Raw genomic sequence first — 72,089 nt, forward strand, 5'->3', positions numbered from 1 at the left:
TTGGGTTAGAAATGTAAAATTTACTCAAGCTCAAAATTTAAGAGAAAATTTTTATAAAATGTTTTATAGATGGCATTTGGATCCTCAAAAGCTGTCCTGTATGTATCCTAATTTACAGCCCAAATGTTGGAGATGTGGAAGCTTAGATGCAACTTATTTTCATATTTGGTGGACTTGTAGAAATATAAAAGCTTTTTGGATTAAGATTTGGTGGAACATTCAAAAGATTTTTAAGAGAAAGATAAAGTTTACGCCACAATTATTTTTGTTAGGTGCTATTGTAGATTTTGATGTTAAAGAAATTAATTTGATGTTGAATTTTATAACAGCTGCAAGATTATTGGTGGGGCAATATTGGAAGAAAGATTCTTTGCCTACTGTGGAAGAATGGATACTCAAGGTGTCTAATTTAGCAGAAATAGCAAAAATTTCCGCTTATTTGAAGGACTATTCACAAGAAAGACATATCTCGGTTTGGAGAAGATGGATAGATTATATTCAGAATAAATATGAGACTAAAAAGTATTATCTAGCTTATGAGTAAATTTTAGATTATTACTAATAGTTTAATATGGTAGCATTTATATTAGTTTTAGTTTTATGGTTTAATTATATTATTATTTTCGTATTTAATTTGTTAATATTTATTTTGAAAAGGAGTTAAAGTATGTTATGGATTTGATTGTATAGTTGGGTAATGTTAGTTAGATTATGATTGTTTATTTGTAACCCTGTAATCAGCTCTGGGAAGTGGGGGAGGGGGGAGGGGGGAGGGATTTGGGGTATATATTGTATAAAATCTTTAAAACTTTTAATAACAATAAAAAAGAATGTACAAAACATTAGATGGTTGTAGACCTCTATCTTTTCTTAATCATCAAATCATTCATTAAAGTTAGAGCTAAAGTATAAGTTGCTAGGAGAAGGTGCCATGAATTGGATAGTTAACATTTATTTTCAGTTACATTGGGTTTTTTATTTTTGAATTTAAGTAATTATGGAGGCATTAAGGAGGTATTAAAAACATGCAATAACCTGGGGGGCAGAGCCAGCTGTCAGAGCGGGCGGCGGTGTGGATGGTTTCACCGGCATCATCGAACGCTTGTCCTAGGTCCGCAGGGCTCATCTGAGCAGAAAGAAGGGGGCATCGGAAGGTGTGGGCGATCTGCTGCTCTGTCGTTGGTGGCGACTGGCAAGGGGTGGCGGACAAACCCAGTACCAAGCGGATCGGAAAGAAGACGGCCTTAATGGCCGCCAAAGTTGCCAGCTGGACAAAGTAAGCGAGGGACTAGCTGAACGACGGTAAATCAGACTTGATCAAATTGCTTTCCCCAGAACTTTGCAAATTGCTTATGGTAGATGCGTTAAAGAAGAATTGCGGAGAGGGAAAGCCTGGAAAGAGAGAAGTCGAAGGAGTGGAAGAGATAACAGCGAGTCAAAGTGGCAGGAAGAATGCCCGGAAGGGCTTGACGTGGAGGAGCCAGGCTGCTTTGGATCGAAAGACTTGACGCTTTAAACCACATAAAAGTATACGAATTAACTTTTATTTTATTTAACTTTTATTTAACTTTGTTTGTCTTCGGGCTTCGATTTGTTTGCTGAGTGGATTGGTCAGTTTAAAGGGGACGATCTTCTTCTTTGGAGCTCTTGGTTTTCTTTTTTTCCTCTCTTTTCTCCGGAAAGAAATAGAAACTCCATGATAGAATGTAACTGGAATGTTATAGAGACTTTTAATTCTTGAAAACGTTGCTGATAAGATTGACGGTAAATATTTGGTTGTATATCAACGGTATTGTTAATGGTTAAACATCTGGAAAGGGAATAATGTAAAGGGGGTGAAAGTGGAAGAACGGAAAGAGGGAAGTGGAAAGTGGACATTTTGGAAGAAGAACAAGTGGTGGGAGAGTCTATTTAAAATGGCAAGTAATCCAAACTCAGTCAAGATTGGTGGAGGGAAGAAAAATGTAGTTCAAGGTTCCAGTCCAATAAGAGGGAATATATGTATTATTCCAACAGGCACAGATCATGGACTAGAATAGATATGCTATGGTGTTCTAAAGAATTAGCCTCAGAAATACAGGAAATAGACATAGAACCCAGTCTCTGGGCTGATCATAACCCGATAAGTTTAAGCTTGAAAGGTCAAAAATGTAGGCCAAATGGACCTTTCAAAGAGGGATTCTTAAGGAAAAAGAATTTAGAGAAAGTATGGAGAAAGAAATGCATCTTTTCTTTCAAGTGAATGATAATGAGGACACATCTTTGCATAATCTTTGGGATACGGCTAAAGCATATTTGAGGGGGGTTATTATTTCATATATGGCTAAGAGAAATAAAGAGAAACAGCAATATAAGATGAGGCTTGAAGCAAACTATAAACAGGCTGAAGTATTACTCCAGAGAGATCCTGGAAATAAAGGATTGAAAATAAAAATGGATTTAATTAAACACAAACTTAACTTAGAGGAATCGGAAAAATACGCACAAATATTACAGGCAGCTAACCAAAAAAAATTTGAGCATGCAAATAAATTGGGACGATGGCTAGCGTATAAATTAAGACAACAGAAAGCGAAATCATGGATTACTAATCTGGTAGATGAAAATGGAGAAATCCAGGGGGAGGAGACTGTAAAAAGGGGCATTGCTCAAAGATTTTATGAAAATTTATATAAGAGTAATGAGGGAAGAAGCGTGGAACAGATAACAGAATATTTGGTAAAGGCAGAGCTGCCAAAAATATCGGAGGAAATAAAATCTATGTTAAATGAGGAAATAAGCATGTCTGAATTAATTAGGGCTATAAATAGACAAAAAATTAATAAGGTGATAGGCCCAGATGGAATACCTGCTGAATTATATGAAAACTTGCAGAGTGTTTTTAATCAGTATCTATTAGAGGTCTTTAAGGCAGTATTTACTGAAGCTAAAATACCTAAGTCCTGGTTAGAGGCAAATATAACACTGATTCCAAAAGCAGATACGGAAAAAATATGGATACAAAATTATAGACCCATATCTTTATTGAATTCGGATTACAAAATTTTTGCTTCAATAATGGCAGAGAGATTTAAAAAATATTTAATAGATTTTATACACTCGGATCAAAACGGCTTCTTACCAAATAGACAGATTAAACAGAATATGAGAACAATCTTAGATATTCTAGAATTTTATGAATCACACAATAATCAGCAAATGGCGCTTCTGTTCTTGGATGCTCAAAAGGCTTTCGATAATGTTAATTGGCAATTTATGATACAACAATTAAAATTAATGGAAGCCGGAGGAAATTTTTTAAAAGTTATAACTGCAATATATTCCAAACAATATGCACAGATCATAATAAACGGGGTGGCAACAGATAGATTTAACATACAGAAAGGCACTAGACAGGGATGCCCTCTCTCGCCATTGCTGTTTACTTATACTCTAGAAATTCTTGTTAGAGCAGTAAGGCAAGAAGAACAGATTAGAGGATTTAAGATTAAGAAAGAAGAATATAAACTTCAGGCTTATGCAGATGATCTAGCATTTATTCCGGAAGACCCAGAACACTCTGGGCAGAAATTATTTGAAATTTTAGAAGATTATGGAGATTATGCAGGTTTAAAAATAAACAAAAATAAAACAAAGATTATCACTAAAAATATGACTGATATTCAAAAAAGATTCCTCGAGATTAAATTAGATATACAAGTAGTTTCTAAATTTAAATACTTAGGGATAATCATTTCTGCACGTTGTTCATCACTTAAAGAAGATAATTATGTTAAATTAATGCAAAAAATTAAAGTTGATTTAGAACATTGGAAAAATTTACACCTCTCGTTACTCGGGAGAATTGCTGCTGTAAAAATAAATATCCTACCCAAATTGATTTTTTTGTTTCAGAATATTCCAATTTTCTTGGATAAAAATTTCTTTAAGGAGTTAAATAAAATAACTTTAGAATTTGTATGGGCTGGTAAAAAGGCTAGAAGAAAATTAAAGGCTTTACAGGATGCCAAGGAAAGGGGTGGTTTAGGCTTTCCTGATTGGGAATTATATTACCTGGCCGCTGCCCTATCTTGGATTAGTGATTGGATAACCTTAAAGAATCAAAGATGTATTCAGTTAGAGGGATGATCTTCAGCAGGGATGGCATGCTCATATGTGGAAGGGGCAAAATAGAAATTACCAATATTTTTTAAAACACAAGGTCCGGCAAGGATTAATTAAAAGTTGGAATACTGTCAAATCTCAATACTACACAAAGATTCCGACTTGGTTATCGCCACTGGAGGCAGTTATATACCCAAATTTGTTTAGGAAAGATAAGGTCATTAGGTACAAAGACATTTTGACAGAAGAGAGTCTTTTAAAATCTAAGCAAGAGTTAAGACAATATGGAATAGAGATAGAATGGTGGTCCTATCTCCAGATCCAAGCAAGATATCTGAAAGATAAACATGAATGGGGTATTTATAGACAAGATACGGGTCTAGATAAAATTTTGCTTGGTCCGGAAAAAAAAACAAATAAGGAATATTTATAAACACCTATTGGAATACAGGTTATTTGAAGAACAGGTTAAAGAAACAATGGTGACATGGGTGATAGATTTAGGACACAACATCAATTTGGATCAATGGCAGCAGATGTAGATGCGAAATAATAAAATTACATTGGTGTCATCATACAAAGAAAATTCGTATAAGATGATTTACAGATGGCATCTCCCTCCAGCAAGATTAGCCAAAATGTACAAAGGATACTCATCGTTATGTTGGAAATGTAAAAAAGAAAACGGCACATATTTTCATGTTTGGTGGCTATGTAAGGAAGCACAGAGATATTGGCGTATGGTTTGGGAATGGGTAACAGAAATGAGTATGCAAAACATCCAGTATAAGCCTGAGACATTGTTGTTAGGAATTCTTGAAAATAATGTTAGTAAAGAAGATATATATTTATTCACTCATGTGGTTACAGCGGCAAGAATTGTATTCACTCAAAATTGGAAAGCTACGGCTATACCTAGTGAGGAAATCTTAATTTATAAAATTATGCACTGCGTAGAATTAGATAGGTTAACTAAGAGACTCAAAAATCAGGATGAAACAGATTTTTACCAAATTTGGAATAAATTTTATAGATGGTGGCGGAAAAATATGGAAGTCATTGTAATGAGATAAATTAAGATTGAGATTAGAGTGATGTTATTGTAAAGGTTTTTTTTTCTTATATTAGTAGTTAATTGTGAATATGAACTGTGATGTACGTCAAATCTGATTTACCATGTTCAATGTTTTTAATTTTTGTTATTCAATAAAAATATTTTTATATAAAAAACATGCAATAACCTTATTGCATCAAATTGCATCATGCCTTCTTAATTCAAAGACTCCCAGTTTCTGGGATCACATACAGGAAAAAGTGCAACATTTAATATTGTAAGCCACCCAGAGTTGTGTCAAAATACATTTTACAAATAAATAAATAAAAACATTTGTAAAGTGGCTCCTAATATATATATATATATATTTAATTTCAACCCATTGGTTCTTGTTCTATCCTTGGATTCAATACAGAATAGGACTTTCCCCTCAAATATGCAAAGCCTTTAGATCAGATGTGTCTAATCTGAGCCGCATGTGGTCCTTGACTGTAATGCAGCCCCACCAAATTGCAAACGTTTAACATTATTATGCGATTTATATTCATTAACTAAATTACATATTTTATATGTGGCCCAAGACAATTCCTCCTCACTCAATGCAGCCCAGGTAAGCCAAAAGATTGCACACCCGTGCTTTAAATAGTAGTAGACCTCTATTGTTTCTTAATTTTATTTTTTTATAAACTAAATGTACCAAATCTTTGCCATAGATTTATGGACCTGTAGTCAATCTGAAGGACTTTTTGAGTCTGTTTCATTTTCTCCATATGCCCTTTAAAGTATGATGCCTAAAACTGAATGTCATATTCAAAATGTGATTGAACCAGTATAGAGAACATTGCTATCTCCCTCGATCATAATGCCATGAATCAGTGGTGGGATTCAGCCGGTTCGCACCACTTCTGCAGAACCGGTAGCTAATTTTTTGCTGCCCAGGCCCAGAATGGAAGTGGCATCCACACAGAGAACCGGTTATTCACGTATTTGAATCCCACCACTGCCATGAATTATAAATATAGGTAAAGATTTCATAAGTATCACATTGTTCTATTACTAACTTAAAATAGGTTAATAATCTGAATCTGTAGAAAAATTTCAAACATGATTGCATTAATGTACAAATCATTTATTGAAGTCAAATTAGAGGTATAATTGGTTAACAAAAATTGCCATGAACTAAATTGTCAACATTTATTTTCAGCTACATTTCATTCTGCATTTCTAAATTAAAATAAGTATGGAGGTGGTAAGGATGAGATAACCTTATTGCAATAACCTTATTGCATCAAATTGCATCATGAAGTCTTAATTCAAAGACTTCCAATTACTGCAATCATTTAACTGCAAATGAATACTGGTAAGTGTGCAACATTTTCAAAGAAAGGGCAAGCACACCTATGCCCGTTCTGAAGCACCTTCCCAGTTTAGAAATTATATCCCTTAATAACATTGCTATTGGTTTTCCCAGCAATATATATAGATGGAAATAATCAAGCAGTTTCACTTAAGAAATATGTCATCAAGTCTGTGGCAATCACATAGATAGATTTTCTCCATGATGATCTGTCTCTAACCTGGTCTTTCAATGGTGCACTAAGTGCCTTTGTAACTGACTCAGTTTACCTTACTGCTGGCCATCCTCTTGTTATCTTCCCTTTCACCTACCCCAGCATGCAAATCTTTTCCAGGGAGCTGGGTCTTCACGTAATGTGTCTGAAGTAAGATAACTTGTAATTGGTCATTTGTTCCTTGAATGAGAACTCTGAGTTGATTTGTTCGATAATCTATTTGTTTATTTTCTTGATTGCCTATAGCAGTGATGGTGAACCTTTTAGAGATTGAGTGCCTAACCTGCAACCGAAAACCCACTTATGCATCGTCGAGTGCCGGGTGGGTATGGCCCATTGAGTGGACGTGGCTGTGGTGGTAATGGCAGACTGGGACTAAAAAGTTCAATTAATTCCAACTTTGCAAGATCTTTTTTCCCTGCGAAAAATTGAAATTGACTGATTGAACCTTTTTTTTTGCACACGGCGGTGGAGGCCTAAAGCAAAAAGGTTTTATAAAACCCAGCTGAATGCCTAGGACTGGGACGACAGCACGTGTGCCCACAGAGAGGGCTCTGAGTGCCACCTCTGGCACCCATGCCATAGGTTCGCCACCACTGGCCTATAGTATTTTCAGGAGTCTTCTCCAATACCACCATTCTAAAATGATGGGAGGATGAAGCATGATTCTGTTACTATGGTTGTTACAATAAACATAGTTCTGTCTTATATGATGTTGGTTTCTCAGTCTTGACTACGGGTAGACCTCAACTTCTGACCATAATGGATCCTGCCAAGTATGGTCAGAGGTTGTGACAGTTGCAAAGTAGATCATCATGTGATTAAGACCACAGTTTTTTATGTTGGTTGTTAAGTGATGACAGTGGTTATCAAGCAAATATTGTAATTGTTAAGCAGCAGTCATTAGGTTAATTCATTGTTTGCTATGGTGCTTTTGCTGAAAACCAGAACTAAATGCTGGAGGGTTTTTTGCAAAAAAATAAATAAATAAATTATGGTCACATAATGACAGGACTCTGGAAATGGCTGTAAATATGAGCTGGTTGCTGAGTGCTTGAAATGTGGTCTTGTGACTATGAGGGAAGGCAATAGCAATAACACTTAAACCTATATACCACTTCACAGTGCTTTGCAGCCCTCTCTAAGCAGTTTACAGAGTCAGCATTTTGCCCCCAACAATCTGAGTCCTCATTTTACTGACCTCAGAAGGATGGAAGGCTGAGTCAACCTTGAGCTGGTGAGAATCGAACTGCTGGCAGTTGGCAGAATTAGTCTGCAATACTGCATTCTAACCAATGAGCCACCAAGATCAGGCAACTCTCAGAACTTTGGAATCATATCATAAATACATTTTGGGGGATCCGTTGTACCTTCGGTTGCTAAGCAACCAGTCATAAGTCCAGGACTCCCTCTACCATACATTCCAGTTTCCCTGGGATCAGCCCAATTTATATTTACTGTACTGATTTATCATTTGCCCTGGGTTTATATTCTCAATTACCCCATTCCTTTCCCCCCTCAGTGCTGGCCTGTGTGGTGCTGCTCTATTCTCTTACACAATGCTGTTTTTGCATGGTATTGCTATTGTCTTTTCCATAGGACCAGCTTGTGTGCTGCCACTGCCTTTCCCCCCAAGAGGGCTGGTTTGTGTGGAGAAAGAATATGGCAGCATGGAAACCACCACTGCAGGAAAGAAAGTGGAGAAAAGATCTGGAGGCCTTCCAATGGAGGTAATAACAGAGAAATAAACAAACATTGTCAGAGCGTGCACAGTCTTATTGCACTGAGATAACCCAGGAGTAAACACAGTAAACAGTAGTTTGTATTAAATGGTGGTTTATCTTACACTACCTACAATATCATACACCAGGAACAATATAAATACACGTGCTAATACAGCAGAATCCAACAAACCACAATTACAGCAGGAAACGGAAGAGAGAGAACACATCAGCAGAGCCTTCCCTTTATACAAAAGTTCTTAATGAGACACAGAACCTGCTGAGTCATTCCCATCATTACGTTAAATCTTACATCTTACATTACATAAGCTGGTTAGCTGTTAAATCAATACTTTGACAAACATGTATTTGGAAATCAATATATCTAAATAGGAAATAGGAAATTTTAGACTGGTAATTGATCTAGATTAGAAAAAGCTGACTTTTGGAAGAGAACCAGAATTTTCCAGGTTATCCAGCACCATATGCTTGAAATTTATCTTCCTATGTTTTCAGTATTAAACAGATTTTATAAGACAACAATTCTTATTCTGAACAGCACTTATCTTTGTTATTAAGGGCTTTATTGATCCCTATAGTTACTCAGAGAATCCATGCCATATGGATCCTTCAATCCCTCACTCATATTACCATCCTGATTCATGATCCAGTCTAGGGTTCAAAGACATCCACTCTAGATTTCAAAGACAACTAAATTAAGTTCTGACTTTGTTCTTCCCTCCTAACTGTTGGAAGGAAGGGAAAAAGAAAGGAAAAAGCGGTTGCATAGTTGAACATTCACTAGGCAAGGCTAGAGTGACCTCCAAAATGTCCCAAGAAAGGAGGAAATGATGAAAGAAGGTCAGTAAGAAGAAATGCATTTTTAAGAAAAACTAACCGCATTCCTACTTCAGGGAGAGGCACTTACCCTGGAAACAGCCAAGGTCCCAAAGGAAAGTCTTGCAACTCTTTATCCTTGCCTTTAATGTCACAACTACAAGGAAATCCTGCAGGATGAATTTCCAAAGGAGGCACACACACTTCTTTTTTAGCTAGGCTTTAAGAATCCATATTGAGTCTGTCTGTTCCTCCAGGCTCAAATAATAGAGAAATATGGCCTTACTATAATTTGTCACTTATGCTACATCCCAGACAACTTTGATGATAAGCATCAAAAAACAAATGAAATATTAGAGGTAGTCTGAAATTAAACACATCTATTAAAAGCACTAGTGTTATGTTGTAATAACTCTCTATCTGTCTTGCAAAGTAAAAGATAGAATATCCAGCAATGCTTGCATAGGCCCATAATGGATTTGTTCAGTACATTGCATTCTTTATACAGATCAGTCTTAATCTTATAATCATCAGAAACTTTTTCATATTATTTCACTGATATTTTTGGGTGAGAATCTCAATTTTTGAGATTATAATTTTGGAAACCCAAGTTTTCACACCCTCTGGAATATCGTCTCACACCCCTGGTTGGGAATCCCTGCTCTAAACAAATAAATATTATAGTAATTGGAAGAGCCTGGAATGTTACTGTGGTGCAACAGCAAATCCCAAGATGTTAGTTTCAATATCCTTCAAGACACAATACCTACAAATAACTCCACCCTTTATTATCTGGAACACCTCATATACAGCAGAGCCTTGGAGTGAGTGGTAAGAATTTCTTTCAATCTTTTTTTTAAGTCATATTAATGATGTGTGTTTTAAGCTAGTTTTATTTTTTTTTCATACAGGCATGAAGGGTTTCCCTTGTAGGTCAAAGTCCCTTATATGCTGAGCACATAATAATATCATTTAATATCATTCAGATGTTCTTCAATCCTAAGCAGTAAAGAGGAATATGTGTTTGCAAGATGTTCTTCCCCTCCAGAATATTTGTTTCATTTATAAGGGCTCAGAAAATAGTACACGTTGTTTACACAAAAATTCTCCTCCCTCCAAACTCTTGAGTATTACTGTAATCAGAATTGCCTGTTCATCAAGTTTCATGATTCACGGTTCCTTTACAATAGACACCCTTCTGTTTAGCTTTTGCCTTTTTATAACCTTTTATTCAATCTTGTTGTCATCTAATTACAAATGTCCTTTTCTTTCGATATATGCTTCAAAATAACGATTGCATTGTTTTCAAGTATTATTTTTTTAAAGAAATTGCTTCTGATATATTTATGAGATTGTGAAGATAATTGCATATTTTTACTGAATACAATAATGCCTCTTGTTATCATAACATTATCTTATCAAAGTGAAAATGATTTCAAGATTATGTGGATTAAACGATTAAATGAACAAATGAACTAAATATTCTTGTGTAATGTTTGCCTAAGCAGAAAAGTTTAAATTTGTGTGAAACAACAAATGTGGCAACTGATTCAATCCCTCAAGGCTGCATAGTAATATAAGGTACTCATTCTTATTATAACAATGTTGTCAACATCAAAAACATATTGGCTTCAATTTGTAATTTAGTTGCTTAAAAATGTCTGGCAAAAACACAATAATGCTATAGGTTACATTGCTATTTTACAGATACTGAAGATGTTTTTGTTTCTCATGATGTCTCTTTTGGTTCTGGAGTTCAATGATTCCAAACAATTGTCAAGAACAAAGAAAGAAGTGAACCCTGAAACATTCATGAATATTGTAAGTTTAACCTAGTTAATATACTTTAGTACAAAATTAAATACATTAAGGGTTGGAACCCCATTGTCAATTCTAATCCGGTTTCTGAATCAAGACTTCATATATACAATGGTAAAGGTTATACTAGTAAGTTTACATTTGAATCAGTTATTTTAGAGTTTGCAATAATCAAGGGGTACTCATAGGCCAATGGACACCTACCTCAATATCTAAATAAGAAGGGAGTATACAGTTTTGTCTCATTCCTTTGCCAACCTGGAACCCATTTGTTTCACCATATTCTGTCTAGAGAAGAGACTTCCTGATCTACAGTATATATGTGGTAAGTTTCTCATGAGGTCAATGAAATGCTCAGGGAATCCCATTTTTTCTAAGGACATTCTATAACAATGTGATAGACATAATCAAGGACTTTCTATAATCAAGAAAGCAGATATTGACTTCTTGCTGGTGGTCTTTGGTTTTCTCAATTATCCAGGTGTATCAATATTTTACGTTCCTTGGATTATTTTAAAAGCCAGATTGAATATCTTGCATCTCTTTTTCTATTCTTCTTTACTTCCTCTTTTACCATGTTGGTTGGCAAGGGCTCTTTAATCTGCACTAGATGATCCTGAGCCAGTGGTTTTCAACCTTTTTAATGCCGTGACCCCCAACCGCTCATAAGTTGAGGACTACCCAACTGGTCGTAAGTTGAGGACTACCCAACCGGTTGCAAGTCGAAGACTTTCCCTGCCCGGGAGCGCCGCACATGTGTGGTGCCGCCTCCTGTGCCAGCCGAGGCATAGCTGGCAAGCAGCAGAGACGGCACAGGCCGACCACTGGCTGGGCCACCAGCTGGCCCAGCCCAAGGGAGGTAAGGCACCCGCCGGGCCCCACATGCACCAGCAACAGACAGTAAGTGCCGCCTATGCAAAGAAGCTGAAGAAACAGTGGACCACCTGGTAAGCTGTTGCAAGAAGATTGCACAGACTGACTACAAGCAGCGGCATGACACAGTAACAACAATGGTGCATTGGAAGATCTGCAAAAAATATCATTTGCCTGTAAGCAAAAACTGGTGGGATCATAAAATAGAGAAAGTCATAGAAAATGATAAAATTAAATTGCTCTGGGACTTCAGAATTCAAACAGACAAGCACCTGCAACATAACACCCCAGACTTAACAACTGTCGATAAGAAAGACAAAAAAGTCTGGATAGTGGACGTGGCAGTGCCTGGAGACAGCAGAATAGATGAGAAAGAACTGGAGAAGATAACAAAATATAAAGACCTACAAATAGAAATAGAAAGACTGTGGCAAAAGCAAGCAAGGGTAGTACCAATATTCATAGGCTCCTTGGGTGCAATCCCAAAACAACTGGAGCACCACTTGAACACAATTGGCATTGACAAATTCGCTATTAGTCAATTGCAAAAGGCGGCCTTACTAGGAACTGCTTCCATCCTGCGACGATACCTGTAATACCATCAAACATGCACATCTGCCTATCCCAGGTCCTGAGTAAGGACTCGATAGGTAGACAAAATGCCAAATCCAGTCTGAACATCTGGCTGACTGTGCGATGATCCATAATAATAATAATAATAATGTCTTAAAACTCTTTGTTAACAAACTGTTATTGTAATATACTTTTAGAAAGTCTGCCATAGCATCTTATCTATCCTAAATCATCCCAAAAGTTCAAAGTAATTTGTCCTGGATCAAATATCCATGTTTATTTCTTAATGCCACCTTTTTGTTGTCTAATTAAATATAATGAATTCAGTCTCCACAATGGGTCTATCTTCCCAACAAAGTCCAAACAGAAATGGTTTCCAGTTAGGTGTAATAAATCCATTCTCCAATCTTCCTCAGTCTTTATAGGAAAAAAAGGGAAAAAAATATAAAGGAAAAGGAAAAGAAAAACAAGGGTTGAAATAAATCAGCATTCAACCACTGGTCAAGTTTTAAGAGCAAAAAACAAGTAAAAAAATAAATTCAAAAAGTTAAAGTTAAACACCCAAGCATTTTTCTTTGATCTATTTTTAATTTCTTACTATTTGCCTAGTGGTATCATTTAGCATGCCTATTTTGGGTTGGAATATTCTTTTGAATTCAGATATTTTTGATCTCTCATCGATCTTACGGTGGTGCAACCATTGATTGCACTACTGTGGATGCTATCTTGACTTCTGTGACAATACTCAGTAGAAACCTCCTCCAGCCCCAGTAGGCGGGGGCATGCCCAATTCCTCAATACATCATCAAGTGGCACGTTAGAACATATGATTCCATTTATAGAGGACTCTTCTAAACACTGGATTCAGACTGAAACTAGTTAGAGTCTAATAAGTTTATAAATCAGTGTTTTGTTTTTTTTTTACCTGAACCATTTTTCTGGAATAAAACAGATTGAAAATGTTTTCACTAAAACATTTATTCTTAATATTCAATATTCTCTAAATTTGGAAGAATAAATACACAGTTTTGCTATACGATATTTCTCTTTTTATTCCTTTGATAATCTATTTTGATTAGGATCTTTATTCTGGTTTGGCTAAAAGGAAATATTTGACAGAATATAATCTTTATAGACTAAAAGTTTTACTGTAATGGTGCACCTCTCAATAAAGATAAGATAGAGCAATGAATAGGTGATAAGATATTGAGTTTTTTGGTGTCAACTCAAATTTCCTTGCAGCCACAGAAATATTAGAACTTCAGTAATATGGCCTTATACTAATTCTGAGAATTTAATACTTCATTATTTAGAACAACCAAAAGGAACAACCTCAAAAATGTATACATTATTATTGCAATCAGAAATAAAGATCCACCATATGGATTAAAGGAAGCTGAGGATACTGATCTTGGTGATCTTATATAGGAGATAAACTGGCAGCAGCTATGGAAACCAGGTGGAGTCACCTCAGCTTCAATGCAAGAACTGTAGTGGAAAATTATAATCATTGCCATTGGACTCCTGTCAGATTGGCACATATATATATCAAAATTATTCTTCCAAATACTGGAGAGATTATCAAAAAAGATCACTTTTTCATTTGTGGAACTGGCTTATTATAATATGTAGTGACATTGCTATTATTAATATTCCCATCAACTGAAGGTCAGGTTAAAGGTTCCTATCAACTTCTCAGGCAAATCTAGCTAGCGGTAAATCTTATGATTAAAGATATTAACCTTTGTTGGCTAAACCTTATTAGCTAAGATTGTATTTTGTAAGGTTGGATCTGATAAAAAGATAAACAAGATTAAAAGTTGAACAAGACTGATTACCACTTTTAATCCTCCCCCCCTCTCTTTCCCTCCCTACCTCCCTCTCTTGGGGTAACTATAGGATTTCTCCCTTTATTAAGAATGTAGTGTTGCCTTAATAAACATTTCTGCAAAGGCAAATATCCAACATACTACAAATGTAAGACAAGGTTTTGAATGGAATATTTTTTTTATATCTTTTTCCAGAGTGAGGTCTTACAATATCATGGTTATCCTAATGAGGAACATGAAATCCTGACAAATGATGATTACTTCCTTACTATCAACAGAATTCTTGGAAAGAAAGCCTCAGGTTTTTTTTTTTTTTTTGCTTTTAATGTTCACCAAAACAAAGTTTATTAGTACTGATTTGCTCTTATAAAATATCCCCGTGATGGCGAACCTATGGCATACGTGCCACAGGTGGCACGCAGAGCCATCCCTGTGGGCACGCGCGCCATCAGCCCGGAGGGAGGCGGGGCCAGGCTGCTCCCCTCCTCCTCTGCACATGTGCTTGCATTCTTGCTCTCTTTCTCTTTGCACTGAGAGTCAGGGAGCAGCTGCAAGAGCTGGGTGGATCCAGGCTAGATGGTGGAGGCAGCTGCCAGCACAAGTTCAGGTAAGCCTCCGGAGTGATTTTTGCGGCATCCTTGTGGCCCGATCCGGGCTCTGGAGGCCTGGAAAAGAACTCTGCCACCTGGATTGGCCATGGGGAGGCGCAAAATCCCCCACCCACCATGTGGATCGTACTGCCACCACCGCCTTCCCCCTACCTATCATGCAGATCGTGCTGCCACCATCCCCCCACCCACCATGTGGATCGCATTGCCGCTTGGAAAAGGCCCCACCCGCAGCTAGGGCTGCAGAGCAATTTTATAGCCCCTCCCCATGGCTGATTCAGGTGGCAGAGGCCTTTTCCAGGCCTCCGGAGCTTGCATCCATGGCCGCGGGGTGATTTTGCGGCATGACAGTGGTCCGATCCGGATTCCAGAGGCCTAGAAAATGCTTCTGCCATCTGGATCGGCCACGGGGGGTGGGTGGGTGCAAAATCACTCTGCAGCCCTAGATCTGGGTGCAGAAATATTTTCCAGGACTCTGGAGCTCGGATTGGGCCGCTGGTGCAGTATACAATCGTCCCACAGCCATGGATGCGAGCTCCAGAGGTTTGGAAAACACTTCTGCCGCTTGGATTGGCCATGGGGGGGCAAAATTGCTCTGCAGCCCTGGATCCAGGTGGCAGAAGCATTTTCCAGGCCTCTGGAGCCCGGATCAGACCGCTGGCATGCTGTAAAATCACACCGTGCCCATGAATGTGAGATGCAGAGGCTTGGAAAACACTTCTGCTACCTGGATCAACCATGGGGGGGACGCAAAATTGCTCTGCAGCCCTAGATCCAGGCGGCAGAAGTATTTTCCAGGCCTCCAGAGCTTGCATCTAGGGCTGCAGAGCGATTTCGCGCCCCTCCATGGCCGATACGGATGGCAGAAGCATTTTCCAGGTCTCTGGAGACTAGATCGGGCCACTGGCACTCCACAACACCACCCCACAGTCATGGATGCAAGCTCCAGAGCTTGGAAAAAGCCCTTTCCTAGCAGCGGCTGCAGCGTGATCCGTGCAGCGGGTGGGGGGGAAAGGCAGTGGTGTCAGGGTGATCCACGCAATGGGTGGGGGGGGGAAACCTGCCCCACTTGTTTCACAGCCGCTTTTGGCCAAGCTGCATTGCAGCAGCATTGGGTGCAATACGTGAGACGGCAAACAACTGCATCACGCTGAAACCGGCCATTTGCCACCTACTGCCCAATGCCACTGCCGTGAGGCCATGGAACAAGCTGGGTGGCAGTAAGAAACTGGTATACTGGTGCCTTACCTCTGCCCCGCTTGTCCTGTGGCCTCATGGCAGCTGCATTGGATATGATGTGCAAGGCGGCAAACAGCCACATTGTGCCAAAAACGAGGGGCCAGCAGGCTGTGGCTGCTGATGGACACAGTTGGTCCCCATGTGCTTGCTGTGCGTGGGGGGGGCAATGGTGTCAGGCAGCAGCTGCCCCAGCCCCTGCCTCGCCTTGCCCTGCAGCAATGGCACTCCTGCCCTGCCCCCTGCCTCGCCTCGCCTTGCAGGACGAGCCTCCTGCCCACATCGCACCCGCCAGAGACCCCCTGGATGTCCCCCAACCCTGCCTGGCCCCCACAGGTGTCCCTCCCCATGAGCAACATCGAGGTGGCCACGCCCACCCAGTCTGCCATGCCCACCCAATGGGCCACGCCCACTCAATGGGCCACGCTCACCCAATGGACCACGCCCACCCAGCACCCAATGATACATAAGTGAGTTTGGGGTTGCAGTTTGGGCACTCAGTCTCTAAAAGGTTCGCCATCACTGAAATATCCTATTTATATTCTTATCTTCTGTAGATATTTTCTGCAGTGAGAGAACTCTTTCATATAAAGGGGCGATCATTTGAAGTAATTTATTTGTTCATACATATGGAAAGCAGAAGTCACCCTGAAAACAAATGAACACAGAAAAAAAAAAACCATAATGGCCTCAAGCTTGTTTCATTTTCTGTGATATTATTATATCATGTAATAGGAATGTTTTGGGATTTTCCCAGGTCTAGATCTCAGTCAAGGAATCTCAAGATGGTCTTGATGACTAAACTACATGCTAATCATTTCATTTAAATGAACATGGGGAAACAGGAAAGAACATAACCTCATTTTTATAGTTATATAGTGTTATAATGCCACCCAGATTCACTTTCATGTGAGATGGGCAGTTATAAATGAATGAATGAATGGATGAATAAAAATATTAAGCCAAAGCAAATGTTTGTACTGTTCTTTTGCCTTCTAATGTTATTTGGTATTGCATATTTATAGCTCAGTTGTAATTGGGCCAGATACTTAATTTTGAAGTTGATTTTTTGTCATCCATAGGCAATTTGATGTAATTACTTTTTTGTTATTTTTGAAATGTCCTTCTTTTCTTCCTTTCCTTTTTTTGTTTTGTTTTGTTTACAGCTTCAAAACCTGCTGTGTTACTGATGCCAGGAATTCTTACAGATTGTGGAATATGGATAACTAATGAACCCAATAGCAGCTTAGGTTTTATACTGGCAGATGCTGGCTTTGACGTTTGGTTGGCAAATAACCGAGGAAGCAGATGGTGTAAAAGACACCAGCACTTTTCACATAAAGAAGAAGAATTCTGGAATTTCAGGTAAGTTAAAACATTTGGTGCTGGGGGGGAGTGATAAAATCTCACTTAATACGGGCATGAAGTGTGATAGAAGTTCAAAAGATGGATCATACCATGTCTGTGACTTGAGAGGAAAACCCAATATCTTGAACTATGTTATGAGTCTGATTGGACAAAAGCATCCATGTTCATCAGCTGTCAAGGGCGTCCACAGGAGAGATTTAAAAAAAATCAAGATGGTAGCTATGATTGTGCAATCAAAGTCCTATCTCCTTTTTAACATGTCACAATGCATACACAAAACGGGCAGGGCTTTGATTGTCATCAACACCAGACACGGCCACTATAGTGATTCTCTTGAAAACCATCCCTCCATACATTTTCTTCCCCCAACTAGATAGGTGATTGTTTTCTTTTACATTTCTATTAGATTACAATTTTCAAAGTCTTCCCATCCTATAGTTCTATGACAAATAAGCAATTATAAACACAATCAATGCAAAAATAATCTGGAAAGAGAGATAGTTTGAGTAGCTTACCACATATTGCTATAATGATATAAGTTTCATCATCCAGTTCTTTGTTTTGTATTATAATAGATTTAGTCAGCCATATAATTCTTTTATATTTTTTATTCCTTTTATATTTTTTATATATACCTTTTAGGTTTTTTTAAAATGAACTTTATATATTTTATGTTTCTTAGATTAAAATTATCAATTGTTTGTATGTCACCCTTCTAATATTTGGCTATGACTGTAACAAAGATTTGATTGATTGATTGACTTTATTTTATTTCAGTTTTCATGAAATGGCAATGGAAGATCTGCCATCTATTATATATTTTATCCTAGCTAAAACTGGACAGAAACAACTTTATTATGTTGGCTATTCCCAAGGATCCACTATAGGTAAGTTCTTGGATTTTTGCAGGGGTGAAAAGGGAAGCAGGAGGATGGAAGGGCAAGTGACATGATAAGCATCTTAGTGTCATCAGGCAAATGATGCAACGAGATCATGATGCAGGTGACAACATTGTGGCTTGGGACCAGGACATAGTATCTGAGCTCATTGTACTGTGGTAATCGCTGATGGGATGCAAACTGGCCAGAGTTATAGATTTCTAAGCATATCTATAATTATATTTGTTAAGTCCTTCGTTCGCATGCGAATGATGAAGACACATGGTGATGATGAACAAACACTTTATTCTCCTACAACAACCAAGCAAAAACACAAAGACACACAGGCCTTTTATATGGCCAGAAGCCCGGACAGTGTCAACCAATAGGAACAGAGCATTTTCGCGCCTTGAGCATGCGCACAAGGCTGGCGCCATTCTGTCTGGTCCTGGGCAGCTTTTGGAATGCCCGGGACCAATGCAACGTCCCGAGCCTGCTTTTGCAGGCTCAGGACACAACACTCCCCCCCCCAGATGGAACATACTTCGCATACACACAGGTACATCATGCACTGGGAAGAGTGGCATACAGTTGCATTATTCAAATGCAAAGAGTGTGGAACACTCGAGTCTGCACTCAGGCAAACCCCTTCAATATTTATTAATACAAATAAATGTATCTGAAATCAAATAATGCAAAATAATACATCCCTAATTACTCCCTCCATTCAGGGGCGTCATAAGAAGGTCCCTCATGATTTGACAGCAACCTCACAAAGTCTCTTAGATGTTTGGGTGGGCACTTGGCTCCCTGCGACCTTCTAAGGCCCGAAGAGATTGCCTGGCCCATCTGCTCACCTACCAGGCTAGGCAGGCCAGGACGTTGCTGCCCTAAATATCCAGGTGACCCTGGTGAGGGTGCCTGGCCTACCTGCTTGCCTACTAGGCTAGGCAGGCCAGGACTTTGCTGCCCCAAATACCTGGTTGACCCGGCCAGCTGCAGACTGGTGGACCCTCTGAGTCCAAGCTGGCATATCTTGGAGGGGTGGAAGTCCCCGAGTCCACAATGGACCCCTCTTGGGAACACTGTCCCTCCAGCCCAAGGTCAGCAGATGGAGAGGGCTGGGTAATGGAAGTGCCCCAGTATTCTGTGGCCCCCAAGCACGTGCCAGAGGTGCCAGAGTCAAGAGCCACCTCCATGGCAACCCCCTTTGCTGGAGACCTCCTTTGGGAGCAATTGCTGAATTACACAAGAGCCCTTGGTGGAATTCCATTTCTCTTGCTGTTTGTGATTTATGTGGATACCCCCGGTCAGTCTCCCTGTCTGGAGCACTATCTGACATATGTGAATACTGTGGATACCACAGGTGTGACTCCCTATCTGGAGTAATTATGGATGTGTGGGAAGACCCCCTATCCAGTGAATTCCTGTTTGGAGCACTTGCAGAACCTTGGGATAACTCCCCAACAGCCTCATCAGCATCTAATGAGGGCCTGTTAAGCCTGGGAAACTGTGACCCAGAATGCATATTATGGTCCTCCTCCACCCCCAGAGCAGAGCCAGGAGCGGAAGAATGGCAGTCCAGTTTCCAATGCAGTTGGTCTATGTGTCTGCAAAGAACGCAGCCATCACCCAAGGCAACTTCATATGACAATGGCCCAGAGAACTTGCAGACCACAGCTGTGACCCAGAGATGTCCAGGCCCATAGTTTCTTGCCCAAACTGGATCACCCACTTGGAGTCTCCTAGGTGCCCGGGGTTGTGACACCTGTGAAGCCACCCAGTCAGGGTGCATCCTGTCCAGTTTAGTAATGAGGCGGCGACCCCAGCGGAGTTCAGCAGGGCTCTTCCCTGTGGCTGTGCATGGTGTGGTGCAGTGTGCAAGAAGGAAATCTGCTAACCTGTGATGCCAGTTACCATAAGTCAGTTTCTTGAGAGCATCTTTGGTGGTGCGCACCATTCTCTCAGCCAATCCATTGGAGGATGGATGGAAGGGAGCCGACATTGCATGCCGGATCAGGTTGGCTTGAAGGAAAGCCTGGAACTCAGAAGAGGTAAATTGAGGGCCATTATCTGAAACCAGAACATCTGAAAGACCACGTGATGCAAAAATTCTTCTCAACACCTGGATGGTCCTGGAAGTAGTAGTGGAGAAAACAGGAGCAACCTCTACCCACTTGGAATGGCTGTCAACAACAACCAGGAAGAATTGCCCCTAAAAGGGCCTAGCATAATCTATATGCATCCTAGACCATGGGGTTTGAGTTTCCTCCTACCTATGTACTGGGGCCTGAGGCATTTCAGGCCATGACTTTTGGCACAATTTGCACCCGTGCACCTGGGCCTCAATGGCTTTATCGAGCCCAAGCCACCAAAGATGGCTGCGCGCAAGCACTTTCATCCTGACTATACCAGGATGTCCCTCATGCAGAGAAATCAATATTCTAGACCTCAATGAGGCTGGGATCACTATCCTGCTACCCTATAACAGGCAACCCTTGAAAGTGAAAAACTCATGCTTCTTGTGCCAGAAGCTTTGGAACTCAGTATCTGGGCACTTGTCAGGCCATCCTGACAACACCCATGTCAGCACGCGTGTAAGCGTGTGATCAGTGGCAGTTTCTGCAGCCACGTCCCTAGCATTGAGGGGAAACTCAGGCAACTCCTGAATGGAAAGAATATTAATGGCTGGAGTAGGATCTGGCTCTAATTGGTTCAGACGTAATCTGCTCAGGCCATCTGCATAACCCATTTCTTTTCCAGGTTTGTGAACTAAAGTGTAGTCATATGCTGACAGGAAAATGGACCATCTCAGCATACGAGGAGAAATGATATGTGGGGTCTGTTTGTTAGTGGTAAACAACCCAGCAGAGGCTTATGGTCAGTATAGACCGTGAAATGGCAGCCATATAAGAAATCATGAAATTTCTTAATGCCAGCCATTATGGCCAAGGCTTCTCTATCAATTTGAGTGTAATTTCGCTCTGCAGAGGAGAGAGTCCTTGAATAATAGGCCACAGGGACCTGTGTCCCATCAGCCTTCAGATGGCTCAGTACAGCTCCCACCCCATAAAGAGATGTATCGCATGCGATGCAAACAGGCAGTTGCTCATTGAAATGCGCTAAAACAGCATTAGAAGTGAGCAAGGCCTTAACCTCATTGAAACTCTTGTCATGGATTTTAGTCCACTGCCAAGGAGCCTGCTTGTCTAAGAGCCTGTGTGATGGCTCTGCCACTACAGCTTTATGTGAGAGAAATGCATGGTAAAAATTTAATAGCCCCAAGAAGGCTTGCAGCTCACTTTTAGACTTAGGGCTTGGGACCTGCTGGATAGCTTGCAATTTAGTTTCATCAGGGTGAATGCCTTGGGCATCAATCCTGAATCATAAGAAGTCAGTAGAAGTGACTCCTGTCTTACATTTATCCTTCTTTAGTTTAAGGCTTGCTTTTCAAAAACGAAGCAAGACAGCTCTTAATCTTTCTGCTAAATTTTGAGATGACTCCCCAGCAATGAGGACGTCATCGAAGTAGGGACAGACCCCAGGAATATCTCAAAATGTGCTCTCCATGACACTTTGGAATATGCCAGAGGCTACATTTACCCCAAATTGCAGTCTCTTGACCCTGTGAGTTACAATAGTCTGGGTCTCTGCAGCTGCCTCATCAACAGATAGCTATTGATAGGCCTGTGCCAGATCAAGCTTCGCAAAAATGTGCCCCCCCTTGAGGGAGGCCAGAATGTGACTTACCACAGGCACTGGATAAGCGTGCTGTTGCAGCGCCTTATTCAGTGTGCACTTATAGTCTGCACATATACGTATTTCCCCATTAGCCTTTAGAGGCGTTACTATGGGGGTTTCCCATGGACTAGAATCCACAGGTTCTAGAATGCCCTGCTGGAGCAATTTGTGCAGCTCAGCATCAATCTTACCTTTAAGCGCAAAAGGTACCCTCCTAGGCTTAACCCTGATGGGTGTGATGGTTGGGTCTAACCGTAGCGAAATGGGAGGCCCCTTGTAGGATCCTAGCTCTGAACTAAACACATCTGCAAACTCCTTGCAAACCTCTGCAAGGCCCAGCGTTTGCAAGCTGTGTAGTCCAGTTACCTGGATTCCCAGAGCCTCAAACCAATCGAGTCCAATAAGACTCGTACATTCACCCCCAACAACCACCACATCTAGGGAACCTTCAAAATCCTTATACTGTACCCTAAGGGTGGCCTCCCCCTTAACACACACCATAGATTTTTGAAAATTAGTGAGTATTAGATTCGATGGCCTGAGTTTAACTCAAAGGCCACTACTGCTGCAAATCCTTTTAAAGGTATTAATTGAAATAATGGAAAGAGTGGACCCTGTGTCCAACTCCATCAGTAAGGGAACCCCTTACAACCTTATGTTAATGGAAAGTTTCTTCTTAAGAGGCTTGTGTGTCCCTGTTCTTAGAATGCTCCTGCGTGATGTGCAGAAACCCACCCTGTTTTGGCTGGGGACCCTGGTACCTTTCTGAAGCAATTCTTCCCGAGGTTGGACCTTCTGGCGACCCAAACAGACGGATGCAATGTGGCCCTGCCTGCCACACGCCCTGCAAATGGCGGAGCGAAACCTGCAGTCAGCTTGTGGCGTCCTCCGCACCCAAAGCATTGTAGAGATGCTGGGGCCTTGACAGGATGTCCCTTCTGCCTCCTCTCAGCTGGCTGGTGAAGTCTGTCGACCTCCTCTTCAGGATCCTCTTCTGATCCTTCTCGAGCATCCTCTTGATGGACGGTAGCTGTGTCTGGAGGATTCCTGGCAAGGCTCAAGGCCTTCACAGCTCCGCCTGCTGCTTCCTCAGCTGCCACCTCTCACAACGCCTCTTGGCAGGAGACATCTTCTTTTGCAAAAATCTTTTCTTGTAAGTCTCTGCTCCTTAAGCCACAGACAAAGCAATCTCGCAGCCTCTCTTCTAAATCCTTGAACTCACAAAGTCTGGCTGCTTGCCTTAAGGCTGCAAAAAAGTCTGCAGCAGATTCACCCGGCAATGACGGATAACTTCGGCTGGAAGTGTTCCTTCAAAATTTTCTTCAAGTCAGCATATGTTACTGACTCCAGAGGTACAGGGGCCACCAGATTTTTTGCGATGTCAAAAGCTTCTTGTCCTCAGGCACACAAAAGAGTTGCTGTCTTCAGGCCGTCTTCTCTAATCTGATTTATTCTGATGTAGTTCTCCACCCGTGCCACAGAGGAATTCCATCTCTCTGGGTGAGAGACATCGAAATCAGTCAAGCGGCCAATCTTCGACATCGTAAAGTTTACAACCTTCACCACTTGCTTCCTCTGCAAGCTGCTGTTTGGGGAAAGGGTCCTTTAGCCGAACTCACCCTCCAGCGACGCTGTACTGGCAGGCTGGGACGCTGATTCAGATGCTGTCTTCCCCTCTTCAGGACTTTCTGGGTAAGTCCTTAAATCTTTTGTTTCAGCTTGCAAAGGATCCCAGCTTTGTCGCCAGTGAAGTCCTTCGTTCACATGCGAATGATGAAGACACATTGCGATGATGAACAAACACTTTATTCTCCTTCTACAACAACCAAGCAAAAACACAAAGGCATGCAGGCCTTTTATATGGCCAGAAGCCTGGACAGTGTCAACCAATAGGAACAGAGCGTTTTCGTGCCTTGCACATGCGCGCAAGGCTGGCACCGCTCTGTCTGGTCCCGGGCACCTTTTGGAATGCCCAAGACCAATGCAACGTCCCAAGCATGCTTTGCAGGCTCAGGACACAACAATATTCTTCATTGTAATTTTTTTGTTTATGTTATGTCCTGAGCCTGTGCAAGCAGGCTCGGGGCATTGCAAACGGTCCCGGCAGGTGCAGGCTGCCCGGGACCAGACAGGCTGTCGCCAGTAGTTGTGCGCATGCACAAGTGCTGGCACGCCAAAAGTTGCAGATTTACCCGGGGATGGCCTATATAAGAGGCCAGGAGTTTTGGGCGTTGTCGGCGTCTTCTGACTGTAAGCTGAACCAAAGAATAAAGAAGTTTCCTGAGAACTACAACTGCTTCTCGTGTCTTGCCATTTTGCGAAGGACGCAACACTGGCGATGAGGGTGGGATTGCCTTACATCAACAAAAAGGTGTAAGCTTACCCGAGTGAGTCCTGAGCGGCAGGAACGGCGTTGACTCGGTAGCTACCCGCCAATCCAGCGTGCATTCGGGGGTAGGCTGGCTGATAGACCCTTCCTTCTACAAAAATGGCAAAAATTGGAAAGGCTTTCGGAATTCGACGTCTCACATCCAGAGAGGTGGGAGTCCTACGTAGCCAGGGTGCAAAACTACCTCAAAGTGAATCAAGTGAGGGAAGATAGTTTGAAGGCTGCCACCCTGCTGTGCGTTTGCGGTCAAGACGCATTCGAAATCGCTGAGAACCTTGCAGCACCTGTTCCTTTAGACTCTCAGCTACGCAGATCTAAAAAAGCTACTGAAGGAGCACTTCCAGCCTAAGATGTCCGTCATCGCGTGGCGCCACACCTTCGAGTAGAGGGATCAACAACCCGGAGAATTGGCCAAGGAGTACATCGCCGCATTAAGGAAAGCCGCCAAACATTGCGAGTTCAAGGACCTCGAAGAACGACTGAGGGACAGATTCGTATGCGGACTAAGGCATCGTGAGTTACAACAGAGACTTTTTGCTAAGGAGGACTTGTCTTTCCAAGATGCCTTGGGAGAGGTCACCGCAGAAGAAGCAGCGGGCGGCGCCATCAAGAACATGCGGCCAATCAGGAACAGTCAAGATGCTGCATCCGTGCACCAGGAAGAAGTCCAAAGAAACTCTGAGGAGGATCCAGACGAGGAAGTCGACCGTCTCCACCCCACAAAGGAAGGGAAACAAAAAGGAAGCTCTTCAGCTCTCCCCAAGTGCATCGGCTGTGGAGGTCGACACAAGAGAACCGACTGCAAGTTCCGCTCCGCTATCTGCAGGGCGTGCGGAAAACAAGGACACATTGCAGCTGTGTGCCTGGGCCGTCAGAAGGTACAACCTCAGGAAGAATTGCGCCTGAAAGGTACCAGGGTTCCCAGCCAGAATAGGGTGGGGTTTTGCACTTCGCGAAGAAGCATCTATAGGACAGGCACATACAAGCCCATTAAGAAAAAGCTGTCACTTAAGGTGAAGCTACAAGGGGTTCCATTAGCTATGGAACTGGATACGGGGTCTGCACTTTCAATCATTTCCATGCAAACGTTTAGGAAGATTTGTTCCGGTAGTGGAACTCAGGCCAAGCTGAGGCCTTCTGACATTGTGTTAACAGACTTTCAAAACTCCAGAGTGTGTATTAAGGGGGAGGCCACCCTTAACGTACAGTATAAGGATTTTGAGGGTCCACTAGACCTATTAGTAGTAGGGGGTGAACGAACGAGTCTTATAGGACTTGATTGGTTTGAGGCCTTGGGAATACACGTCACAGGGCTCAACAGCCTACAAACACTCGACCTATAGGAAGTCTGCAAAGAATTTGCAGATGTTTTCAGCCCCCAGCTGGGCACATTCAAAGGACCCCGTGTCCTTAAAACTAGACCCCACTGTCACTCCCATTAGAATTAAAGCAAGAAGGGTCCCTTTTGCTTTAAAGAGTAAAATTGACACTGAGTTGGATAAACTGATCCAACAAGGAATTCTAGAACCTGTTGACTCCAGTCCCTGGGAGACCCCCATTGTCACGCCTCTCAAGGCAAATGGGGACATTCGCATCTGTGCTGATTACAAATGCACCCTGAATAAGGCATTGCAGCAACATGCCTATCCTGTTCCTGTGGTCAGTCATAGTCTGGCCTCCCTCAAGGGGGGGCGTGTTTTTGCAAAGCTTGACCTAGCTCAAGCATATCAACAGCTGCCTGTTGATGATGATGCTGCTATAGCTCAGACCATTGTGACCCACAGAGGGGCCTTCAAGGTAAAGAGGCTACAATTTGGAGTAAATGTCGCTCCTGGGATTTTCCAAAGCGTAATGGAAAACACACTACGGGGTATACCAGGGGTTTGCCCCTACTTTGATGATGTCTTAATTGCAGGAGACTCCACAAACAATTTAGCTGAAAGGCTGAGGGCTGTCCTGTCAAGGTTCAGGAAAACAGGCCTCAAACTTAAAAAGGACAAATGAAAAATTGGGGTGCCTTCTACTGAATTTCTGGGGTTCAAAATTGATGCTGCTGGGATTCACCCTGCTGAATCCAAACTAAAAGCCATTATGCAAGCCCCTAGGCCGAAGTCTAAGGCCGAACTACAGGCTTTTCTGGGCCTTCTGAACTTCTACAATTCTTTTCTTCCACATAAAGCTAGTGTAGCTGAGCCTCTTCACAGGCTATTAGATAAACAGGCAGTGTGGCAGTGGTCACAAACACATGAGGCAAGTTTCAATGAGGTCAAGGCCTTACTCACTTCTAACAGTGTACTCGCACATTTCAATGAATCCCTTCCTGTGTGCATCGCTTGTGATGCTTCTCCTTATGGGGTAGGAGCTGTACTGAGCCACCTCAGGTCTGATGGAACTCAGGTTCCTGTTGCATATTACTCCAGAACATTGTCTTCTGCTGAGCGTAACTATGCTCAAATAGATAGGGAGGCCTTAGCTGTTGTTGCTGGGATTAAAAAATTCCATGATTTTTTATATGGTAGGCATTTCACAGTCTTCACTGACCATAAGCCTTTGCTGGGACTGTTTACCACACGTAAGCAAACCCCCCAAATCATCTCTCCCAGGATGCTCAGGTGGTCTATCTTTTTGTCTGCATATGATTTTTCCCTACTTCACAAGCCTGGGAAGGAAATGGGCCATGCTGATGGCCTCAGTAGATTACCCCTGCCGGTAATAGAAGCTGACCCCGCACCAGCTATCAATCTTCTTTCTATCCAAGCCTTGCCCGAGTCCCCTCTGTATGCCAGGGATGTAGCCGCTGAATCGGGCACAGATCACACACTTTCACGTGTCCTTTCTTGGGTTTTGTCTGGATGGCCTGAGCACTGTCCTAGTCCTGAGTTTCAGAGTTTCTGGTCTAAAAGGAACGAGTTGTCCACCTCTCAGGGTTGTCTGCTTTGGGGAAGCAGAGTTGTCATTCCCACCTCAATGAGGACTAGGGTCCTAGGTTCCCTCCACGAGAGTCATCCTGGCATTGTACGCATGAAGGCTCTTGCACGCAGCCACTTGTGGTGGCCAGGTGTAGACAAAGACATAGAAGCTAAGGTGCATGCTTGCCACCTTTGTCAACGCTCACGCTCTGAAATGCCCCAAGCTCCTGTGCATAGATGGGAGGAAACACAGTCTCCATGGTCTAGGGTGCACATTGACTACGCTGGGCCCTTTCAGGGTCAATTCTTCTTGGTCCTCGTTGACAGCCATTCAAAATGGCTTGAGGTTGTACCTGTCTCATCCACCACCACTGCAAAGACTATTCAGGTACTGAGGGGGATTTTTGCTGCACACGGGCTCCCAGACGTCATTGTGTCGGACAACGGCCCTCAATTCACTTCCTCCGAATTCCAAGCTTTCTTGCAGGCTAACATGATTCGTCATGCCACCTCTGCACCCTTCCACCCGTCCACCACCGGTATGGCTGAACGCATGGTGCGCATCACCAAGGACGCCTTGAAGAAACTCACCTACGGAGACTGGCATCACAGGTTGGCTGACTTCCTCCTTTCTTATCGCACCATACCGTCCACTTTTACAGGGAGAAGCCCAGCTAAACTTCGTTGGGGGCGCAAACTGACTACCAAGCTTGACTGGTTGCATCCGGACAGACTGCCTCCTTCTGTTTCACACCCCAGGGCACCTAGGCAACTACTTGTGGGTGCCCCGGTTTGGACTCGTAATTACGGGCCTGGTCATACATGGGTCCCCGCTTCTATATCCAGGGTCACGGGTCCTCTGTCTTACGAGGTGTCCCTGGACAACGGTCGTGTCCTGTGGCGGCACATTGACCAACTTCGCCCTCGACGGGACTTTTCCGCTGAGACTCCTGGGTCTTTTCCAGGGGGGGAGGGGGAAACCTTTGGGCAAAGGGAGGGGCATGGAATGATGCCCATTATCAATGGGGAAGCCACAATCAGCCCATCTCAAGATTCCGCGAGTGCTCCAAAAAGGAATTCAAGGATCCCAACTAGATACAAGGCATCAACGCCTACTCCAGCCAGGGAGTTACCCCGGGGGCATAATCACTACTCACCCGCATCACTCTGTATTCCAGTCAGGGAGAATACCCGGGAGCATCCCAATAAACCATTCCCCACAAGAGAGCTGGCACACACTCCTTCTAGTTGGCCCGACACTACCCCTGTCCCTAGAAGGGGGCAAACACACAGGGAGGTGGTCGAGGAACCAAATTCCGACTACAACACCTCTGACTTCACTCAGGGGACAACTGAGTTTTGGGATAGTACTGAAACCCACACAAGCCCGGACACAGAACGGGATTCAGGGGACAGATAGCCTCCTGACAGGTCTTGGACGGACCTAGGAGGTTCTACAGAAACGCCCAACAGTGACAGTCACTTAGAAGGGCCAGAGAGCCTACAGCTAGGCGGGACAACCAGGTCACACAGTGAAAGAAGCCCTGGCCTGACGAGCCCGGTGGGCAAGCAAGCAGGCCAGGCATTGGAGCACAGTCCTTGGGAACCACCAAGGCAAAACAAGGGGGACAGGCATGCATCACCCCTCAGTCAAAGAGTACTTGGCAAGCACCCTGAACTTAGGAAGTCACAGAGAGCAAGGAAATCTCCTAGGTATTTGGAGGATTTTGTAACCCTCTTGGCAAAACAGAGCTAGTAGAAAAGTAGAGCACTGAGGCTGATGGAAAACCAGGAATACCTGGTATTGGGGAGCATGGCACTACAGCACAGAAATGAGTTATGTGTTATTATGGTATGAGGAATAGTTTTAGCCTGGGGGGAAGGGGTGTTATGTCCTGAGCCTGTGCAAGCAGGCTCGGGGCATTGCAAATGGTCCCGGCAGGTGCAGGCTGCCCGGGACCAGACAGGCTGTCGCCAGTACTTGTGCACATGCGCAAGTGCTGGCGCACCAAAAGTAGCAGATTTACCCGGGGATGGCCTATATAAGAGGCCAGAAGTTTTGGGCGTTGTCGGCGTCTTCTGACTGTAAGCTGAACCAAAGAATAAAGAAGTTTCCTGAGAACTACAACTGCTTCTCGTGTCTTGCCATTTCGCGAAGGACGCAACAGTTTAGATTTGTAGGAGAATGGTAAGAAGTAACAAAGAAGTAATTGAATAATTTGTTGGAGACAAAATAATGGAAAATGTGAATGAAGTGAAACCAGTACATGACAAAAAAGCCTGTCTTATACCATGACGTTCTAATGATTCATCTAGCTAGTTTTATCCAGCAAATGCTAGGGCTTGAGTAAGCCAAACATACTTAATCTTTATTGACTCATATCCTTAGATAGGTTGTGCTATGTGACATTCCAAATGGAATGGGATTGCTATCACTAAAACAAAACAAAAACAAAAATCCTTTAATTTGCATTTAAAACAAGTGGCCTTTAATTCAATCCTTGGTATCTGTATAGAATCCTCCCAGTTCAAGAAAAATCTCCTAAGACTGGGTAAAATTCCTATGTGTAATGTGATAATAAACCATTATTACTCAATCAATGAAGATGAGAGTTATAAGCTGTGTGGTGGTCTAGAGGTAGAGCTCTTGCCTTATAATCAGGAAGCTGTGAGTTGGATCCTAGGTAGGGGCAGATATTTGTCTCTCTGGGCGCAAAGAGAAAATATATGCTGTGAGTTCCTCATAGGCATCAGGAAGGGCATCCTGTCAGTAAATGCTCAGCTCCATTCAGTTGCTCCAACTCTACCCCTATGCAAGGAATTATAGGATTGTTAAAAGAAAAAAAATGAATAGGAGGGACAAACCATGTGAAAAAGGGCAAAAATTAAATCTATTATCCAAGTACAACATATAAGAATAGAATAAATTACTTTTAAAAATAACTATTAATAAAACATGATGGATATAAAAAGCCTCATCCACAAGAATATAAGAAAACAATCAATGTCTAATTAAGGATGTCTGAAGATGGTAAATTGACAGGAAATCAGTCAGTGAAAATACATTTGAATTGTTTTGCAAAATAGTTGGATAATTTTTAATTCAAGGATTTATCATCATCAAATTGTGTGGATACACTATTCACTTTTTGCTCTAGCAGATATAGTGTAATTATTATAAATAGCCTGTGACTAGTAATGGTTCTGAATAATCATTAATTTTCTTTATTCTTAGGATTCATTTCATTTTCAGCTATGCCAGCATTAGCTGAAAAAATAAAAATCTTTTTTGTATTTGGTCCAATATATTTGGTGAATCATGTCAAACCATGGTATAAGATGATAATTGACATGAATCAGGATATTATAAAGGTATGTGATTGATGCTGTGGTTTTCAAAGAATGAATATGCTAATTACTTTATTGCTAAGATCTTCTTTAAAAGACAGGAACAAATCTTATAACAAATGGAATTGCCTTCAGTAGACCACTGCAGGCCACTTTAGCTGACTGTGTTCAGCAGGTCAGCGGTTCAAATCTCACCTGCTCAAGGTTGACTCAGCCTTCCATCCTTCTGGGGTAGGTAAAATGAGGACCCAGATTGTTGGGGGCAATGTAAATATATATATACATTGCTTACTAGTGTACACCGCTTAGAGAGTGCTTGCACTTAAAGCGGTATATAAGTCTCATAAATAAATAAATAAATAAATAAATAAATAAATAAATCACACTTAACTTTGTTTTGGATTATTGCCAACAGGTTTATAATATTGTAAATATTTACAAATATGCTGGGAATTCTGCCAAAGGAAGCTGAAGTAAAAAAAAAAAAAAGGTGCTGGAACTCACACATGTCATACAACCCACCTTGCCTGCCCTACAAGTTTCCATCCAAAAAAGGTGCCAGAACTCCGTTCTGGGTGTTCTATGACAAAAAAAGCCCTGCTTTTAAGTTACTCTTCTCTTGGCAACAGACAGCAAGTTAGGAAGGCTTTTATATCATCGTCATCATCATCATCATCATCAGTCTTTGCATAGTCAGCCAGATGTTCAGACTGGGTTTGGCATTTTTGTCTACCTATTGAGTCCTTAGCAAAGACTTGGGATAGGCAGATCTGGATGTTTGACACGTTACAGATATCATAGCAAGATGGAAGCTATTCACAGTAAAGCTGCCTTTTGCAATTGACTGATGGTGAATTTGTCCATTCCAATGATGTTCAAGTGATGTTCCAGTTGTTTTGGGATTGCACTATTGGTACTACCCTTGCTTGCCTTTGCCACAGTCGTTCTATTTGTGCATCTTTGTATATTGTTATCTTCTCCAGTTCTTTCTCTTCTGTTCTGCTGTTTCCAGACACTGCCCTGTCTGCTCTCCAGAAGTTTTTGTATTTCCAATCGACAATTGTTAAGTCTAGGGTGTTATATGGTAGAAGCCTATCTGTTTCAGTTTTAAAGTCCCAGATCAATTTAACTTCTTCATTTTCTATGATTTTCTCTGTTTTATGGTCCCACCAGTTCTTGCTTGCAGGCAAATGATATTTCTTGCAGCTCTTCCAATGTACCATTGTTGCTACTTTGTCATGCTGCTACTTTTGGTCAGTCTGGGTGATCTTCTTGCAGCAGTTAACCAGGTGGTCCACTGTTTCTTTGCATAGGTGGCACTTACTGTCTGTTGCTGTCTTCTCAATTCTGGCTTTGTATGCATTTGTCCTAAGGTTTGGCCTTTTGCAGCCAGAATTAGTCTTTAGTCTCTTTCTTCAACTTTCCTGCTCTTAGCCATTGCCAGGTCTTGTTATTATCTGCTTTCCCTGCTTTTTTTTTTAAATGTACTGGCCATGTAGTGCTTGTAGGCCAGTTTGGTCTTTCCAGTAGTTAATAAGCCTTCCTGATATACTAGTGCATCAGTGCACCTTTAGCATGTCCTTCAGATATTTTTCCAAAGCCATTTCTTCTTCTTCAACCATCTGATGTACTTGCCACAATCCATGCCCACCTATTTGCCTTGGTAGGTAGAGTCTGTCAATGTGGATGAAGGGCATGATTCATTGTCATTATTTTTCTGGTCTTCCTATCCATTTCTTTTAGTTCTTCTTGAATTCAGTCCACTATTTCAGCTGTGTATCTAATGACTGGTATTGCCCAGGTGTTGATTGCCTTGATGGTATTTCCTTGATTGAGTTTGGACTTTAAGATCTTCTTCACTCTCTTGATATATTCATCTCTAATCTTTTTCTTGACTTCAGTGTGCTTGATGTCAGCTTAAAGGATACCCAAGTATTTATAGTAATCATCCTCATCCAGACTCTTAATGTTATTTTAGTGGGGCTATTTTTCCTTCTTTGATAGTGAGTGTGGCACATTTGTCTACTGCAAATTCCATTGCAATATCTTGGCTATATATACGGACAATGTTGAGCAGTAATTCTACTTCAGATAGCGTTTTTCCATACAGTTACAGATCATCCATGTAAAAGAGGTGGGATAGTCTGACAGATGTTTTTGATGTTTGATAGCCATGGCCTGAGTTATTCAGTATTGTTGACAGAGGAAACAGTGCAATGACAAATAGTAGTGGTGATAGTGAATCTCTTTGAAATATTCCTCTCTTGATATTAACCTCTCCCAATCTCTCAGCATTGACCTGCAACTGTGTCTTCCATTGTGCCATCGATCTTTGCACAAAATTTCTGATGTTCCTACTGACGCCTATTATTTCTAGGCACTTGATTATCCAGTCATGTGGCAGAGAATTGAATGCTTTTTTGTAGTCAATCCATGCTACATTTAGGTTTATCTTCCTTCTCTTGCAGTTTTCCAAAAGCATTTTGTCAATTAGGAGCTGATCTTGTTCCTGCTCAGGTGGAAAGAGATTGTTTTCTTTTTAAAAGTATTTTATTAATTTTCTATTATTACAATTCGTTAGTGCTTAATGAGCAACATGTTGTCTGGGTTGATTTTTTGCTTAGTAATAAAAGTTAAGTTCTTACTTTCTGTCTTGTTTTTCCAGCCATTGATCAAATAAGTTCCATGTTTGAAAGTATTCTGTGTCTTCTTTTTCTTTGATTCTCAATGTAAGTCTATCCATTTCACCTCAATCCAGTATTTTCTTGATTATTGCTTCATCCAATGGTGTTTTCTTATTTATACAATCCTTGCTGCTATTAATACATGTAATGTTAAATATTAACATTTTGTTTATCATTTTTTTTCTGGAATTATGCCTAATAAAAAGATTTTAGGTTTAAAATCTACATGTTTCCCTATCATCTTTTCTAACCAAGTATGTATTTTTGTCCAATTTTTTTTTTTTTGCTTTAACACATGTCTACCACAGGGTGATAATATGTACCAGGATTTTGATTACATTTTCAACATTTACTAGATATACGTTAAAACATTTTTGCTAATCTAACAGGTGGAAGATGTCATCTGTAGAACATTTTATATAGGTTTTCTTTATACGAATTTACCATTGTCAATTTATAGTTTCTTTCTCAAAGGTTTTGCTATTTCTCTAATTCTATACTATATCCAAAAAGTTTTGCCCATATTATCATTGTTTCTTCCATTTTCAGATTCGGTAAAAAATTATACAATTTTTAAATCAGTTTTTCATCAGAAGTCAACAACATGTAATCAAACATTGTCTGGTTTTTATAAAAAACGTATATTTTAACATCTTTATCATACTTCAGTTGCATTTGCAGTCAGGGCCACCATGATAAGTCAATACCCTGATCTTTTAACTCTTGTTTAGATTTTAATTTCCCATCTGCATTCAGAATATCCTTATATGTTAGAATTTTTTCAAATTTAATTAAATTTGAGTGAACGAATGCTTCCATCGTTCATAGCCGTCCTGGGTTTTTCGTATAGATTTTTAGTTTTATCTTTTCCCATACAAATAATAATGTGTTTCTTATATAGTGGTTTTGGAAATATCTATGGGTTTTATTCTTTTCATACCATAAAAATGAATGCCATCCAAATTGTAAGTCATGTCCTTCTAAATATAACAATCTTTTGTTTCTGAGGGTTATCCATTCTTTTAACCATGTTAAAGCGCGTGCTTGGTAGTGTAGGACCCAATCTAGTAGTCCAAATCCTTCATTTTCTTTAGCTTCTTGTAGCATTTTCAGTTTAATTTTGGCTTTCCTTCCTTGCCAAATAAAATTTAAAATCAGTGTATTCAAACCATCAAGAAACTTTTTCTCTATTTTTATAGGTACTATTTGAAATAAAAAAAGGAGTTTTGGTAAAATATTCATTTTCACAGTAGCTATTCTTTCTAACACTGATAGTTGTGAGTTTTTCCATTTTTCCATTTTTATTTGATTTAATAATTTTATACAATTATCTTCTTTTATCATTGCGCATCTTGCTATTAAGTATATTTCCAAATATTTAACTTTCTTAATTATTTGTAAGTTTATTTTTTCTAACAGTTGGGTTTTTTTTTTTTTTTTGCTTATCTGTAAGATTTTAAACTATAACTTTAGTTTTTTCTCTGTTTATTTTCAAGCCTACTATTTCTCCAAATTCTTCTATCCTTTTCAGTAGTTTAGAAGTTGTCTCCAGCAGTTCTTCTGAAAGGAATACAGGCCATCTGCAAATGCTTGTAGTTTATACAGTAGTGGGATTCAAATACCTGAACAACTGGTTCTATTATGTGATGCGGGCTTGGGCTTCTGATGCCTAGAACGGACTTCCGGAAGTGCTATCTATGCATTTCCAGTGGGCCGTTCTAGGCCTGGGAGGCCTCCTCCAGGCCTCTGTTGCCTAGAACAGACTTCCAGAAGTGGTATCCATACACTTCCAGTGGGCCATTCTAGGCCTGGGAGGCCTCCAAGGCCTAGACTGGACTTCCAGAAGCCAGCTGGTTCTCCGAATTCAGGTAAATTTAGCTACTGGTTCTCCCAAACTGGTGTGAGCTGACTGAATCCCACCACTGAGTTTATAGCTTTTATCTTTTATCTCTGTTTCTTTAATTTCCAGATCTTGTCTGATATTTCTGTTGAGAACTTCCAAAGTTAGTATAAATAGCAGTGGGGATAGTGGGCATCTTTGTCTTGTGCCTTTCTTTATACTAAAGTTCTCTGTATAGTCCCCATTGACAATTACTTTTGCTGTTTGTTTATCATACATTGTCTTAATGGTCTTTATAACTTTTCTCCAAAGTCCATACATTTTATTGTTGTATCATAAATTGCCAACTTACATTGTCAAAAGCTTTTTGAGCATCTAAGAAAATTAGTGCCATTTGTTTTCCTGGGTGCATTTCATAGTATTCCAATGTATCTAAAATAATCCTTAAGCTATTTTTTATTTGTCTTTTTGGTAAAAATCCATTTGGATCTGGATGAATAAATTCAATCAAAAATCTTTTCAGTCTCTCTGCTATTACTGAAGTGAAGATTTTGTAATCCAATTTAACAGTGATATTGGTCTATAATTTTTTATCTGTGTCAAATCTGAATTTTCTTTTGGTTTTAAAGTAATATTTGCTTTTGTTCATGTGTTAGGTAATTTAGCCTCTAGTAATACCTCATTACAAACTTCTTTTATTTGTGAGCTTAGTGCACAGGTCAGCAACCTGCAGCTCTGGAGCCACATATATATGTATGGAAAATTTGCATAAAAATACGACTCCTGGGCATGTCTATGGTACGAATAAAATACGAACACCAGGAGAATATAAATATAAAAATATACTTTACTAAAAGCTGCCAAGCTTTTGTTTGGAAACTCCAAACATCATCAGGGCTAAGGAGCCAGTAAGGTCTTTGGTTATTCGGGTTTTCTCCCACGTCAAATTGGAAGTGTCTTGGCAACTTTTCAACGAAGTCTCATTCGTCATCTTCAGGCTGGTGTTTTCAGCTTCATGCTTCTAGGAGCAATGTGTGATCATAGCTGTTTCTTCCTTTTAACTGCCAGTGGGGGTATGAACTGATTGGATGAGAGCTTGGCTGTGTTCTGGTTGGGTGGAGGCGTGTTCTGATTGGTTAGGAGCTTGGCTGTACTCTGATTGGCTGGGGGGTTGGCTGTGCTCTAATTGGTTGGGGGAGTATTCTGTTTGGATGGGGGCTTTGTTGTGCTCAGGTTAGTCTGAGTTGCAGGGGGATGTGAGATGGTGAGCTGCATTGCTATTGCTTGGCTTTGCATTCATGGTCATGCCTCATCTTCATGGTGGGTGTCAGTTTGCTTCATGTATGGATTGGAGAGGTTTAAAGTGGCTAATGATGCAGCTGTGGTCTGGCTTCTGGTTTGTGATCGTGCCTCATCATTGGTGTGGGCTTGGGCTTGCTTTTTGCGTGGACGTGTGGTGGTGACATCCTGTGTGGTTTTTGTGAGTGTGGGTCTGGTGTCATTCTCTCATCCAATCAGTTCATACCCCCACTGGCAATTAAAAGGAAGAAACAGCTACGATCACACATTGCTCCTAGAAGCACGAAGCCGAAAACACCAGCCTGAAGATGACGAATGAGACTTCGTTGAAAAGTCGCCAAGACACTTCCAATTTGATGTGGGAGAAAACCCGAATAACCAAAGACCTACATACAAACACCCATGAAAACCTCAGAAACAAATATTGTACCTCTATGGGGAGAATATCCACCATCTGACCAGGACCTATGAAAAATTCAAAGTCCAAAGAGCTTCCATTTTAAGTAATCTCACATTCCTACGCAACTGCCAAGACCAAAATTTAATCCCCATAGGTTTCCAATTGAAATTCCACTCCAACTCTGCAGCCACCAAACAGATCCTGAAAAGAACAGAACTAGCCCTAATCAGAAATGAACTTCACACAAAAAGATTCCTCCTAGACCGAATCAACAAAGATCTCCTCACACTCCACCTCAAACTCAGCAACAAGATCCACCCCACACTTTGGGACAAATCCAAACAACTCGCAGTCTGGAGAGCCAAAACATAGACCACCCTCAAGACAGACACACACACTCCAACAAACTCCGAAGACTACAAGAATGCCAGAAATAAATCCCTCCTCCCTCACAGCCACACAGGAAACAAACAGTGCATAACATCTCAGATACGATCCTCACCAAAGCCAAAGGTGTTTACAAGATACACTAAGCCAGGGGTAGGCAACCCAAAACACTCAAAGAGCCACTTGGACCCGTTTCCCACCAAAAACAAAACACTGGGAGCCGCAAAACAGTGCATAACATCTCAGATAGGATCCTCACCAAAGCCGAAACGAATGTCCTTTCCAAAGGATTCAACTTTGCTGTCGTTCCCAAACACATCCCCACTGAAACCATTATATGCGGAGTTGAAACCAGCCTGACCAAAATCAACCCTGACGACGCGAACAGAATCAGACTCGAAATTACCAACATCCTCTGCACCAGCAAGCCACCCAAAAGCAACTTACCCAAAGAGGAACAGATAGCACTACTTAACCTGAAAGAAGACACCAGCATAATAATCTTACTAGCAGACAAGGGCAATGCCATGGTGGTTATGAACACATCTGACTACCAAACCAAATTAATCAACCTACTCCAAGACTCTACATACAAACCCCTAAACACAGATCCCACCACCTACCTGGAAAAAAACACCAGATCCAAAATAAAAGCCTCCCCCATTAGTGAAGAGATCCAGCAAAGAATCATTCCCAGAGAGAAATCATCCAGATGCCCTAAGCTTTATGGTCTCCCCAAGATACACGAAGAAGGAACCCCATTTAGACCCATAGTCAGCTCCATAGGCTCACCTCTACAAAACCTAGCCAAATTTCTCACCAAACAACTACAGCCCAATGCAGAATCCATCACCTCACATGTAAAAAACTCATTCCATTTCTTAGAGATCATAAAGAAACAAAACTTACAGCCCAGCGACCTACTTGTGAGCTTCGATGTCATATCCCTCTTCACCCAAGTGCCAATTAAAGAAGTCTTGACAGCTATCCAAAACAAATATAACCCCCCCCCAAACACATCCTAGATCTGACCAACCAGTGCCTATCCAACATATACTTCATCTATAATGGCCAAAAATACAAACAAATAGAAGGAGCACCCATGGGATCACCCCTCTCACCTGTCATTGCAAACCTCTACATGGAACACTTTGAAACCCAAGCTCTAGAAAAATCTGATCACAAACCCAAACTCTGGCTCAGATACGTAGACGATACCTTCATAATCTGGCCACATGGGAAAGAAAAACTGGACAACTTCCTCACACACCTCAACAGCCTACACCACAAAATACAGTTCATCATGGAAACAGAAGCTAATAACCAACTTTCCTTCCTGGATGTCTTAGTCTACAAGAAACCCAATGGCTCCCTAGGACACACCATCTACCAGAAGAAAACACACACAAACCGCTATCTGCACGCTCTCTCACACCACCACCCAGCACAGATCAACTCCGTAGCCAGACACTCATCTCTAGAACAAAATGCTTAGCTGATGAGCAACACCTAAAAACTGAACTACACACTCTCACTAATGTACTTACATCCAATGGATTCCAAAGAAATAAGATTACCAAACTAATCCAAAAAGAAACCCCCACTAAAATCCAAGACAGAGAACAAGAAAACAGCAAAGCCCTCCTCCCTTACATAAAAGGCACCACAGACAGAATCAGCAAAATCCTCCACAAACAAACATCAAGACAGCATTCTGCACAAACAGAAAAATATCCACCATCCTAAGAAACCCCAAAGATAAAATTGAATTAGAAAATCAAGGAGTATACGAAATCCCATGCACCACTTGTCCCATCACATACATCGGATAAACCAACAGAAGAATAAGTGCACGCATTGAAGAACATAAGAACTCAGTCAAAAAAGAGGAACCAACTTCTTCCCTTGTCCAACACCATAAAATCACAGGACATGAAATTGACTTTAAAAAGGCCAGAACTATCACCAAAACTGAACACTTCAATAACAGAATAATCAGAGAAGCCATCGAGATAGAAAAACGCCCACACAGCATGAACAAACGAGATGATACCTCCCACCTACCAGCCATTTGGAAACCCGTCCTTATTGACAAACGAGTCCCTAACACAAAGAATGACACCAGACCCACACTCACAAAAACCACACAGGATATCACCACCACACATCCACACAAAAAGCAAACCCAAACCCACACCGATGATAAGGCACGACCACAAACCAGAAGCCAGACCACAGCTGCATCATTAGCCACTTTAAACCCCTCCAATCCATACATGAAGCAAACTGACACCCACCATGAAGATGAGGCATGACCACGAACACAAAGCCAAACAACAGCAACGCAGCTCACCATCTCATATCGCCCTGCAACTCAGACTAACCTGAGCACAACAAAGCCCCCATCCAAACAGAATACTCCCCCAACCAATCAGAGCACAGCCAACCCCCCAGCCAATCAGAGTACAGCCAAGCTCCTAACCAATCAGAACACACTTCCACCCAATCAGAACACAGCCAAGCTCTCATCCAATCAGTTCATACCCCCACTGGCAGTTAAAAGGAAGAAACAGCTATGATCACACATTGCTCCTAGAAGCATGAAGCCAAAAACACCAGCCTGAAGATGACAAATGAGACTTCGTCGAAACGTCGCCAAGACATGTCCAATTTGACATGGGAGAAAACCCGAATAACAAAAGTCCTACATACAAACACCCGCGAAAACCTCAGAAAACAAATATGTATATATATGTATATATACGTGTAATAAAGGTAAAAAAGGATATATGCAGTGTTATCTTCATTTTAGATATCAAAAGGGTTTTGCGGCTCCCAGTGTTTTGTTTTTGGTGGGAAACGGGTCCAAGTGGCTCTTTGAGTGTTTTGGGTTGCCTACCCCTGGCTTAGTGTATCTTGTAAACATTTGTAGAACTCTGTCCGGTCCCGGGGTTTTATCATTTTTTTGTTTCTTTATAGCTTCCATCATTCCCATCATTGTAATTCTTTCATTTAGTATATTTTTAAAGTTCTCTGGAATTTTGGGTAGATTAGCATTTTCTAGATATTGTACTATTTCCAGAGAAATTTCTTCTGTATTATATAATTTTTGATAAAATTTTTTAACTATTTTTTATTGCATCATTTTGAAATTGTAAACCACACTTCTCATCTTGCAATTTATTTATCAGTTTCTTCTCTCTTTTTTTTTCAGTTTATAAGCCAGCCATCTTCCCGGCTTATTTGCATTTTCAAAAAAGTTTTGTTTTGCCCTTTTAATTTGTTGAGCCAATTTCTCTGACTCTGTTAAGTTTAGTTTATGTTTTATTATCTCCATTTGTCTTCTCACAGCTTTCTTTTGTGGATATATTTGTAATTCTAACTCCAGTTTCTTAAATTCTTACCTTAATATTGTAGATTGTTGTTTTTTTTCTTTGTTCTTTTTAGCCATATATGTTATAGCTAATCCTCTAAAATATGCTTTGGCTGTATCCCATACATTCTGGTTTGATGTCTCTTTTTTATTTTCTTTAAAAAAAAGAATTCTATTTCCTTTAATGCTTTAATTCTACAAATTGTTTCTCTTTTAACAGGGATTGATTCAAAGTCCATCTTGATTTCTTCTTTACTCCTCTCCAAGTCAGCTTTATCAGATTGTGGTCCGCTCAGATATTAGATTCTATCTCAATCTCATGTATGTTAGTTCTTAATTCAGGGGACATCCATATCACAATCAATTCTGGACCAAGAATAAAATGTGTACTGGGTCTTTTTTGGTTTTATTTCTCTCCAAGTATCCTATATACAGATTTCTTCTGTCATTCTAAAGAACAGCTTAGGCAGAATCTTTCTATATAAAGCTACTCCTCTTTTCTTTTGATTTGCTGATGTAGGTAGGAAAGAGATTGTTTTCAACTAGATGCTGTTGGACTGCATCAGCTACCAGACCAGTTAGCAATTTGAAAGTTGTTGTGGTTTTGGGATCTGTAGGGAAGCAGCACCTCAACAGGCTACATGACAGTTTTGCTTTTTACTCTTGATGAACAAAGTGTCCTAAAGTCTTTTGCAAGTATGTACAATGGATTAGTTTTCTGAAGGGGAGAAGAATAAGATGCTAGACCAGGGGTAGGCAACCCAAAACACTCAAAGAGCCACTTGGACCCGTTTCCCACCAAAAACAAAACACAGGGAGCCGCAAAACCATTTTGATATCTAAAATGAAGATAACACTGCATATATCCTTTTTTACCTTTATTATAGGTGTGTGTGTGTGTGTGTGTGTGTGTGTGTGTGTACACATACACACACACATTAAAAATAAAAGTAAAAATATGACTCTTGGGAATATCCATACTATTAAAACAATGATAAAGAGACTGCTTTAAGAGAATAAAATTACATACATACACAGGTAAAAAAAAGGATATATGCAGTGTTATCTTCATTTTAGATGTCAAAAGGGTCTCTCTCTCTCTGTTTCTCTCCCTCCCTCCCTCTCTATCTGCCCTTGGTCTGCCACTCCTCTTCCCCCCCCTCTCTCTCTCCCTCCCTCCCCCCCTCTCTCTCTTTCACTCTCTCTCTTTCTCCCCCCCTCCTATCTGCTGCTCACCTGGCAAGCTTCAAGCTGTTCTCCAACAAGCTGGGGGTAGGCAACCTCGTCTCTTTTATGACTCATGGACTTCAACTCCCAGAATTCCTGAGTCAGCCTAGCTGGGCTAGCTAGCTCTCTCCTGCCCTTCCTGCTTCCTGCTTCCTGCAGAGACGCAGCAAAGGGAGGAGCTCCGCCCAGTAAGCTTTTCAGCTCCTCGGAGAATACTGTGAGTGCACTCTCTTTTACACACACAGACACACACAGACACACACACACACACACAGACACACACACACACACACACACACACACACAGAGAGAGAGAGAGAGAGAGAGAGAGAGAGAGAGAGAGAAGCAGGGAAGCGCAATTGCCTCTCTCTGTCTCTGTCTCTCTCTACAAAGGCAGAGGAGGCTGGGAGCCACAGGGGAAGGCTCAAAGAGCCGCATGCGGCTCCGGAGCCGCAGGTTGCCGACCTGTGTGTTAGACCATTTGAACTTTGAAGGACATAATTTTAGAATAGCATTTTGAAAGCAAATTTGGAATATGCAAATTTGAAAGGACAAAGCAAATTCAAATACATTGAAAATTGATTTGAATTGTTTTATTTACAGGTTACATTGGGCAGAAAAGAAATTTGCTTGCTGCCTAATAACATAACAAGAATATTGGCCACTAAGTTTTGTGACATGGCTTTATGGAGAAAAACATGTGCGAATATTGTATTGTCCGGTGGTGGAATTAGTGAAAACAATGTAAATATGGTATGTTTATTACACATTTTAAAACAAACTACTTTATTTCAGAGGGAGACATAAATGTACCAATTAAATGAAAATGACTTTTTAAAAAAATATTCTTCCTCAGAATCGTCTGGATGTCATTGTATCACATTTATTTGGATGTACATCAGCAAAAACTCTTTTACATTGGAAACAGGTAAAAAGTCTGAAATGTGAAACCAAAAATGTGAATTTTACTCACTTGGAATAGGAAATGCCGTCTTTGATCTCTTTTTTCATAATAAATGTTTTTTTCCCAAATAAAATAAAAATATAAATTTCTCATTAATTGCAAAACTAATTTTTGCTCATTCTCTCCATTAGCCTTCCTAAATATATTTATTTATACTGTTATTTATAGAGCCTACACTCAAAAGGACTAGGGCAGTTGGCAGGACAAATAACAATTAAAAACTATCAGCTAATTTAATCTAATCCCTGGGACAGTCCAAGAATTTGCAAGCATTTAAATGCTCCCTATCTTATGAAACAGGGTATTCTGAAGGGCAGGGTCCTAATTGAGAAAACATGTGGGCAAACCTCCATTGTCCCCCACTGAGTAGGGATGCTTATTTTCCAAGGGTTCACATGAATTTGGAGTTGGCAAATCAGCTAGCAAAGTAGCACCCACAACACAAGTATTACTCCACTAAATGTATTTACTCTAGTGATTAAACAAGCCACTATATTTTGAATCAGTTGAAACTTTTCAGTTATCTTCAAAGGCAAAGTAAATTCCATAGTCTGTCAGGGTTCCAAGCGTCAGTCCCCAAAATCAGGAAAAACACATGTTGATTCTTCCAAGCAGAGTTCTTTATTGTTCTATGCTTATAGATAGAATCTTGCCATACCAAAGAACCCTACTTACTATTTGCATCTAGCATATACTTTGAAAACTATTAGGGAGGACTTCTTCATCCTTCTTCCCTCTCAGAAAATATCTGGACCAAGCTGCTACTTATTCTTCTGGAATGCACTCCCTCTCTCCTCGGAATCCAGCTTACTATATGCTTACTATACTGCCCATCAAGGCAGTGAATCATTATTACCAGTAAATCTGAGTTCATCTATTGGCACACCAGACAAAGCTGGGCAACAGTCCTCCGGTAATTGCTCCACTTATTATTTGTGATAGAACATTATCCAGATTTTCAGAAGGGAGGGAATGTATTTCAGATGAGCAAAAGACAGAACAGGTTGCGAGGGAGAAAGATAATCATTTATTTATTTATTTATTTCTAAAATTTATATGCCGCCCAATCCCAAGGGACTCAGGGCGGCGTACAAAATTAAAACAATAATCTGACAATAAAACAATAAAATAAATACATTCATACAGCGTGTCCGATCATATCCCCCCCCCTGGGGACATCAGCTCCAGGCCTGCTGGAACAGGAGAGTTTTAATGGCTTTCTTAAAGGCCGGCAGGGTGGGAGTAGTTCGAACCTTGGGGGGAAGTTGATTCCAGCAGGTCGGAGCCACCACAGAAAAGGCCCTTCCCTGAGGGCCCGCCAGCTGACATTGTCTGGCCGACGGGACCTGAAGGAGGCCCAATCTATGGGACCTCACCGGTCTCTGGGAACTGTGCGGCAGTATGCGGTCCTGTAAGTAACCTGGCCCTATGCCATGAAGGGCTTTAAAGGTGATAACCAACACCCTGAATTGCATCCAGAGACCCACAGGAAGCCAGTACAGCTCGCGGAGGATAGGTGACACGTGGGCGTACCTTGGCGCGCCCACAATCGCTCTCGCGGCTGCATTCTGAACCAACTGCAGCCCCCGAACGCTCTTCAAGGGTAGCCCCATGTAGAGCGCGTTACAGTAATCCAGTCTTGAGGTGACAAGGGCATGAGTGACCGTGAGTAAAGCCTCCCGGTCCAAATAAGGCCGCAACTGGTGCACCAGGCGAACCTGGGCAAAGGTCCCCCTGGCCACAGCCGATAGATGTTGTTCCAAATTTAGCTGTGAGTCCAGGAGGATACCCAAGTTGCGTGCCTGCACTGAGGGAGGTAAATTTGCCCCTCCCCAGGACTAATGATGGACCCTCCAGTTGACCTTTGGGAGGCAAGACCCAGAGCCACTCGGTCTTGTCAGGGCTGAGTCTAAGCCTGTTCACCCCCATCCAGACCCTCACATCTTCCAGGCACCGGCACATCACGTCGACTGCTTCACTGAAAGGACACGGGGTGGAGATATACAATTGGGTATCATCCGCGTACTATGATACCTCACCCCGTGTCGCCGAATGATCTCACCCAGAGGTTTCATGTAGCTATAAAGCTATAAAGCTTTATAGCTATAAAGCTAAAATTGGCTGCATTGTGACAAGTTTAAGAAAATCATGCCCTTGAGAAATGAGATATTAGTAGTGTGGGCTTTTTTTTATTAGGGAACTTAAAATTCCAATCTATCAAAAACACCAGGTTAGGAAAGTTATTTTGTTCCAGAATTACTTCCCCCCCTTCTATTCTGTGTAGCTTTGTTCTAACTTATTCTAAGGGATTATATAAATAGTTTTAATGGGAAGCTTTAGAAAATTGCATCATTTTTTTAAAAAAAATTAAAAATAATTTACAAAAGTGGTTTTAGATATTTTTCTGTTGTCTTTTTCAGGTTTATGAAACTGGGCAGTTTAAAGAATTTGATTATGGTTCTAAGAATATGGAAAAATACAATCAGGTAGATGAAGATTTTTTTTTAAATGAAAGTATATTGCAGATAAATAAGAATGAAGATTAAGCGGATACAAAGTTGTAATTTTTTTTACATAATACCATTATATTTAACACATCATCCTGGATTCATCTGAATTTTATTTTGATTAAAGGCAGGAGTGTCCATCTTTGTATCAATGAAATGCTGTTCTATCAAGTATAAGCAATATCTACTCAGACATAGATCTGAGGAAATTAAAAAAAAATGTCTAATCCTATAGTAGTTCTTGCACATTTGACTGAGACCAGTGACAGTACTTCTAGTCAGTGATGGGATTCACCAGTTCATACCACTTCGGCAGAACCAGTAGCTAATTTTTTGTTACCCAGGCCCAAAATGGCATCTGGAAGCGGCATCCACACAGAGAACCATTTGTTTACATATTTGAATCCCATCACTGTTTCTAGTGTACAAGGTACTAAGTCTCTCTTAAATTACATGAAAAGTTATTTTAGGACCAATTAGCAGGAATTAATTAAGAGAATTAGAGATAATGAGTTGAAGCTTACTGTGCTAATAATATTAAAAGGATTATTTTCAGATTTTTATGGGGTTATGGTTGAATAGGGTGAAGGTAGAAAGGCATGTAGGTAGATTGCTCAAAAATAGAAGATCTGTTATCTGGAATAGTGATAACCACATAGCATGAGATGGATAACAAAAGTGCATTATATTAACAACCATCCCAAAAGATAAGTCAGTGTCCTTAGAGCTATCCTAAGACTAGACTCTGGGAAGTAGGAAAGCTAAATGATTCAAAACACCAGGTTACATACAACAATATTACAATACTAGCAATATTTAGTTGTAAAGAGATTTAATAAAATTTTTATCTTCTCTTTAGATGAGCCCTCCCTTTTATGATATAAGAAGCATGAATATCCCAACCATCATGTGGAGTGGTGAAAAAGATAAAATTTCTACACTAAAGGATACCGAACTACTTCTCCCTCTTCTTAGTAATCTGATCTCCTACAAAATAATTCCTCATTGGAAGCATTATGATTATCTTTTTGGGCTTGATGCACGTCAAAAATTGTATGATGAGCTTGTTGACATAATTCAGAATTTCCCATAACCTGGGGATCATCTAATAAGTCAGCAGCAAACATGGCACTCCAAAATGTTTCTTTAACAGACAAAATGCATGCTTCACTAAAGCAGAATTGTCTAATTCTTTTATTTGGTTATTTTTTTAAAAGATACCTTTTAGAAAAGTTAATGTAGATGCCTTGAAACAATGCAACCTGGGGATTCTAAACTTTGGGAAGACTCACAGGGTAAAGTGTAATAAGAGAAAGATGATGTCAAACTCTAAGAGCTGAATGAAGATTCTCACAATTTAACAGACTTTCCCTTCTTCTAGTTTCAATTGCAAAAAGCAGTGTTCAGGAAGGACGTGTTAAAAAAACAACAACCTCAAAATGGTAGCTGTGAAAAGATGACCTAAGCTTTGCCTTTCATTGTACATGTCTTAGCCTTGCATGCATTTCTAAAGGGACTGGGTGTTGTGTCCTGAGCCTGCAAAAGCAGGCTTGGGACATTGCATTGGTCCCGGGCATTCCAAAAGCTGCCCAGGACCAGACAAAGCGGTGCCAGCCTTGTGCACATGCGCAAGGTGCGAAAATGCTCTGTTCCTATTGGTTGACGTTGTCCGGGTTTCTGGCCATGTAAAAAGGCCTGTGTGCCTTTTGATTTTGCTTAGTTATTGTAGAAGGTGAATAAAGCGTTTGTTCAGCATTGCCATGTGTCTTCATTATTTGCATGTGAACAAAGTACACAACACTGGCGACGAAGGTGAGATGCTTTGCAAGCTGGAACAAAAGAGTTGAGGACTTACCCAGGAAATCCTGAAGAAGGGAAGACGGCATCTGAATCAGCATCCCAGCCTGCCAGTACAGCATCGCTGGAGGTTGAGCTTGGCTAAAGGACCCTTTCCCCAAACAGCAGCTTGTGGAGGAAGTGAGTGGTGAAGGTCGTAAAGCTTACGATGTCGAAGATTGGCCGCTTGACTGATTTCGATGTCTCTCACACAGAGAGATGGAATTCCTATGTAGCACGGGTGGAGAATTACTTCTGAGTAAATCAGATTAGAAGAGATGGCCTGAAGGCAGCAACTCTTTTGTGTGTCTGTGGACAAGAAGCTTTTGACATCGCAGAAAATCTGGTGGCCCCTGCACCTATGGAGTCAGTAACATATGCTGACTTGAAGAAAATGTTGAAGGAACATTTCTAGCCAAAGTTATCCGTCATTGCTTGGAGGCACATGTTCGAGCAGAGAGACCAGAGGCCAGATGAATCTGCTGAGGACTTTATTGTGGCCTTAAGGCAAGCAGCCAGACCTTGTGAGTTCAAGGATCTGGAAGAGAGGCTGCGAGATCGTTTTGTCTGTGGCTTAAGGAGCAGAGACTTACAACAAAAATTTTTTGCAAAAGAAGATATCTCCTTCCAAGATGCGTTGCGAGAGGTGGCAGCTGAGGAAGCAGCAGGTGGAGCTGTGAAGGCCTTGCTCCTCGCCAGGAATCCTCCAGACACAGCTACAGTCCATCAAGAGGAAGCTCAAGAAGGATCAGAAGAGTATCCTGAAGAGAAGGTCGACAGACTTCATGAACCAACTGAGAGGAGGTAGAAGGGACGTCTGGTCAAGGCCCCAGCATCTCTTCAATGCTTTGGGTGCGGAGGACGCCACAAGCAAGCTGACTGCAGGTTTCGCTCCGCCATTTGTAGGGTGTGTAGCAGGCAGGGCCACATTGCATCCATCTGTTTGGGTCACCAGAAGGTTCAACCTCGGGAAGAATTGCTTTGGAAAGGTACCAGGGTCCCCAGCCAAAACAGGGTGGGTTTCTGCACATCACGCAGGAGCATTCTAAGAACAGGGACGCACAAGCCCCTTAAGAAGAAACTTTCCATTAATATAAAGTTGCAAGGGATTCCCTTACTGATGGAGTTGGACACTGTCCGCTCTTTCCATTATTTCAATTAATACCTTTAAAAAGATTTGCAGCAGTAGTGGCCTTTGAGTTAAACTCAGGCCATCAAATCTAATATTTACTGATTTTCAAAATTCTATGTGTGTGTTAAGGGGGAGGCCATTCTTAGGGTACAGGATAAGGATTTTGAAGGTTCCCTAGATGTGGTGGTTGTTGGGAGTGAACGTACGAGTCTTATTGGACTCGATTAGTTTGAGGCTCTGGGAATCCAGGTAACTGGGCTGCACAGCTTGCAAATGCTGGGCCTTGCAGAGATTTGCAAAAAGTTTGCAGATGTGTTTAGTTCAGAGCTAGGGCCTCCCATTTCGCTACAGTTAGACCTGTTAGACACAAAAATAGTCACAAATTGAAATCCACTCTGAGTTACAAATAGAAAGGAAGTTTATTAGACTTCACATCCAAGTCTAAAAAAAATAACTGTTTGCAAAGCGTGGTGGATTCAGGAAGGCAATGCAATGTAGCCAAGCACTGAACCACACCCCAAATTCCAAAATCACATATTATTATACATCCTATCGCGACGCCCCATTCCCTCCCCCATGGCCCCATTGGCTTAGGCTTTGGAGGTTACAATCTATCAGAAGCGCCTAAACAGAATACATTATCTCTGCCCCTGTTTGCTTACATTATACTAATAAGATCCCTCCCCTACTATCCTGTTTACTCAGACCATATATGTACATGCTTATCACTTCTAAAAGAGAGATGTCTCCCATCTTCTACACCTGTTAGATCCAGTAGGGGTACCAGGTACCAACAGGTACTTAAAAACAATTCCTAGATGGTGACTCACACTGGGCCCCATGGTAACTCCTATTCTCCCCCCTTCCTCCATCTGAGGCTTGTATGTTCCCTATATACTCAAAGCATCTACTCAGGCAATTGATTATACAATAATAATTATAAAATATAAAATATGATTACACGAGGATAATACTAAAAGTATATATTTTTATTTTTAAATATTCTCACTACTTCCAGTTTTTTCCACAGACCCAACCATCACACCCATCAGGGTTAAGCCTAGGAGGGTACCTTTTGCCCTCAAAGGTAAGATTGATGCTGAGCTGGACAAATGCTCCAGCAGGGCATTCTAAAACCTGTGGATTCTAGTCCATGGGAAACCCCCATAGTAACGCCTCTAAAGGCTAATAGGGACATACATATATGTGCAGACTATAAATGTACACTGAATAAGGCGCTGCAACAGCATGCTTATCCAGTGCCTGTGGTAAGTCACATTCTGGCCTCCCTCAAGGGGGGGGGGCATTTTTGCGAAGCTTGACCTGGCACAGGCCTATTAACAGCTACCTGTTGATGAGGCAGCTGCAGAGGCCCAGACTATTGTAACTTACAGGGGGGCCTTCAAGGTCAAGAGACTGCAATTTGGGGTAAATGTAGCCTCTGGCATATTCCAAAGTGTCATGGAGAGCACACTTCAAGGGGCCTATCCCTACTGGGGCCTGTCCCTACTTCGATGACGTCCTCATTGCTGGGGAGTCATCTCAAAATTTAGCAGAAAGATTAAGGGCTGTCTTTCTTCATTTTCGAAAAGCAGGCCTTAAACTAAAGAAGGATAAATGTAAGACAGGAGTCATTTCTACTGACTTCTTACGATTCAGGATTGATGCCAAAGGCATTCACCCTGATGAAACTAAATTGCAAGCTATCCAGCAGGCCCCAAGCCCTAACTCTAAGAGTGAGCTGTAAGCCGTCTTGGGGCTATTAAATATTTACCATGCATTCCTACCACATAAACTGCAGTGGCAGAGCCATTATACAGGCTCTTAGACATGCAGGCTCCTTGGCAGTGGACTAAAGTCCATGACAAGAGTTTAAATGAGGTTAAGGCCTTGCTCACTTCTAATACTGTTTTAGCACATTTCAATGAGCAACTGCCTGCTTGCATCGCATGCGATGCATCTCCTTATGGGGTGGGAGCTGTACTGAGCCATCTGAAGGCTGATGGGACACAGGTCCCTGTGGCCTATTATTCAAGGACTCTGCAGAGCGAAATTACGCTCAAATTGACAGAGAAGCCTTGGCCATAGTGGCTGGCATTAAGAAATTTCATGATTTCTTATATGGCTGCCATTTCACGGTCTATACTGACCATAAGCCTCTATTGGGTTTGTTTACCACTAACAAACAGACCCCACATATCATTTCTTCTCGTATGCTGAGATGGTCCATTTTCCTGTCAGCATATGACTACATTTTAGCTCACAAACCTGGAAAAGAAATGGGTCATGCAAATGGCCTGAGCAGATTACATCTGAACCAACTAGAGTCAGATCCTACTCCAGCCATTAATATTCTGTCCATTCAGGAGTTCCCTGAGTCTCCCCTGAATGCTAGGGACGTGGCTGCAGAAACTGCCACTGATCACACGCTTCATGTGTGCTGACATGGGTGTTTTCAGAATGGTCTGACAAGTGCCCAGATACTGAGCTCCAAAGCTTCTGGCACAAGAAGCATGAGTTTTCCACTTTCAAGGGTTGCCTGTTATGGGGTAGCAGGGTAGTGATCCCAGCCTCATTGAGGTCTAGAATATTGACTTCTCTGCATTAGGGACATCCTGGTATAGTCAGGATGAAAGCGCTTGCACGCAGCCATCTTTGGTGGCCTGGGCTCGATAAAGCCATTGAGGCCCAGGTGCACGGGTGCCAATTTTGCCAACAGTCATGGCCTGAAATGCCTCAGGCCCCAGTACATAGGTGGGAGGAAACTCAAACCCCATGGTCTAGGGTGCATATAGATTATGCTGGGCCCTTTCAGGGGCAATTCTTCCTGGTTATTGTTGATAGCCATTCCAAATGGCTAGAGGTTGTTCCTGTTTCCTCCACTACTGCTTCCAGGACCATCCAGGTGTTGAGAAGAATTTTTGCATCACATAGTCTTCCAGATGTGCTGGTTTCAGATAATGGCCCTCAATTTACCTCTTCTAAGTTCCAGGCTTTTCTTCAGGCCAACGTGATCCGGCATGCACCATCAGCTCCCTTCCATCCATCCTCCAACGGACAAGCAGAGAGAATGGTGTGCACCACCAAAGATGCCCTCAAGAAACTGACTTACGGTAACTGGCATCACAGGTTAGCAGATTTCCTTCTTGCACACTGCACCACACCATGTACAACCACAGGGAAGAGCCCTGCTGAACTCCGCTGGGGTCGCCGCCTCATTACTAAACTGGACAGGATGCACCCTGACTGGGTGGCTTCACAGGTGTCACAACTGCGGGCACCTAGGAGACTCCAGGTGGGCGAACTGGTTTGGGCAAGAAACTATGGGCCTGGACATCTCTGGGTCACAGCTTTGGTCTGCAAGGTCTCTCGGCTGTTGTGATACAAAGTTGCCTTGGGTGACGGCCGCGTTCTTCGCAAACACATATACCAACTGCGTTGGAGACTGGACTGGGAGGGAGGACCATAATATGCATTCTAGGTCACAGGTTCCCAGGCCTAACAGGCTCTCACTAGCTGCTACTGAGGCTGTTTGGGATTCATCCCAAGGTTCCGCAAGTGCTCCTAACAGGAATTCACTGGATAGGGGATCATCACACACATCCATAATTACTCCAGAAAGGGAGTCACACAGAGGGTATCCACAATATTCACATATGTCAGATAGAGCTCCAGACAGGGAGACTGACAAGGGGTATCCACACAAATCACAAGCAGCAAGAGAAAAAGAATTCCATCAGGGGCGCTTGCCAAATTCCACAATTGCTCCCAAAAGGAGGTCTCCAGGAAAGGGGGTTGCCATGGAGGCGACTCCTGACTCTGGCACCTCGGGCACGTGCTTCGGGGCCTCAGAGTACTGGGACACTTCTGCTACCCAGCCCTCTCCATCTGCTGGCCTTGGGCTTGAGGGACAATGTTCCCAAGAGGGGTCCATTGTGGACTCAGGGACTTCCACCCATCCAAGGTATGCTGGCTTGGACTTAGAGGGTCCAGGCAGCCAGCAGCTGGGTGGGTCAACCGGGTATTTGGGGCAGAAAAGTCCTGGCCTGCCTAGCCTGGTAGGCGAGCAGGTAGGCCAGGCACCCTCACCAGCGTCACCTGTGGATTTAGGGCAGCAAAGTCCTGGCCTGCCTAGCCTGGTAGGCGAGCAGGTGGGCTAGGCCTTAGAAGGTTGCAGTGGGCCAAGTGCCCACCCAAACATCTGAGAGACTTTGTGATGTTGTTGTCAAATCATGAGGGACTTGTTCATGAGGCCCCTGAATAACGGAGCAACTCGTGGTAGATTATTTTGTATTATTTTTTTTTAATTTTGGATACATTTATTGTATTAATCAATATTGTAGAGGGTTTGCCTGAGGGCAGACTCAAGTATTCCACACTCTTTGCATTTGAATAATGCAACTATATGTCACTCTTCCCAATGCATGGCGTACATGAATGTTCGCGAAGTATATTTCATCTAGGGGGGAGGGGTGTTGGTCCCGGGCATTCCAAAAGCTGCCTGGGACCAGACAGAGTGGCGCCAGCCTTGGGCGCATGTGCAAGGCACGAAAATACTCTGTTCCTATTGGTTGACATTGTCCGAGTTTCTGGCTATATAAAAAGGCCTGCGTGCCTTTTGCTTTTGCTTGGTTGTTGTAGAAGGTGAATAAAGCGTTTGTTCATCATCGCCATATGTCTTCATCATTCTCACGCGAACGAAGTAAACAACACTGGATTTTGTCCTATTGTTGCAACCTCCATCTTTTTTAATGTAGTAATGTTGTTAAAGATTGCAACTAACAATAAAAAGTAATACCATCTAGAAAAGAATGAAGAGAAAAAAAATAGAAGGTGCAGAAAGGAAAAAGAAAAATAGAAAGAAAATAAAAAATAAGACTATAGTAAAGAAAAAGGAAAAGAAATAGATAAAGAAATGACTTTCCCCTTCATCACCAGCATGCCCATGATGAGTTAAGAGATGTTGCAACTAACCTTTCTTGGTGCATGGAGATTGTCTGGATAAGGAACAGCTGGTTAAAATTGAAACCTGGCAAGATACAGTGACTTTGGGTTCAGGGCTCCTTAGTTCTTGGAGAATCACCATCTGTGATGGAATATTATCTGGATTTCAAGGAGGAAGGGAATGCATTCAGGAGGAGCAAAAGACAGTGCAGTTTCTCCCTCTTGTGTGGGAGAGAGTTGAGATGACTCCTCCCTAGTAGTCCCAGCATATATGTTTTATGATGCAATTAGTTCACTTTAAAGATTTCTGTCTATAGCTGAGGAACAATAAAAGAAACTATTCAGAAGAATCTCAACATGTATTCCTTAGGTTTTGGAACTTGACACCATCTTTGGGTTATACTGTTGAGACAGACCCGGTGCCTATTCTGGAGGTCCTCCTGGACTTTCAACTCCTGTTTGTGGAGCAGGTGGCAGCCATAATCAGGAGAGGCTTTGCAGAACTGGAAGTAATATGGCAGTTATAGCCTTTCCTGGACTAATGTGCTCTTCTCACAATTAGCAACATCCTTATCACCTGTCATTTGAACTCCTTGATGTGCTGTATATGTGCTGTATATGGCCCATGAACAGTATCCAGAAACTTCATTTAGTCTAAAACGCAGTGGTCTCATATTTTTATACAAATGAAGAGTTGCACATTTGTCACTTCTTTTGCCAGAGCCACAATGGCTATCAATTTGGTTCTGGGTGTAATTTAAGATTTTTTTTTCACCTTTAAAGCCCTACATGGCGTGGGTCCAGGTGATTTAAGAGGTGGCCTCTCCCCAGTTTCATCTACCTGGCCTACTAGAATGGGATGGCAAGGTCTGTTATGGGTCCTATCCAGTGCTTATTTTTTTTTTAAAAAAAGGTGCCGGAATTCACACACGTCATACAACCCGCCTTGCCTACCCTACAAGGATCCATCCAAAAAAGGTGCCGGAACTCCGTTCTGGGCGTTCTATGAAAAAAAAAGCCCTGGTTCTATCTATTAGCGAAGTACATCTAGTGGGACCCAGAAAAAGGGCCTTCTCTGTAGTGGCTCTCTCTCCCTTTAGAATATCATTCTGCCAGAGATAAGATTGGCCCTTACTTTGATGCTGTACTTTTCTGGGAGGCCTGAAGACATGGCTCTTTCAATGAGCCTGGGTTATTCTAGTCCTGATGTCAGCAAAAATACATTAAGAGTTATCAGAAATAATCTCTGTGGAGCACAGGGAAAGAGACGGGTATAAAGAAATTGGTGTTTACAGCATTTGATGCAGGCATGCCTGTGCATGCACACATACACACAAGTACATTCTTAAATTCTTGTTCCTGAAACAGCTGTAAACCTATAATTTCCCACTGAAAGATTTACACTTGCACCAATCACACAACACGAGTGTGAGTCTCTATCTTTTCCTTTCAGCTGTTTGTTTGTTTCAAGCACACCTCAGTTTTAACTTCACATTTTGACATTTAGTTTTTTACTTTAATTTTTTACTTTTAAAGGTTAATTGATTGGTTGAATGCTGATTTATTCTAACCGCTTGCTGAATGTTAAGCTGATTTTTTAATGTTTTATTGCCTAATTATGCAAATCATTTTCGCTTTCTCTGTATGGAAGTCAATAGCAATTTCTTGGGCATTGAAAGTTATCTGATATGTTTTACATTTATATCGCATTTTCATTATAGGGATTTTGAATTTTATTCATTTTTAAAAGCTCTGGTCTTATTTTTTTTAATCATTGATAGAAAATTTCCTTTTTCCTCCATATATTTTTATCATGGGAAAGATTATCTCAATGTCCTCTGAGGCTATTTTGCTATATTTTGATCTCCTTGTCCTTGAGAGGAACTGTTTGTGTCTGACTCTAAAAGCTCAGTTACAGAAGTGTCTCCGATATATTTAAAATACAAACAATGCATCAACTTAAGAATAAGACCTTTGGAAAGCTTTTGAAAAAAAATGTTTTTTAACTTACAAATTCAAATAGAAAATTTAGATTAAAAGTTTGGTAAAATAACAATGGTTTAAAACAGGAGTATCAAACTGCCGGCCTGTGGGCTGGATGCACCATGCCGAAACTGCGCCCATCCCATTGCCAGCAATGGAAAAAAAGTCACAATACATCACGACACTTCATGTGACTTGCGAGTTTGAATACCCCTGGTTTAAATCAACCCATGTTTTTCAGGTATGAGTAACTGCAGGTAAAGCAGACTTAATATCAGATGAATTGAAATGTAATTTGTTGCTGGCAGATTTGAAGGAGAAAGAGTCTAGTCTGAAAATTAGAGGCTGGTTGGAGAAGGCTGAAAGGGCCATGGTTTCTAAAGACTTAAAGTTGACAGAACTGATAAGTAATGAATTGGATTTTTTTTAAAGAAGATTGGTGGAGTATGGGGAATGGATTTATTATGTCTAACTGGAAGACAAATGTTAAGAGACTTTCAACTTGTAGGTAGTTTCTTTGGAACAACAAATGCTGTGGGGATATCATAACAGAGACTTATGTAGATATAGTAGATAGACATCAGGTCAAATGGGTTGGGTAAACAGTGTTGTAGAAGTTCATAAACTATATGCCTGTTTTACAAGGGGGGCGGGAGGAACTATTATTCTTGAAATAGTTACCTATGGAGATTCTCAGTCATCCAGGTCATGTTTGTCCCAAAGATGCTTTTTCAAGAGGTAACAGGACTTTCTTTGTTTTTTCTTGAAGATGTTTTGCCTCTCATCCAAGAAGCTCATGCAATGGTTATAGAGCTGAAGAACCTTCTTGGATGATGTTGAGTCCTCAGCTAATGGCAATAACTCACGAAGCATCTCGTAGTTTCAGGAGCCTCTTTATTGTTGTTCTGTAGCCCCGTTACAACACCGAGGCACACAAGCCTCTCAGTCACTCTTAAAGACAATCCCCGGGCCAAAAGGCAACATTTAGGCATGTGGCGCACCTCGCACATGTGCGTGAGCGCTGGTGCCAGCCAGTCTGGTCCCAGGCAGCTTGCAACTGCCCGGGACTGTTGTAACGTCCCGAGCCTGCCTTTGCAGGCTCAGGACACAACACCCCTTCCCCCCGGCTAAGACTACAACTACATGAATAGTTACACGCGACCTCAACACGAGCGTGGTGTGCCACCCCTTGCTCCAATGGTGCCGGGCTATTGTCTAGAGATTAATTCCCCAGTGCCCATATTTCCAATTTTCCACAGAAACACCCTCTTACTGTTTCTGCTTTGCCAGCAGAGTTACAAAATCTTCAAGGTACTTAGGAGATCTCTTAGCTCTCTGTGATCTTCTTAGGCCCTGATAATCTCCAATTACATTTTGCCCAGGGGATGATATGGATTCGCCCCCTTTCTCGGACTATGGTGGTCCCCATGGACCATGCCCCATTGCCTGGTCTGCTTGCTTGCCCACCGGGCTCGTCAGACCAGGACTTTGTTCTCTCCATAACCTGGTTGACCTGCCTAGTTGCAGGCTCTCTGGCCCCTCTAGAAGACTGCCACTGATGGGCAAATCTGTAGAGCCTTCCTGGCCCATATTGGACCTCTCATGAGGCTGCCTTCTTCCACTCCCCAGTTCCATAGTAGGACTGTCTGGGGTTTCAGTACTGTCCCAAAACTCAGTTGCTCCCTCAACTATGCCGGAGATGTCAGAATTGGGATTTGCCCTTCCGACCACCTCCCTATGTGAATGTCTCCTTCTGGATGCAGTAGCAGTGCTGGGCCAACTAGACTGATTGTGTGCCAGCTCTCTTGCAATGTGTGAGTTATTAGGATGCTCCCGGTTATTCTCCCTGACTGGAGTGCTGAATGGTGTTAGTGGATAATGATTATGCCCCCGGGGTGACTCCCTGGCTGGAGTAGGCACTGGTGCCTGTGTGCTAGCTGGTTCCCACGAATTCCTGTTCAGAACACTCGTGGAATCTTGTGATAGGCCATCTGTGGCCTCTCTGTTGGTGCCTGGCTGCTTCCAACACCCCTCCCTTTTCCCGTAGAGTTCCCCCTCCCCCCTGGAAAAGAACCATGAGTCTCTGAAGGTAAGTCAAGTCTTGTATGCAGCTGGTCGATATGCTGTTGCAGGATACGACCGTCATCCAAGGAGACCTCCTATGACAAGGGACCTGTAACCTTGCATACTACAGCAGGAACCCACAAGTGACCTGGCCCGTAGTTATGGGTCCATACCAGGGCACCCACTAGCAATTGCCTCGGTGCCCTGGGTTGTGTAAACTTAGAAGGCAGTCTGTCCGGATGCAACCGGTCAAGTTTAGTAGTCAGTTTGCACCCCCAGCGAAGTTCAGCTGGGCTTCTCCCCATAGAAGTTGAAGGTGTGGTGCAGTAAGCAAGAAGAAAATCAGCCAACCTGTGGTGCCAGTCCCCATAGGTCAGTTTCTTTAAAGCATCCTTGGTGATACGGACCATCCGTTCAGCCATACCGTTGGTGGAAGGATGGAAAGGCGCAGAGGTGGCATGACGAATCATGTTGGCCTGTAAGAAAGCTTGGAATTCGGAAGAAGTGAATTGAGGGCCATTGTCAGACACCAAAACATCCAGAAGCCCATGTGCAGCAAAAATCCCCCTCAGTACTTGAATGGTCTTTGCAGTGGTGGTGGAAGAGACAGGTACAACCTCAAGCCATTTTGAATAGCTATCAACCAGGACCAAGAAGAATTGACCCTGAAAGGGCCCAGCGTAATCGATGTGCACCCTAGACCATGGAGACTGTGTTTCCTCCCATCTATGCACAGGAGCCTGGGGGATTTCTGGGCGAGAACGTTGACAAAGGTGCCATGCGGGCACCTTAGCCTCAATTTCCTTGTCTAACCCAGGCCACCACAAATGGCTGCGCACAAGCACCTTCATTCGTACAATGCCAGGATGACCCTTATGAAGGGAGCCTAAGACCCTAGACCTCATTGAGGTAGGAATGACAACTCTGCTGCCCCACAGCAGACAACCCTGAAAAGTGGATAACTCGTTCCTCTTAAGCCAGAAACTCTGAAACTCAGTGCCTGGACAACTCTCTGGCCATCCAGACAAAACCCAGGATAAGACACGAGAGAGTGAGAGATCTGTGGCTGATTCAGCAGCCACATCCCTGGTATTTAAAGGTGACTCAGGCAGCGCCTGAATGGAAAGGATGTTGATGGCAGGGGCAGGATCAGCCTCTACTACTTGCAAGGGTAATCTACTGAGGCCATCAGCATGGCCCATTTCTTTGCCAGGTCTGTGAATTAAAGAAAAGTCATAGGCTGACAGAAAGATTGACCATCTCAGCATCCTGGGGGAGATGATATGGGGAGTTTGTTTGTTTGTGGTAAACAACCCCAACAAAGGCTTATGGTCAGTGTAGACCGTGAAATGTCTGCCATATAAAAAATCATGGAATTTTTTAATTCCAGCAACAACAGCTAAGGCCTCCCTGTCTATCTGGGTGTAGTTTCGTTCAGCAGAAGACAAGGTTCTGGAGTAATACACAACAGGAACCTGAGTTCCATCCGGTCTAAGGTGGCTGAGTACTGCTCCCACCCCATAAGGAGAAGCATCACAAGCGATGCACACAGGGAGAGTTTCATTAAAATGTGCAAGCACATTGTTGGATGTGAGTAAGGCCTTAACCTCATTGAAGCTTGCTTCATGTGCTTGTGACCACTGCCACACTGCCTGTTTTCCAGAAGCCTATGAAGTGGTTCAGCTACATTAGCCTTGTTAGGAATGAATGAATTATAGAAATTCAAGAGGCCCAGGAAAGCTTGTAGTTCAGCTTTGGACTTAGACCTAGGAGCTTGCATGATAGCTTTTAACTTGGACTCAGCAGGATGAATCCCATTGGCATCAATTTTGAATCCCAGAAAATCTGTAGAAGGCACTCCAATTTTACATTTGTCCTTTTTGAGTTTGAGGCCCGTTTTCCGGAACTGCAGCAGGACAGCCCTCAATCTCTCAGCTAAATTTTGAGTGGAATCTCCAGCAATTAAGACATCATCAAAATAGGGGCAAACCCCTGGAATACCCCTTAATGTATTTTCCATTACGCTTTGGAAAATTCCAGGAGCCACATTTACTCCAAACTGTAGCCTTTTGACTTTGAATGCCCCCCTGTGTGTTACAATGGTTTGTGCTACAGCAGCAGCTTCATCAACAGGCAACTGTTTTTTATTATTATTATAATTTTTACAATTTTACAATAAAAACCCCTTTCCCAATCCCTCCCAACCCTTCCCAAAACCCTCCCCCATTCTTCCCAGAGCTAGATACAGAGTTAACTAAAACTTAAGAGAAAAAGCTTATAAACTCAAATAAACCACAAACAAATATGATTATATTCAATGAACAAATTGTTAAATACATTAACTCCATTATATATAAGAAAAAACAGAAAAAGAAAAAGAAGAAAAGAAAGAAAATAAAAAAAATAATAATAGGAAAAAAAGGAGAAAAACTCAACTATTCTACACTTCTAAATAATATCTTAAACTTTAAATATAAATTATTCAAAAGCTAAATAATATTTTCTAATATCATACCTATATTGTATAAAATTTATCCATCTTTTCCACACCAAGAGATACTTCTCTTGCGATTGATCTTTCAAAAAAGCCGAAATTTTTGCCATTTCAGATAAATAAGAAACTTTAAGAAACCATTCCTGCAAAGTAGGCAAAAATTCCTTCTTCCAATACTGTCCTATTAACAACCTTGCCGCTGTAATTAAGTTTAACATTAAAATAATTTCTTTGTTGTCACAATCAGAGACAATACCCAACAAAAACAATTGTGGAGTAAATTTTATCCTTCTTTTGAAAATTCTTTGTATATTCCACCATATCTTAATCCAAAAAGCTTTTATGCTTTTACATGACCACCAGATATGATAATAAGTGGCATCCAAGCAACCACATCTCCAACATTTAGGCTGCAAGTTTGAATACATACGAGACATTTTTTGTGGATCAAGGTGCCATCTATAAAACATTTTATAGAAATTTTCCCGTAAATTTTGGGCTTGTGTAAATTTAACATTCCTCACCGAAATAGTCTCCCATATATCTAATGAAATTGGTTCATCAAAATTTTGAGCCCATTTAACCATACAATCTTTAACTAATTCTGCTTCTGAATCCAATTCCACTAACACACCATAAATTCTTTTAATATGGGTCTGGCTTTGATCTCTAATTTGTTTTAACAAATTCTCATCCTCTCTAAGCAAGCCCACATTATAATCTATCTTCCACCTTTCCAATAATTGTCTATACTGAAACCATGAATAAATAATATTTTCTTGTACTAATTCATCCATAGATTTTAATTGCCAATTTTTACCAACCCACTTAAGTAATTGTGTATAAGAAATACTATCCATCTTAACTCCTCTCCTTATTCCTTCTATTGCATGCCATGGAATAGCCCATAATGGAATTCTTGAATCAATTCTATAATATTTCTTCCAAACCCGAAGTAAAGAAGTTCTTAAAATATGAGACTTAAAAACCCTATCAACCTTTTTATTATAAATTAAACAGGCATGCCATCCAAAAAGTAAATCCCACCCCTCCAAAAGGAGTATATCTACATTTGTTAGGTTAACCCAATCACTAATTAATGTTAAAACCACAGCATCATAATACAATTTCAGATTCGGTACCTTGAGTCCACCTCTCTCTCGTATATCTTGTATAATTTTAAGTTTTACTCTTGGTTTTTTCCCTGCCCAGATAAATTTATTGATACCTTTCTGCCATTCATCTAAATTTGCTTCTTTCTTTAGAATAGGTATCATTTGAAATAAAAAAAGAAACTTTGGCAAAACATTCATTTTAATCGCTGCTATTCTCCCCAATAGGGACAATTGCAGCTTTTTCCAATTGTCCAAATCCTTTTGTATTTTAACCCACAGCCTTTCATAATTATTTTTATACAGTTTTGCATTGGAAGCAGATAAAATAACCCCCAAATATTTTACCTTATTAACAATCTCGAAACCTGTCAATCTAACCAAAGTCTCCTTATCCAAGTTGGTCATGTTTTTAGGCAATATTTTAGTCTTATTGTTATTCATTTTGAAACCTGAAACTTGTCCATACCGATTTATCAATTGTAACAACTCCATTACAGAGTGAATTGGTTGAGATAAAGTAACAACCAGATCATCTGCAAAAGCCCTTAATTTATATTCTTTTTTATTAATTTCTATTCCTTTTATTTTCGATGATTCCCAAATTTTGATCAGCAAAATTTCCAAGGTTAAAACAAACAGCAATGGCGACAATGGACAACCCTGTCTGGTCCCCTTTTCAATTGGAAATACCTCTGATAAACCTCCATTAACTATAAGTTGTGCCGTTTATTTTTGATAAATGGCTCGAAGAGCCTGTAAAATTTTATCTCCAAAGTTCATTTCCTCGACCAATCTTAACATAAATTGCCAATTTAACTGATCAAAAGCTTTTTCAGCATCTAAAAATATCAATCCTGCAGAGATTTGGTTGTTCTTATCCAAATATTCTATTAAGTTAATAATTTGTCTAACATTATTTTTCATGTACCTTCCAGTTATAAAGCCAGTTTGATCCATATGTATTAGTTGATTCAACACAATCATAAGTCTATTAGCTAAAATTTTCGAAAAAATCTTATAATCTACATTCAAAAGAGATATAGGTCTATAATTTTTTGGTAGAGTAAGATCTTGGTCTTCTTTTGGGATCAAGGATATAAAAGCTCTACCCCAAGACAAGGGGGTCTCTAAACCCTGTAATATATTATTAAAAAGTTCCCTTAAAGGTTCTATCAACTCATCTATCAAAGTCTTATAATAAATTGATGTCAATCCATCAGTACCCGGTGCTTTACCTACTTTTAATTCTTTAATTGCTGTTGCAATTTTCTCTATAGTAATCAATCCATTAATTTCTTGTTTCTGATCTTCTGTTAACTTAGGAAAATAAGCATCTTGCAAATATTTATCTATATCTGAAACCTGTACTTTCCTACCCATATATAATTTTGTATAATAATCTAAAAAAGATTTCTTAATCAATTCCTTCTGATATACCAGTTTACCATTATAATTTATTTTATCTATAGTTCTCTGCTTCTGTTTCTTTCGCAATTGATAAGCCAGCATCAACAGGCAACTGTTGATAAGCCTGTGCTAAGTCAAGCTTTGCAAAAACACGCCCCCCCTTGAGGGAGGCCAGAATATGGCTGACTACAGGTACAGGATAGGCATGTTGTTGCAATGCCTTATTTAGAGTGCATTTGTAATCTGCACAGATGTGAATGTCCCCATTAGCCTTAAGAGGCGTGACTATGGGAGTTTCCCAAGGACTGGAGTCAACAGGTTCTAAGACTCCTTGCTGAATCAATTTGTCCAATTCAGCATCAATTTTCCCTTTTAAAGCGAAAGGTACTCTCCTTGCTTTTACTCTGATAGGAGTGACAGTGGGGTCCAATTTTAAGGAAACTGGGGGCCCTTTATATGTACCCAGCTGTGGGCTGAAAACATCTTCAAATTCTTTGCAGACTTCTTGTAGACCTACTGTTTGCAAACTATTGAGCCCTGTAACTTGTATTCCCAAGGCCTCAAACCAATCGAGTCCTATGAGACTCGTGCGCTCACTCCCCACTATCAATACATCTAATGGACCTTCAAAATCCTTACACTGTACGTTAAGGGTGGCCTCCCCCTTAACACACACTTTGGAGTTTTGAAAGTCTGTTAGCACTATATTAGAAGGCCTAAGCTTGGCCTGGAACCCACTACCAGAACAAATCTTTCTGAATGTATGAATGGAAATGATTGAAAGTGCAGACCCAGTGTCTAATTCCATGACCAATGGAACTCCTTGCAACTTCACTTTAAGTAACAGTTTCTTCTTGAGTGGCTCGTGTGTGTCTGTCCTATAAATGCTTCTTTGTGAAGCACAGAAACCCACCCTGTTTTGGCTGGGGACCCTGGTACCTTTCAGGCGCAATTCTTCTCGGGTTGTACCTTCTGACAGCCCAGACACACAGCTGCAATGTGGCCTTGCTTTCCACATGCTCTAAAGATTGCAGAACAAAACCTGCAGTCGGTCCTCTTGTGGCGACCTCCACACCCGAAGTACTTGGGAACAGCTGAATACTTTTCTTTGCCTTACTTCTGCTTCCCTTCTTTGGTTGGGTAGAGATGATCTACTTCTTCATCAGGGTCCTCTTCCGAGCTCCCTTGGACTCCTTCATGCTGCACAGAAACAGCTTCTGGAGTACTTCTGATAGGCCTCATATTCTTGATTGCCCCACCTGCTGCCTCTTCTGCGGTAACCTCTCTCAAGGCATCTTGGAACGATAATTCTTCTTTAGCAAAAAGTCTCTGCTGCAAGTCTCTGTTTCTCAGCTCACATACAAATCTGTCTCTCAGCCTTTTTTCTAAGTCTTTAAACTCAAGGCTTAGCTGCTCTTCTCAATGCAGCAATGTGCTCTTTAGCTGATTCACCAGCCCGTTGATCCCTCTGTTCAAAAGTATGTCTCCATAACAGACAACTTGGGCTGAAAATGTTCTTTTAGTAATTTCTTTAAATCTGTGTATGTAACAGATTTAAGAGGTGCAGGGGCTGCTAAATTTTCATCAATTTCAAATGCATCTTGACCACAAACACACAGCAGGGTGGTGGCCTTTAAGCCATTTTCTCTCACTTGATTTACTCTGAAATAATTTTCTACTCTGGCCACATAAGACTCCCATCTTTCTGGATGCATAACATCAAACTCAGAAAGTCTTCCTATCTTTGTCATTTTTGCAGTAGTACAGGAAGGGTCTATCAGCCAGCTTACCTCCAACGACGCTGTATTGGCAGGCAGTTGCTGAGTTTAACGCCGTTTCCTTGCTGCTTCAGGACTCCAGGGTAAGCTTACAATTTCTTCAATTAATTGTAAGGCATCCTACCTTCGTCGCCAGTGTTGAGTCCTCAGCTAATGGCAATAACTCACGAAGCATCTCCTAGTTTCAGGAGCCTCTTTATTGTTGTTCTGTAGCCCCGTTACAACACTGAGGCACACAAGCCTCTCAGTCACTCTTAAAGACAATCCCCGGGCCAAAAGGCAACATTTAGGCATGCTGCGCACCTCGCACATGTGTGCGAGCGCCGGCGCCAGCCAGTCTGGTCCTGGGCAGCTTGCAACTGCCCGGGACCATTGCAACGTCCCGAGCCTGCCTTTGCAGATTCAGGACACAACAGATGAGAAGTGAAATATCTTCAAAGAATAACAAGAAAGTTCACTTGCCTCTTGAAAAAGCACCTTTGGGATATTCTTGAAATACATTTATCAGTATTCAACTAGGGGAGGCAACATATGTGTATTTTTCTTTTTATACACATTTATTTTCTTGTCTAGCTTTGCTTTGTCTTTGTATTTTACCCCGTTTTGGAGCTTGTATTTTACTGTTTTGACACACATTCCCTTCAATGTTTGCACCCGGATGTCTCTGGTTTTATTCATGCAGAACAGTCAGTACAGAAATAAAAAGAAAGCAATACAGTTGAAAACAGTAAAATGTTAGTCTATAGAGTATAACATTATAATTAATCATAAAAATATATAGTCATGGACTTCTGGTGGATTTTGCACGCGCGATGGCGGCTACTTTGTAGCCGTCCTCCTGGGTAAGTGTAAGAACCGCTATGAACAGCAGACATCAGCTGTTCAGCGGTTCAAAACCCCCTCCCGGGCAAAGGGGGGGGCAGAGAGTTGTCTGAATAGTGGTAGAGCCTCTTATGCACCCCCAAGTTTTTCTTTTGGGGGGTGAAAAGAGTGCTCCCACGGAGTTCAGACTGTCTCCGCTTCCCAGCTGCTTTTGTCCTTAGGGACAAAACGAGCCGCTGCAACCACCTCCGTGATTAAAGAGAACTGGTGAGGTTTTTTTTATAAACGGACAGAGCTGAATAGAGGATTTAGTTTTTGCTTTCTTTGATTTATTTGGATTTCAAGTTTCAAGACTTGTTTTTACTTTTATACTCCCTCTTTTTATTTTTTTTTCTCTTTGTTGAAAGGGAAAGTAAAATGGCGATCGGCAAGCCTCTCGGTGTTTTTTTTTCCGGAAGCTAGAATGGTGACCGGCAGGCTTTTTGGTGTTTCTTTTTTTCCCTTTCCTTCTTTCTTTTTTGTTTTTTTATGATTGTAATGGAGTGTTAGTATTATTATTTTTGTTTAATTTTTGTGTTTTGTGTTTTGTATTTTTCGGTACTTTTTAAAAAACGGAACGGATTTTTTCTATTTAATTATTTTTTTCTTCTCCTTTTTTCTTTTTTTTTCTGAACCCCTTTCTTTTTAATAATGATCCCTCTTGAAGGATTTTTTTTTTTGAATTTAGGGAGTTAATTTCATATTTTTTTTTGCTTAATTCTTGCAATTTTTAAGAAGGAGTAAAGTTTTTTTAAGATGGCTCCAAAGCGTCCAGTAATCTCTACAGCTTCCAAGGTGGCTTCTTCTTCGGTGTTATCATCAGGGCAACAACCTAAATTAATAGTTTCACCTTCTTCCTTGCCACAGTCAATAATGGTGAAGGACTTGCAAGATATGATGGGAGATGTTATACTTCAAATTAGGGGAGAAATGAAAGAGATTTTAGAGGAAAATAACAAGACTTTGAGGCAAGAGATAGTTTTAACTTTAAAAGGAGTTGCCTCTGTTCTTGAAAAGTTGAACTCTCGCGTAGAAGAGGTAGTTAAAAAAGTGGAACTGATGGAGGGAAAATTTGAAAGTATGGAAAAAGAGATGAAAAACTTTCAAGATGAGATTCTTATGCTTCAATATAAACAAATGGAATATGCCTTAAGAATCAGAGATTTACATGAGTCTGTGCAAGGAGATTTGAGAGAGATGGTGGCAAAGGACTTTGCTGTGATTCTGAATAGAGAAGAAGAGGAAATACTTAGTGGAATTGATCAGACATTTAGAGTTAATTCTGTGGTGGCAGAGCAAAAGAATTTGCCAAGAGATGTGGTAATTTACTTTGGGAAAAGATCCCTGCGCAATGAAATTATACAAGCCTTTTATAAGAAGAGGTTTCAAATTGCTTCACAAGATGTTATAATTTTAAAGGAGATCCCACCAAAAATTTTAAGAAGAAGAAAGGAGTTTGCTTTTTTAGCAGATGAACTTAAAAAGAGACAAATTTTGTTTAGATGGGATGTTCCGACTGGAATGGTGGTGAGCTACCTGGGGATACGTTATAGTCTTAATACTGTTTCTAAAGCAAAAGATTTTTATACTTCGGTCCTGGGGGTATGCTCATCGTCACCTATCATGTTTAAAGCTTTAGAAGAAAAAAAGGCAGAATTGCAGCCAGAAGTGCTTAGAACTATGAAAATTGGGAAACTTCAGTTTGAGGGGCCTCAACAAGTAGAGATGGAGGAGCAGAAGACAACCTGTGCAACATATAATTGTAAAGACAAGGATCAACAGAAGAAGTTTAAGGAAGTTCCACAAGTATTGGTTCCTGAATTTGTGGGAGAAGTAGGATTTATAAATTCTTTGGAGCAACCTTTAATGCCAGAACTGCAGTCTGAAGAGCCTATATTAATTAAAAATGGGAGGCCTCAACAAGTAGAGATGGAGGAGCAGAAGATAACCTGTGCAACATATAATTGTAAAGAAAAAGATCAACAGAAGAAGCTCAAGGAAGTTCTACAAGAGATGAAAGACCAGAAGACAACTTGTCCAACATATAAACGTATAGAAAAGGAGGTTGAGGAAGCTTCACAGGTATTGGTTCCTGAGACTGCATTAACTGCATTAACAGAGGGATAGAATCAAGATCACGCGAAGTATTAATACCACTCTTCAATGCCTTGGTAAGGCCACACCTGGAATACTGCATCCAGTTTTGGTCACCACGATGTAAAAAAGATGTTGAGACTCTAGAAAGAGTACAGAGAAGAGCAACAAAGATGATTAGGGGACTGGAGGCTAAAACATATAAGGAACGGTTGCTGGAATTGGGTATGTCTAGTTCAGGGGTAGGCAACCCAAAACACTTAAAGAGCCACTTGGACCCGTTTCCCACCAAAAACAAAACACTGGGAGCCGCAAAACCCTTTTGATATTTAAAATGAAGATAACACTGCATATATCCTTTTTTATCTTTATTATAGGTGTGTGTGTGTATGTATGTGTGTGTGTGTATATATGTATATGTATATGTATATATGTATGTGTATACACACACACACACACACGTAAAAAAAGGATATATGCAGTGTTATCTTCATTTTAGATGTCAAAAGGGTCTCTCTCTCTCTCTGTCTCTCTGTCCCTCCCTCTCTATCTGCCCTTGGTCTGCCACTCCTCTTCCCCCGCTCTCTTTCTTTCTCTCTCTCTCTCTCTCTCTTTCCTCTCTCTCTCCCTCCCTCTCTCTCTCTTTCTCTCTCTCTCTCTTTCTCCCCCCCCCTCCTATCTGCTGCTCACCTGGCAAGCTTCAAGCTGTTGTCCAATAAGCAACCTCGTCTCTTTTATGACTCATGGACTTCAACTCCCAGAATTCCTGAGTCAGCCTAGCTGGGCTAGCTAGCTCTCTCCTGCCCTTCCTGCTTCCTGCTTCCTGCAGAGATGCAGCAAAGGGAGGAGCTCCGCCCAGTAAGCTTTTCAGCTCCTTGGAGAATACTGTGAGTGCACTCTCTACACAGACACACACACAGAGAGAGAGAGAGAGAGAGAGAGAGAGAGAAGCAGGGAAGCACAACTGCCTCTCTCTGTCTCTGTCTCTCTGCAAAGGCAGAGGAGGCTGGGAGCCACGGGGGAAGGCTCAAAGAGCCGCATGCGGCTCCGGAGCCGCAGGTTGCCGACCTGTGGTCTAGTTTAACGAAGAGAAGGACAAGGGGGGACATGATAGCAGTATTCCAATATCTCAGGGGCTGCCATAAAGAAGAGGGAATTAAGCTATTTTCCAAAGCACCTGAAGGCAGGACAAGAAGAAACGGGTGGAAACTAATCAAGGAGAGAAGCAACCTAGAACTAAGGAGAAACTTCCTGACAGTGAGAACAATTAATCAGTTGAACAGCCTGCCTCCAGAAGCAGTAAATGCTCCAAAATGGAAGTTTTTAAGAAGAGACTGGACAGCCATTTGTCCGAAATGGTGTAGGGTTTCCTGCCCGAGCAGGGGGTTGGACTAGATGACCTCCAAGGTCCCTTCCAACTTTATTATTATTATTATTATTATTATTATTATTATTATTATTATTATTATTATACTTGTGCAACATATAAATGTGAGAACCAGGACTTACAAATTTTTTAGAGCGATCTTCAAGGGCAGATTTTAATGCATTTCTTTCGTTGCTTATGGGCAAGAGAGACTGATAAGGATTGTGTTTATAGTGGACGCAACCGGCTATTGGACAGAAGATTATAGATACTGAATGAAAATTTTAGATAAGAAGTTTGTGTTTATAGTGGACGCAACTGGCTATTGGATAGAAGATTATGGAGACTGAATGAAAATTTTAGATAAGTTTAAGTATTTTGTTTAGGTATTTAGAAGATTATTGAGATTGTGGGAGAAGTAAAATTTATAATGTTTTTGGAAAATGTCTTAAGTAATGTTTAAATATGTGTTTTGGGATAATAATATAAGTATGACATGAAAAGGTTTAGAGTTTATTATAAAATGATGGATAATAATATAAATGATATGAAAAAGGTTTAGAGTATACTATAGTTTGTTTAAAGATTGGTTTCTTTTCTTTTATTATTATTATTATTCTTAAGAGAAGTTAATTTGTTTAATTAAATTTTAGATAAGAAGTTTAAATATAAGTATTTAGTTTAACTAATTAAATGAGTATCCAGTCCTAACGGTATAATGAATGTTTATATGCTTATTTTTGTTTTTTAGAGTAAAGAAAGAGGGAGATTAGATTAGATTTTATAGTGTAGGTATAGATATTTAAAGAAAGTAATGTTTAAATTGGCGTTTTGGTGATTCTTTATAGAATGATGGGTAATAATATAACTACAATATTAGAAAAGGTTTAGAGTATATCATAATATGTGTTTAAAGCTTGTAATTATTATCTTTTAGAGAAGACAATTTGTTTAATTTAAGGTATTTAGAGATGTTCAGGATTTATATGTGTTTTAAGTTTTTTTATCTCTTATTTCTTTTGAAAAATTTTAATTAAGCCTATACTCAGCTCTGGGAAGGTTCAGGGAGGGTATGGGAGGTTTGGGGAGAGGGGGAAGGGTATGGGAGGGTGGGGGTTTGGGGAAGGGATTTATTTTGTAAAATTCAAAAACTTTCAATAAAAAAATATATAGTCATGGATTACAAGGAATAACAATATTAACAAAGTTTTTAATGCAAAGAATTTGAATTTAAAAAAATGCCCAATGGGCCCCAGCATTTATATTGGCAGACCCATATTTTATCTGTCTTCATAAAATACCATTTTAAAGCAGACTAGAACAACCTTCTTATAGTTTTAATCCATGCTTAAATTTAACTGGAATAATTTAACTGGAATAAAAGACTATGAAACTATTTTCCTACAACAAATAGTTTGGCTCAGCCACATTGTGTACAGTAGAATAAATCATTTGAGGAAAAAAAAAGAGATATAATTTGAAATATCTTCAAAGGTAATGTGGGTTAAATATTTATGTATACAAAGATAATATCTGAGGAAATTTTAATGTGCGTGGATTTTTGTATAAAGAAGCAACCCAAAAAAGTAATTAACTAAACAAACAAACCTGAAATATTTAATTTAATGATGGAAATTATGTAAAGGATATGCATAGTCATGTTTTCTCATAAATTCAGTTAATTAAAAAAAATAGATTTCAAGAAATGGGCAAGTGGCTGAGATGTTGTTTTCCTTCAGAGACTCCAGTGCCAATATTAATCCTTGTACTTCTGCATCAATTCAAGCACATCAGGGTAGAAGGGTTGTGGAGCATCCAGACCCCAGATTGGATCAAAATGTGCCTAATCAGGAATATTCTTATAGAAAACTAAATGAATGATTCGAGGAAGCAATGATTCAATATCGTGTTTGGTTGCAGCAATATCATTTCCTCCACTCCACACAGCTATTGGCACACTAATATCTTCTATTTTATAAAAATGGAGGTTTTGTCTGTTGATGAAAAGAGGAGGAAATAAAGAATGTGATTTGTGCAGAGAAGTTGCCTAATGGATTCATGGAATTTTGACAGCTGGTTAAACCCATAGTGTAGGCATCTCTTAAAATTATATGCTAATCACAACAGGGCTATAAAAAGTAGGTTATCTACTGCCAACTAGTGGCATCCAGAAGGCGGCAATACTAAGAGGATTTCACTAAGAGCTTTGCTTAATAAATATTAACTATTAGTACTAACAGCTTTCCATCTTCTTCTTCTATGGTCTTGCAGCCAGATGATCGTATCTTAAGTTCAGAGGTTTAAGGAAAGCTAACATCCAAAATTAAGACACCATCATTTGGCTACAAGACTACAGGGGTAGCAGAGGGATCATCAACTAAATCAATATTGTTAAATCTGTTATTTGCGTGCGAATGATGAAGACACATGGTGACAAGCAACAAACGCTTTATTCTCCTTCTCCAACACCAAGCAAAAAGCAAAAGGCACGCAGGCCATTTTATGGGGCTTGAAATTGGGACAGAATGAACCAATAAGAATTCTGTAAGGTGCCTCTTCAATATGTCGATCTCTGCTTCCTCTGCCAAGACGTACCATTCCTCAAGTTGGTGTGGGTCCCCTCGAGGCAGACAAGCGTCATATAGATCATAATTTAGTCCGTCTTTGAAATGGCTAAGGAGGATGTCTTCCGGACAGTTCAGTTTGCTTGCATTGGCCTGGAATCCTTGCGTATATTCAGCTACTGGGCTTTTGCCTTGCCTCATCATTTTTATCCTTTCGCAGGCTTTGCGATCATCAGGGGGTCCTCAAATCGCCTTCTCAGAGAGGACATGAAACGGTTGAAGTCGTTGAGCTTTGGTGCATTGGAGTCATGCAAGTTCACTATCCAATCTGCGGCCGGCCCGTCCAGGGCAGATTGCACGATCCGGATACAGGCTTTGTCACTGGGGATGTCCCGCCCGTATTCCTCCATGTAGCTGAGGACTTGGGTTAGGAAAAACCCCAAGCGTGTTGGCTCCCCCTTGAATTTCATATCCAGCGACGGAAGTCTTTGAGTGGATCGGTGCCTTCGTTGTCGGTGGTAGTGTCTTCCATCCAGATCGCCATCTATGGATCGGCGGGGAGTGGGGACTACTGGATCAGCAGATGTCCACGGGGCTGCAGGTTCCACTTCCCCCTCGGTGTCTCTCCCTTTGCGGCTCCAGGAGCTGGGGCAGCCGTAGGGCTCAGAATTCTCCTCTCCTAGGGAGCTGAGAGTTGTCTTCATCAGGTCGATAGCTTTCCTTAGAATCCAGTCCGAGTAGGGTGCCCAGCTCCATTCCTCTTCACTTGCGTGCAGGGATTTCTCCATCTCCTGCTTCCATTCTGGTTGGTTGGCCCCCCGTCTCAGGGTCACCTTTCTTGATTTCTTTTCCCACTCACCTTTCTTTCCAACGCCCATTGACCACCAAGGTTTGTGGTCCCGTGTCTCCACCA

The 72,089-nt window shown here is 41.2% G+C and overlaps 2 protein-coding genes across 6 annotated transcripts; one reads left to right on the forward strand and one right to left on the reverse strand.

The window, feature by feature from the left end:
- The first annotated feature begins 1,045 nt into the window (after nt 1–1,045).
- LOC120304878 (lipase member M-like) lies at nt 1,046–47,295 on the forward strand. Of its 5 annotated transcripts, none has more exons than XM_039335914.1 (11): nt 1,046–1,764; nt 8,329–8,459; nt 10,995–11,108; nt 14,576–14,681; nt 17,391–17,589; nt 18,370–18,479; nt 30,745–30,881; nt 42,671–42,820; nt 42,924–42,995; nt 45,452–45,517; nt 46,398–47,295. In XM_039335914.1, exons 2-11 carry the CDS (start codon nt 8,400–8,402, stop codon nt 46,629–46,631), a joined length of 1,248 nt encoding a protein of 415 aa, XP_039191848.1. In that variant the 5' UTR covers nt 1,046–1,764; nt 8,329–8,399; the 3' UTR covers nt 46,632–47,295. The 5 variants fall into 5 exon arrangements, with proteins under 5 accessions (XP_039191848.1, XP_039191847.1, XP_039191849.1 ...); XM_039335913.1 differs by having other exon boundaries at nt 1,046–1,527; XM_039335915.1 differs by having other exon boundaries at nt 1,046–1,302.
- A 10,441-nt stretch (nt 47,296–57,736) lies between these two features.
- On the reverse strand, nt 57,737–63,093 carry LOC120304879 (uncharacterized protein K02A2.6-like; the record flags this gene model as incomplete). Its single annotated transcript, XM_039335919.1, has 4 exons — nt 57,737–57,768; nt 57,871–58,832; nt 59,420–59,618; nt 62,667–63,093. Coding segments are annotated over 4 exons (1,620 nt in total), but the record flags the coding sequence as incomplete, so codon positions are not given.
- Between the last annotated feature and the right edge of the window lie 8,996 nt (nt 63,094–72,089).

Source organism: Crotalus tigris, unplaced genomic scaffold (assembly GCF_016545835.1).
Source record: "Crotalus tigris isolate CLP2741 ecotype Arizona unplaced genomic scaffold, ASM1654583v1 scf7180000017663.5292952, whole genome shotgun sequence".
In the NCBI taxonomy this organism is placed as follows: Eukaryota; Metazoa; Chordata; class Lepidosauria; order Squamata; family Viperidae; genus Crotalus; species Crotalus tigris.

Coding starts and splice junctions, on each gene's coding strand:
- LOC120304878 (XM_039335914.1), top strand. CDS start 8,400: ATGGAAACCACCACTGCAGGAAAGAAAGTGGAGAAAAGATCTGGAGGC. Junction 11,109..14,575: donor CTGAAACATTCATGAATATT/GTAAGTTTAACC, acceptor ATCTTTTTCCAG/AGTGAGGTCTTACAATATCA. Junction 14,682..17,390: donor TCTTGGAAAGAAAGCCTCAG/GTTTTTTTTTTT, acceptor TTTTGTTTACAG/CTTCAAAACCTGCTGTGTTA.